General features: G+C 36.1%; 1 protein-coding gene across 1 annotated transcript; it reads left to right on the forward strand.

Annotated features, from left to right (window-relative positions):
* Positions 1-16596: 16596 nt before the first annotated feature.
* On the forward strand, positions 16597-55821 carry LOC131070003 (uncharacterized). The gene is made up of 3 exons (XM_058005557.2): positions 16597-16817; positions 16925-17215; positions 54871-55821. Exons 1-3 carry the CDS (start codon positions 16716-16718, stop codon positions 55549-55551), a joined length of 1074 nt encoding a protein of 357 aa, XP_057861540.1. The 5' UTR covers positions 16597-16715; the 3' UTR covers positions 55552-55821.
* The last annotated feature ends 16268 nt before the right edge of the window (positions 55822-72089 follow it).

The following is a 72089-nucleotide window of genomic DNA, read 5'->3' on the forward strand; positions in this document are numbered from 1 at the left end:
ACTAGAGGGCAACCTCTTAGAGTGAGATGTCGCCACTTTCTTGACATTTGTACTATACATCTTATACATGTTGTAGCATATTCGGGCTTAGACTCCTATGAGGTGCTTCAAACCAAACTTGCACACACGTGCATGAGGTTGAGTGGAACTAACGGTGTTCTCACTCTTCTCCCTTAAATGGATCACCCAGACAAAATCTAGGGGCTAGTTTTCCATGTCCTATTTTTTCTCCATGGACCACCTAGTTCTAGGGGAGAGATTTCCATGATTCCTTTTGTTCGCCTTTCTTCTCATGGATCAACAAAGTGTGTATTCATGTTCTCTTTCTTTTTCCTCTCATGAACTCATAGTTTTACTATTGATGGTTCATGGATGATGTAAGCTTTGCTCTTTTATGTGATTATATGTGTTCATGGGATGACATTTTATGTTTCAAGGATGATATTAGTTGATTGAGACATTTTCATATCAAGGTCTCTTCGGCTAGTTGACTCAAGGTCTTAAAATATTAGCTTTTGTTGCATGCCTTTTTATGTGCACTTGCATATGATTGAGTGAGTTAAGATCCTAAGATTGGGGGCTTGGTTCCTCGAGATTAGTGATGTCTTATAATCCTCGTGATCTTACTTCGCATCTTTCATATTCATCTCTCTTTCTTCAAATTTATCGATAGTATTGGCATAAGCCATACTCCCACTAAAGTGGGGGTTAAATGTAGCGTCATAAAATTGCAACCCTTACAATTTTGACTGCATTTTAGGTCCTCACCCTAACGACCGCATCTCCCTACTCAATTGGGACCCCTTTTGGCATCATTCTTCTGAATCTCCTCCCATTTCATCCCTTGTGGCCCTATCCAAGCCCCAAAATAGGGTAGCACAGGGGCATGGTGCCCATGTCCTCCCTCTTTGGATGGCCCTAAAATGGGTCCATCTGACCCTTGGAGCTAATTTACTCTTTGGGATTTAATTTTCCTTATGTCAACCTTCGGTGAGATGAAAATTAATTCTCTTAGGAAAGTATAAAAAGGGGATTTAGTCCTCTCATTTGCATAGGCAAGAATAAGCGAAAATTGGGTAAACAAGTGAAAGATCTCCATCAACGTCATCGAGCATTCAAGTCTTCAAGCATCCATCAAGTCTTCTTCTTCATGTGTCTTCTTCATTCATCCATTGGAGCAACATTATAACATCAATTTACAAGCATGCATGTCTGTTAGGGTTTTGTCATGTTACATGCCATTTCATGCAACACTTGTGATTACATTAAAAAAGAAAAGCAACTATCATCAACAAATTGCAAATCTACAAGGTATACATTTTCATTGTTTACATTTAAGCATTTGCAATTACTTTCTTTCAAGGTTGGTTCCTCAACCGGGGTTTGACTAAGGAAAACCCTTATCCACAACCTTTCTTCCCATCTTTTCTACATGTAGGTTGCACGCGCGCAACTGTAATTGCAGATTTAGACTTCATTTTCAGAGATGAAAAAACCCTTTTCGACACGCGGTTTTTTTAGAGGATCGGGTGGAACTTCAACTCGGTCCCAACAACTTTTATCCAAATTTGTAGGGCAGATCTGTATTAGTCTAAATACCTCATATCAAAGTTACAACTCGATCCTGAATCAGTAGCTCCTTATTTCACCGATGTTATCTTCATTTTCTGCATAGTCAACAAGTCAACTCTTCTACTTATAAAAGAGGGTAAATTGCATTGCACCCTTGCAATTCACTTAGTATTCAGATCCTTATTCACTGTAGGGTTTGGATCTAGTAAATTCAACCCCTCTTTTGAATGTAAAGTATTTCCCAAGTGAAACTCATCCTAGTGATTTCCTTTCTCTCTCCTAGGTGGGGAATCACTAGGGTTCAATTTTCCACTTTACAGAGGCCAACACCACAAAACTTATTCCTCACTCTCTCCATAAATGTCTAGTTCATCCTATTTGTAAATCCATTCTATTGAGGGGTGTATGGAGTTTCCTTATACCTCTTAATTCCATGGTCCTTACAAAATTTATTGAATTCCGCCAAACAAAACTCATTATTGTTATCCGTCCTCAGGAACTTAAATCTTTTTACTATTTTGATTTTCAACAAGAGCCTTAAATTTCTAAAATTGAACAAAGAAAAATTTTTATTTTGAGAAAATAAACAAATGTCCTTCTATTGTAATCATTAATAAGTGAAACAAAGTACACAGATCTAGAAATCGAAGGAACTATTACTAGACCAAAAACATTAGAATGTACTAAAACCAATAACCTAGGAGACTTGTGCGAACTCGAATAAAACTAAACATGGGTTTTTTTACCATATATATAGATTTTTCAAAAGTCAAAATCGATATTACTTGATCATCAAGCCCCTCAATTAGGTAATTATTTTTTAGGGTTTTGAGACCCCTCTCACAAATGTGACCAAGTCTTTAGTGCCATGATATCGTCTTCTCTATTGGAAGTTCATCTCCAAAGCATTAGTGCCTTTAGGTTCCCAGAAAACTTTCAACCACTAGATGTAGAAGCAAAAGACTTCTTCACCAGTCGATCTAATAGTGATGATGAAGGATCCAAAAATCTCTTTTTTGACTCCATAAAAGAACTATTGCATTGAATTATACATACATCCAACTTATACAAGGGTTAATGCGAGCAACCTTAGAAAACACCATAGCTCCTTGAGTCATATTACATCCTCCTTGCGAAAATTGGGTAAACAAGTGGAAGGTCTCCATCATCATCATCAAGCATTCAAGTCTTGAAGCATCCATCAAGTCTTCTTCTTCATGTGTCTTCTTCATTCATCCATTGGAGCAACATTATAACATTGATTTACAAGCATGTGTGTGTGTTAGGGTTTTATCATGTTACATGCCATTTCATGCAACACTTGTGATTACATTCATGAATCAAAGCAACTATCATCAACAAATTGCAAATCTACAAGGTAGACATTTCCATTATTTACATTTAAGCATTTGCAATTACTTTCTTTCAAGGTTGGTTCCTCAACCGGGGTTTGACTAAGGCAAACCCCTATCCACAACCTTTCTTCCCATATTTTTTGCGTGTAGGTTGTAGGTGCGCAACTTTAATTGCAGATTTAGGCTTCATTTTTCAGAGATGGAAAAACCCTTTTCGGCGCGCAGATTTTTTGGAGGACCGGGTGCAACTTCAACTCGGTCCTGATGAATTTTCTCCAAATTTGCAGGGCAGATCTGTATCAATCTAAATACCTCAGATCCAAAGTTACAACTCGATCCTGAATTGGTAGCTCCTTATTTCACCCATTTTATCTTCATTTTCTACATAGTCAACAAGTCAACTCTTCTACTTACAAAAGAGGATAAATTGCATTGCACCCTTTCAATTCACTTAGTATTTAGATCCTTATTCACTCTATTGTGTAGATCTAGTGAATTCGACCCCTCTTTTGAATGTAAAGCATCTCCCAAGTGAAAATCATCCTAGTGATTTCCTTTCTCTCTCCTAGGTGGGGAATCACTAGGGTTCAGTTTTCCACTTTACACAGGCCAACACTGCAAAACTTACTCCTCGTTCTCTCCATCAATGTCCAATTCATCCTATTTGTAAATCCATTATATTGAGGGGTGTATGGAATTGCCTTATACCTCTTAATTCCACGGTCCTTACAAAATCTATCGAATTTTGCCAAACAAAACTCATTATTGTTATCCGTCCTCAAACACTTAAATCTTTTTACTATTTTGATTTTCAACAAGAGCCTTAAATTTCTAAAATTGAACAAAGAAAAAATTTATTTTGAGAAAATAAACAAATATCCTTCTATTTTAATCATTAAGAAGTGAAACAAAGTACACAGATCTAGAAATCGAATGAACTATTACTAGACCAAAAACATCAGAATTTACTAAAACCAATAACCTAGGAGACTTGTGAGAACTCAAATAAAACTAAACATGGGTTTTTTTACCATATATGTAGAGTTTTCAAAAGTCAAAATCGATATTACTTGATCATCAAGCCCCTCAATGAGGTAATTATTTTTTAGGGTTTTGAGACCCCTTTCACAAATGTGACCAAGTCTTTGGTGCCATGATATCGTCTTCTCTATTGGAAGTTCATCTCCAAAGCATTAGCACCTTTAGATTCCTAGAAAATTTTCAACCACTAGATGTAGAAGCAAAAGACTTATTTACCACTCGATCCAATAGTGATGATGAAGGATCCAAAAATCTCTTCTTTGACTCCATAAAAGAACTATTGCACACATCCAACTTATACAAGGGTTAATGCGAGCGCCCTTAGAAAACACCATAGCTTCTTTATTCATATTACATCCTCCTTGTGAGAAAACAACCTACACATCTACATCATTCATTTTAATCATATAAAGTAGGTTTTACTTCAAACCTAGGATATGCAAAACACCATCAATCCTATTCACTCTACCATCAAGGAATCTAATCTTGAAACTTTCATGACCAACAATCTTTAGATGAGAGTCATCATCTAGATACGCCTTCCTACTACCATATTCTTCATACTTTGTAAACCAAGCCCTATGTGAGGTCATATGAAATGGAAATTGAATTTATCAACCACACATATTTTAATGCATGTGTTGCCAAGGATGCATCAAATTCTTCACCATCATCCTGAGAGGATTTATCTAAATCCAAATTAGAGAAGCTCTTATTTTTCTTCTTTTTCTCCTCCTTACATTCTATATGAAAATGACTTATTTTGCCGTAGTTCCAACACATCACCTTGGAATTTCTAGGAGACTTATATCTCCCTAGGGATTTGGATTTAGACTTCTTGTCCTTTATATTGAATTTAATTTTTGATCTACCATGTACGATAAGGGCCTCAGTCGATTCGATTTCCACCTCATCCATATTCAACTTGGTGGTGGTGATGAGCTCAAATAATGACTCATTTTTGTCTATGTTTTCTATACTTTAACTAGGTTTTTACAAGGGTCTAGATACTGTCTAAGTCCTAAAACTCTGTTAAAACAATGATCTTGTTATATTTTCATGAACTTGACAAAATGACATTAACTTACCCTTATATATTCCTTTTGGTTGAAATTATGATAAATGATGAAGTGGCCATGCTATGTGATTTATCCACATTAATTTTGCATGTAGTTAGATAAATGTTATTTTGATATGAAATAGATATACCTTTGTTTTGTACATGCTAATGACATGATGCAGAAGATAATGAAGAATAGGAAATGGTCAAAGGTTCACAACATGGGAGTTAATGCTAGTTAGTTGGTTGAAGACAAAGTCTCAACGAGATGAGTATTTAAGGAGTCAACAGTCGGTTATCTACAGCTCAGAGAGTGTAATTATGAAACTTCGGTATTCCTGTTTGTAGGAGAATAAATCTAGGAGGGATAGTTACGCTAGATTTTCTCTGTAGTTAAAACAACTTGACTACTTCCTATTCAGAGTGTAACTCCTTGTCCTCTTTCTTATGTTGTAATAAATGACATCCTCCTAATGTTCTAGGAGTGGACTTACCGGTAGTTAGAGTTAGTTAGGATTTTCCTTATTATAAATAAGTTTAGATATCCCTTCTTAGGGATAGTGAACATCAACTATTGTAATTTTCAGTCTTTTATTGTAGAACAGTTTTCAACAAATACTATGACATGTAGCAAGTGTTTTAAAATTAATAAGATAATATTCCAGTTTGTAGCACTTAGTTGAGTTTTGTGAAGACTTGCTAAGGGGGACCACTTAGTAAGGATTCCATACTTGGTATTCAATAGTTATTTTCTTTCAGTATTTAGTCTGTTGTCTTGGCAATTGATTATTCTTGCAGCTACTGGAAATCATCCCGTGACTGTTCCTGCAACCAAGGTAGACATAGTAGTTTCCTTCCTACTTGCTATGAACTGAGTTCCTATTTTTTTCTGAATTAAAGGTAGTTTCTATTCAGCCATTTCAGTTATTTACTTTCAAAAACATTTTCTTCTTAGTAGAATGACTACAATAAGGACTTTAGTGCATATAACTTGCTGACCCATTTCAAGTATACATCCTGGGTTGATAGAGAAATGAGCTTTCTTGATGATCATATAATTGCTTAGTATGGATGTCCAATTCCTAAGTCATGGCCTTTGAGTCTATTTATTAGAACCATTAAGGGAGACAAATAGGTGGTACACTCAATGGCCATTACAAGGTAGTCCCATAAGTCTAACAAAGAATATAACATAAGCATGCAATTATCCACCTCCTCTATCTTGTCACCAACAAAAACAAACTGGGCAACTATCATATTGAAAGTATTCAAATGATCCGCTATGAATCCTCCATCTTATTTCTTCATAGAATATATTTTCTTTCTTAGGAATAACTTGTTTACCAAGGATTTAGCCTGATAATCATCTCTAAGATTCTTCCAAATATCTTTCACACTCTTCTCTTAATAGACATTTAATAATAGAGTTTTCTAAATAGAGCCTCATGAGGTTGTCATCTATTCAATCCATCACATCCCAATATTCTTGAGTCGTCGTGGCTGATTTTGTTCTCGATATCGTAACCCATAGATCTCAATCTATAACCATGTCTTCCATTTTAAACTTCCATAATTTAGAATTGTGGCCATTAAACTTCTCCATCTCGAATCTTCTAGATGTTATTGTCATCTTCTTTCTGCAAGAAGATTTTGAAAACTCTTTGCAAAAGATCCCACTCAAATTGAGATCAAGACAAAAAAATCTTTTGCCCAACAAGAAAACTAAAATTGGCCAGGTTCGTATACCAATTTAAAGGAAGCAAAGGTGCAAAATAATGCTTCCAACACTGATCTAGTAGGAGGATGTTATGCAATTTTTCTTACAAATCCTCACTATTTCAGTATAAAAAAATTATATTTAGAAAAAGCTATTCAACATGAATAAAGATTACCACAATAAATAAATGATATACGTGGGGAAAACCCTTTTAGGTAAAAATCTCTACACTACAAAAGGACAACTCTTTGTATTCCAATAAACCAATGAGATTAAATGCAATGTTAGAACCAATATCTTCAACAAGAGTCTTCAACAATCAACCCACAAAAATGGATCAATTTCAACAACATGATGTCACCTACAAAAAACATCGCATACCAAATGCTATTTGTCACATCCCATTTATTTAGCCTAACTTAATTATTGGATTATTATTCTAGTTGTTTAAATGAAAATAATTAGGTAAACAATTTGATTATATTAAGTATTATTGAAGAATGACGAAGTCGACAACTAGTTGTGCAAGTGTGACATGAATCATTAATATATTAGCATGAGAATGATTTTTTTTTTAAAATTTAGGTTAAATGATTAAGAGAGCTTGTATTAGGATCATGAGCCGAACTTAATACAAGAGTGTACTACTTTTGCATATGTAGTTGTATTAATAAATTTCATCAAAATGAACCCAAACTAAATAGTAATTGACATAATGATGGAAGCTAAACATACGAATAGCCTCCCACGTGCTTGCTCCCACAATTCACAACAATGTCTAACATGACTAGTGAAGGTTGTGGAAATTGACTTTACGCCTGGCACTTGCATTCATTTAAAAGTTTTTAAGGATTTCAAATATTTTTCTTTACTAGAAGAAAGTCATTGGAAGAAAAGGGAAGAGATAGGAATATCACGATGAGCATTACTAGGTAGTAAAAGGGGATGCCCTCATTATTTTTCTAAAATTAGAATTAAACTTAATAGATAATACCCTGATGAAAATGTTAATTAGTAAGCATGCCAAGACAATTCATAAAAATACTCGAAAATTGGGAGCCATGTCTCTTGTGTCATTAAGCAATGGTGTACCGTTTGGGTCAGACTACTTATACTCTTCCTTGTTGCTTAATATTTCCTTCCTTGTTGTTGCTTTGGTTTACCCCATGAAGATACACTATAATGTTTCTAGTTAGGTGTAATAAATGGAGAAATATAAGATAAATGTACACAAACAAACTTGATTTGACATCTTGCTAGATTTTCAATGAATTTGTAATATTTCTTCCTCATTATTTGTGCATTGGTGGATTTCAAAATGTATCTTGCAGCAACATTGGTTTGAAATAGAGGAGAGTCAATAAAAATTTCTACCAAGATGTTTTATTTCTTCAAATACATTAAATTACCAAGTATAATATAATATGAGTTCATATGAAATATTTGCAATAAGAATAGAAATGAATGATACACTATTGGATATTTTAAATCTTAGACTTGTCTCGCATGGTATAAAATTTTTAAATTTTTAAATTTTTTCACCTTGTGAAATATTGATGAGTCAATTTCAACTCTAGTAAATTTATCCTTGGCCAAATGGCCCAAGTGGAAACTTAGATTCCTACATGTGGATGCTTTAAGGGAACTATTTAAATGTTAATATAGGACATGTTTGGCCATCATAGAATGATTTTGGATTAAGTCCATAATTCTATGAGGTATAACAAATATAGGGGCATATTTTGAAGGATGACCACGCAAACTGTTTTAGAGAAGTAAACACAAATTTTGCAAACATTTTTTTTGAACTATCATAAACCCACATAAAGAAAATTCAAAGATAAAATAAGCTAATAAAGGGGTTCAATTATATGTGACAATAATATTGTAGAGACTCTTGTCTCCATGGTTCTAAGTGGAACTTGAAGTATTAGTTGAGAAATAGTAAGGTTGTCATGTTATTATATTGGTGTTTTGGGAATCTAGTGACTTGTATTGCAAACAAAACTACTCTTAAATGGTCAGGACTTTTGACAAATTTTTTTAGGTTTTCTTCTTCGTTCCTCCACCTTTCCAAATCTTCGTTCCTCCACCTTTCCAAAACATCAATTTTTTTAATTTAGCATAAGAACGCAGAAGTTACAACTATATTAACGTTGTCACTTTTGTTACAATCTACAAGTTGGAAACTGTTAGTTAATTTTTAGGTTGCGATCACATGAGTTTAAAATGTAATAAACAGTACTTATAAATGTATAGTTATACCCAATAAAAAAATAATAAACCAGTTACAATCCTTTCATGGGTTGGATTCTATATTTACTAGGTGATAGCCTACAATGAATTAAGTCATAGAGAGGAAGTAAGATCCTCTATATCACTTAGTATTGAGTAGTGTTATGAAAGTGTGTCATATTGTATATTAGCTTCCTTTATAGGCAATTTTCTTTTAACTACTCCTCTCTAGTGTATAATCAATAAATACATGCTAGTATGGGGTTTGTCTTCTAGGTAATGTCTATCCTACTTGTAGACTATCAAGATATCATGGTGATATTATCAAACATTCTACGTTGTAAACATTAATTGTCAAAAATTTACATTGTCTTCCATAATATATGTGATCAAAGGATAAGTTGCATGAGCATATAGTTGAGGTAGTTTGTTATTGACTCATGTAGTGAATTGGTACCATCATGCATGTTGGCCATATATTGATAAATCATTTGTGATGGGTCGGGCTGCTCTAGTGGAGTAGCACAAGAAGACAAATGCTTCATGGTAGGTGGATGTCACCTTGATGATTCCCTTCTTTCTCTCTCTTCCACTTTATATTATTGGGAAAGAAAATGGATGTGGGTTTATAATGTAGGTATTAATATATATTTACCTATTTGGTGACACGTGGATTGAAAGACTAGATGAATCTTAATTATTCCTTACTTCTCTCTTGTAGATATGGAATATTTTTTCATGAAATGTGTACTTATAACTAAAACATAGAATGTTTGCATTTTATAATCATGCTAAGTATGGTAAATGGACTTAAGCAAATTGTATTGATTGTAGATTTTTTTTGTAGCAAAAAAATCAATTCTTTCACTCCTTAATTTTGGATTCTAGTTATTGTATTCATTGATTACCATAATCTGTTAGTGATTATTGGATAGATGTTACACTCTCTAAGACATCCAATATAGAGAGAAAATAAGTAAATAGATGTCTTTTAGATCAAGCTAAAAGAGATGGGTGTCTAACACCATTGGCATAATTTTCATCCACCTCAAGCATGCAAATGACACTTGTATAAGATTATTTGACCCCTCATACATACTTCCAAACTTAGGTGTCCCATTTTTCCATCAATAGGTGTGACATATATTTGCTTACACACCTTACAACTATCATAGAATATGTCATTAATCATAAGCTATCATAAGCACTTGCATGTTGCTCAAGATGTTGACACATGACAAATAATCTCTACCACAAAGTGGGATGACTACCTCCTGATGTGAGAACAAAAACTTTATTTATGTAAAATTAAAATTTTCAACATCTATATTATATGAGACTATATATAAATTTGAATTTAAAAAAATAAGTAGCATACTTATATTTTAAAAAGTCCATGTAAAAGATGTCGAGAAATATAAAATTTAAAAATATTTAACATTCTTAAATATGAATAAATTACCATATTTATGTTGGAATCAATGAACACTAAGAGGGAGTGAATCAGGGTTCTACAATTCACAATTTTATTAAACTGATTCTTAAACCATCAGATGCATAAGAATGAAAGTAAAGTGCAGAAACATAAACCAATCAACCACAAAACCATAACACCAAATTTTTTACATGGAAGCCCAGAAAGGGAAAAACCATGGTGGGATTTGAACCCACAATATTATTATACTTTGATCAGGAGTATGATAATATTACAAAAAGGGGAATGCACTTGCATTCAGGCACACTGCCTAGAGCTCATTGCTCAAATACAAAAGAGGGCTACAACCCAGACGACTCACTGTCCTACAAATGATTACAAAAGATTACAATAGTATCTAAATTGAAGAATATCATCTACTAATGCCAAATAGAAGTTCTGGTTAGGCTCAAGAGTTCTTCTACCACTGTTATGTCTCTCTACTCTATTATGTTTCTCTATCATATACCAGAGCACTAAAACCTTCAATTACATTCACCAAACCTTGCACATTCACTCATATAGAATTCTAACACTCATCTCATCTCTTAAAAGGCTCAAATTAATCGGTCTTATATATCCGCATCAACAAAACAAATCAATTCCCATGTCGGCTTCCAAAAATCAGATAACACGCATCATGAAACGTGTAACAACAAGTCGGCTCAATCTGCCCACAAATTCATATGAGGACCTAAACAAGATGATAAAAAGCTTAACATATGACGACCCAATCTCCTCGAACTTGAAACCAATCACTGAAATCATCCCAAGGATTATGGATCATATTTTACATCAAAATAGCTATGTTCTTCCTGAATTACTAGGTACTTGACCTTCAATCTCGCTCATGAATAAACACTGGATATTAGGATTATAGAATAAGATACCTCGAATCAACTGCCTCTATTACCGCAACCAAAGTTGCACAACCAAAATCAAGATCTACACACTACTCATAATCTGTTGGAAACTGTGATCCACCTTCCAGACTTATGCCTCATGAACAATGCAACTTCCTGTAAATCAAATCTACATGTACCGAATATGATTTCTGAACTAAGTTGCCATCAATGACAACTCCTAAGCATTTCTCATGCATCAATCTTCACTAGAACATTCTCTTGCCAACAATTTACTATTAAAAACAACTAAGAAGAGTATAATTAAAGAAAAAATAAGATTATTGAACAATATCTAACTTCACAAATTTATCTATATATTATGTTGAGAGGTGTATTATACTCACATACGGATGTGAAAACGTCCGTCAATATAAACTAGAAACATTAAATTTGACACATTAGCTGGCTGTCATACTCCCACTTGCACAACTATTTGCTTTATATTTTTTAATTTTGCTTATTTTTCTTTATATCAATTTGACATCAATTTTGACACCCTAACTAAATATCATATTCCCACTTACAAAACTTTTTACTTGTACTTTTAATTTTTTTTCTTTATATCCATTTGACATCAATTTTGAAGACTTTCATAAACCCCTGTTATCTCTTGAAGGTCTACTATTACATCCAAATTATCTGCACTCGTTGCTTCAAAGAGTTCAACGAATGCCTATTATCTCTTGAATGTTAGCTCTTATATCCAAATTCTTTGCATTCATTGCTTTAAAGACTTATGTGAAAGCATGTTATCTCCTTAAGGTTTGTTGTTACATCCAAATTATTTGCACTCATCTCTTTAAAGACTTCCATCAACATCTATCATCCCACTTCAAGAGATTCAATTTTTTTATTATTAAAAAGACAAAATAAGTGGCAATTAGTGAGGGGAGGAAAAAAAATAGCAAAGGGAATGACAAGCAAGTGTGAAATCTTCAATCTTTTTGGGCCTCTCTCATTAATTCTAATTTGTAAGAACAAAATCACACATATATTCATTGAATCCATAAAATTTTACCCCAATTTTAACAACAATCCTTTAGAATAATATTTAACCCCTTTCTTCAAGTTGGATGGAAATCACAAATGATGCATGATCTCTACTATATATAAGTTTCTCATTGTAAATGAGTCTCTTATGTTTCCAAGCTTGAAGCTTCATTTCAAAGGAAATGATACTATCTCACTTATTGTAGAGTATTACATGCTTTTAATACTTGATTCAGATGAAGATACTACTACTAGTACTAGTGTCGTTTTAGCAAAAGTGGGGTGCCTAATCATTTTGAGCAGTGGAGATGAATTTCATGGGCTTGTTGTTGTCTTGGAAAATTATCAACAATAAAATTTGCATGTTGATTGGTCTATATTAAGTTCAAAAGATTGGTGTAGTATATCGATGCACTCAGCTCGACTGGAATGTCCAAATAGAGTAACCTAATGTCTTAAAGTAGAGGCTCATTTAATTATCAAACAATGATGTTACTACTTGGTTGATGCTGACACTATATGTATAGAAAGGGACTCTTAAGCCATCTATAAGTTGTGTAAAGGAAAAAATATGACTAGTGAAAGCATAAACAATACTACAATAGAAATTCTATATGTACAACAGTTTCTGCAGGTAACTTGATAAGTGACTCAGTAGTGGTCATGAGTATCGGTATAACAAATCAATTGCAACTTGGAATCTAACCATTAACTATATTAAAAAACACTTGAACTAAACAAATAATGAATCTAAAGAAGTAACCGTAATATAATTAATGCTTACATAAATGAAACTAACTAAATAAAATAAAGAAAGGAAAAGTTACACTACCTCAAGTGGTCCTTGCTCAAGGAATGCAATCTCCAAGAATAACAATACACAAACTCAAAATGTACCACCCATTGCTTTGTTAATATTCATTAGATCATGATAACATCAACAATAATATTCTTAGTTACTCAGGAAATATAGAGACAAATCTAATCTACATTATACATCAATGTTCAACGACTGAAAAATGGAAAGCTAAAGAAGTGTAAGAGTGATCAACTCAAACATAACTCTCTTTCTTGAACTGTCTAAGAGAGTGAATAATTTACTCCTTCAAAACTAAGACATGTGTCAATCATCCTTAATGCTAAGGATGACTTATTAAAAAAGGAAACAACAACAACAACTAATTCTACCACGAGTCCTGATCTAGATTAGACTCTTTATTCAAAAAAAAAAAATTAAATTAAGAGTGTGCAAGATTCATTTAAATATATTTACGAAGCATAAATTCATCATTCTTCAAACTCCTACAATTATTATTTGCATTCATTTGGTAGGACAAAGTTAGCAAAACTTCAACAAACCACACTCTTTAACAATCCTTTGATTGCTTCCATGCGAACAACATGACAACTCTTTCTTTGGCTGCGGGTTGGCTATGATCCCTTAAGTTGTATGTTAGTTCTCAAGACAAGAATTCATCCACATAAATCATCATTTATAACATATTGACAACATATCAACCATAGAGATTCACATAGCATATTCATATATTAACATGCCACACATATCATTGAGTAGATAAAGTACAGTTTAGGATATAGCTAAATCATACAAAAAGTTTGATAGAAGTAGCAATACACAAGTAAAATTTTGAAATTTATATGATTCAGATCACATGTTATTTATGATACAAAGAACAAAGGGTTGGATTTCTACCAAAAACATGTTCTCAAGTTGCCCACTAATCTCTCTCACTTTCTTTATTCTTTTGCCTAATTGGTGGGTTATGTTTTTCCTTGGGGTTTTGTTTTTTTCCTTTACAAAATCGAGAAACAAACTATGGTAACAACTCAAATGTGAGTAGAGAAAAAATTGGATGGTTTTTAATGTTTGCAGACTATGGAGGTGTCTCTATTATGAGCTGGGAGTCTGTTTCTATGGTTTAATGGTAGGCATGAATCCAAGCATGTGTTTGTTGCATGTTGTGGAGTGAGGAAAGGACATACATATGGGAGTCGTTGGATAATAGGTATTGAGACTGTCAATGAAGGAGGCTTAGTGATGACATTGCTTTTTCTTTGCAGGCATGGTTGTAGGCATTATTGTTATGACATTGAATAGAAAGAGGGATAGGCCAGGGTTGGATTAATGCCATACATGGAGATATTTGATTCTCTATTCTGTTTGTGGATTTGATTTAAAGCCAAAAATTTCACGCCTCAAATGCTTGTAACTGTTTTGTCTTTGCATCATCTATTGAGTATTCAGGGAGACTCTTTGAGTTGTTTGTCATAAAGCGCTATGGTAGTGGTTGGTTGTAAAGTGAAGTGAATGTGGTTCTACTTTATCTCGACCTGCGACTTTTAATCTCTCAAATTTTTGTTGGATGAAACTTCTTGAAATTTCAAAGAAATTATTGAATGATTAGAAGCAAGTTGAGGAAAGTGCACAACCTTAAAAAATCTCTCTCTCGGATTATGCAATTTTGTGTTGACAATTTCGGTAATGTTTTCAGTATTTTTTTCTTCTTTTGCTATATATATTGAGCTAAGATTTATTACAACATTTTGTTATGCTTAGCATTATATTTAAAGTATCTTTTGTTGTAGTAGGAGTATAGAAGGCCAAGGTTGTTGAATTCCAACAAGTGTTATTCATCAATCTTAACAGTTTTACAAAATAGGAAATAAGGAGAGGGTCCATTATGTGTGCACTCCAACTTCATGCTTCTCAAAATCTTATGTGGATATTTTAAATTACTCTTAATTATGTACAATAATTTATTCATCAAGTCCTCTACTTAAAATAAATATTTTTCGTCCACATGGTCAAATATGATGCCACATCAACATGCATTTTTGTGAAGGTGTCCAAAATGGTCCCAAAAAAACGTAAGACAAGTAGGTGTGCACTAAGCCATGTTTAATGGTGCACTGATGTGGCATCACATTATTGGTTTCTTTTTGAAATTTTGACATGATATTTTTTGGGGTAAGCATTGACATGATATGTTTAGTGCATTGGATACACACAAATAATTAATTTGAATTGAAAATTTGAACCAAAGCGGAATTAAATTTAAATTATTACATAATGTTATCAAACATCTTGAAGAAAATCTGCAGCCCCAATATGAAGATGAATTATCTTGCCAACATGTTTTCTTTATTAGCATTACATTCTTTGTTTATGTGTTTCGATCTTGTTATATCTGTCACAAGGTTTAATTACTATAAAGAAGCTATTGATCTTCCCTCTATCTATAGTTTTTAACACCACCAAATTCTCAACACACAAGAGTTAATTTGTGTAATTATTTAAATTATAAATTAAATATATCAATATTTTTTTTTACACCAAAGACATCTACATTTAATTCCAAATGTTGTATACTTATTAACAACCTTTAATACAAGCCAAAAAAATGACATGAAATTCTATATTCTATAAATTTTTATTTAACTTTGATTTGTAATGTTATAATTTTATTTTATTTATTTATTTTAATCAAAGCCATCACTCGTCCTATTTTTCATATATTTCTCTAAAGATAGATATGCTAGTTCTGTAAATACAAATGCAATTCATAGGATCCAATAATTATCGAGGATGTAAGAGTTCTATTGCATTGATCAGACCATAAGAAATTGGATCAACTAACTTAGACATATTCAATGATTTTATTTAAAATGTTTGAAAACCTTTTTAAAAAGAAAAATAGATGTAAGAAAAATCTAATAAAACCTAGAACTTAATTCTATAATAGTTGAATATCAAATTTATTTTAAAATGTTATGCTTAGTTGCATTTCATACAAATAAAATTTTATTATTTTTGTATGTGAATGAAATTGAAGTATGTGTTCAATGGAGTATATTATGTATGTACATTCAAAATTTTTCTTTTATTTTGAATTTCTATTTATTTGATAAACTTTTGGGATGTGGCATTATAATGACTTAAAAATGATGAATTATCAATAGAAATATTTAAGAAGAATATATACTTATGTAAAATTAGAATGAAGAAAAATTAAAAACCAAAAGATTTTTCAACATTAAAAATAAAGAAAATATTGAAAAATACTTAATATTTAATGATATTTAATTTTTTTTAATATTTGAATTCTAAATATTATTATAGACAATTATGATAAGAATGTAAAATAATTTTAATTATTTTGAAGTAATAAAGATTATTTTCACTTCAAGACTTCATTGATCTAGATTCAGAAATAAATATGAATTTAAAAATTAAAAATCTGGCATTTTCCATATTCGTGTACACTTGTAAGTTAGTTATTACACAGACCAAAAACGCAGAGAAAAGAGCACGGGTATACAATTTTCAGAATTGCAATACAAATCAATGGAGCATTGGAGGGGGATTGTACAGGTCTGTTCCTGCCATGGCACTTCCTGCAGAGTGGGTGCATCTTTATGTTATTCTTCCACAGAAGCACAATTAGCTGTAAGTGTCTGCATGCGATTTTAGAAATCCAAATCATTTATTGTTTTTGTCAATTCAATCAATAGCTTGAAAACCAGGGTGATGAGGGTGGACTTAATGGTTATTAGGTGCCACCAAGAAATGCCATATTATTCATGGGCGATCGAGCCGAAGGCACAGGAAATCCAGTGATTGAGAAGCTCTCCGATTTAGAGAATGTAGCATCTATTTTGGTGTCCAAACTTGGTTGGGCAGTGAATGCTTGGGTTTTAGAGGCGCCATCTTTTGCCGGCCCATTTGCAGTTTATAATGGATTTTTGCCCTCTATTACATCCACCGGGGAGCCTAACGCATATGACCCGCATGGATTCCCTGCTGCAAGCACCACCACTTCAATTCTTGCTAATTGTCTTCAACAGGTAGATTGATAAATCAACCATTCAATTCTTGCCAACTGCTTTCAACAGGTAGACTGATAAACCACCTGTTTTCTCCTCCTTTTTGAGTGTAGTATGTGAGATTTGGGATAATTTTTACTAGGTCAATATACGCCAGAAAAAACACGATGGCCATGTGAAATTTTTTGAAATGTAGATTCGTCTCAATCTTAGTAAAACTTTATTTTCTGACTTATTTAAATTTAACCCTGATTTGGGTTTTGTGATTTAGTCTCAAGGCATTGATAATGAGATGAGGTTACTTTAATCGACTTTAAGACAAAATAGTATGCAGATCTTACCAATGTATATTTACCATGGTCACTGCAAAACTCCACTTTAGGGATGAGGATCAGGTTCCTGTCCCCGCACTCACATCCTCTGGTGATTACAGTTATTCATAACAGAGTTGTAATTGGTTCGTTTACTCGTACTCGGTTGGAATGGCTTCCCCATCCCCATACAATTACCTGCACCCAACATCTCCATGTGACTGATGATTTTTTTTGGGTTGCTAGTTCTGAATAAATTCCCCAAACTTATTTGGTTGTCCATTAGCCTTGGGTAGCTGGAGAGGTTCTACGGGTTGAAGTTTGAACACTGTGTTGCGTTAAATCTGTCTAGCATGACCCTCTTTATCTCTGGGAACTTCCCTATAGATATTAATAATTATCAGTTCTTGTACCGGCCCATTGGTGGATGAGGATGCCATCGGTTCTTCTAGCCTAAGTTTTGCTACACACATGTGACAACAGTGGTTTCCAGTCTTGAATTTGAGCTTTGGCCATCGTCACATTTGTACTTTTTTGTGGGTATTTCATACATATAGCTATTTGTACTTGTACTTGGATCATATGTTTTGGGGTTTAACCTTTTGGTTTATTTCCTAGTCATGTTTACAAGTTTTTTTAGTGTTATAGTTACCATTAGTTAATTTTTTTGGAATCTAGGGTTCTTATTATCCTACCATATTTTTTTATTGTACAACATGTGCTGTTGAGTCCTGTTAGTCTATTTTAGTAGCTTGTCGACTTTGATATAACTTTTTTTCTTCTCTCGTTCAACTCTTGCAAATTTCCATTCTTCATTTGCTGTTTGTTTCATGGCCTTCTCCGTTTTTTGCATCATATTGTTGATGGACGACATTGGAGACCATAACTTGATTGGTTCATTATTAGTGTTTGATTTCACGTAACTTTTTTTGGTATTCTTTTTTTCTGATACTTGTAGGCAACAACAAAACACGATGACACTTTGCCATTGATTAGTGATTCCTTAGAGAAAAAAATAATGTGTTCTGGAGGGCTTCTTATTGTTTTGCTTTTGCCTGAATGCTTTATTGGCTGGACTGAAGGCTATGATGCAAAGGCAACAATAGGCCAGACAAATAGCAGTCATAAAAGGCAATGATGGCTTGAAGGCAACGATGTGTAGAAGGCTATGGCTTGAAACCAATAGTGACCTGAAGACAAAAATTTCCCAAGGAATTATTTATTGTTCATCACAATATAAAGGAATGGCATAACATCTGTGATCTATCACATCTATTGTGCTTCTTTGAAGTCAAAAGTTGTCAACATTTAGCATGATTGTCAAAAACATTTGAGACAGTCAACCCACCATTTATAACAATTACATTGTAGTTGTATTTAAAAAAGATAAGAAAAGTTAACTATTAAATTCGTTGCACACATTGATCTAACCACTTTCAGTGTTGCTATCAAAATCATATCGCTCATCTTTTTTAAACCAATGCAACTTATCTTATGCAAATGAATACAATGGCTATATCAAATGATCAATAGGGTTACTAGGAAGTTCTGTTCCATGAAAGCTAGAAAGGCTAAAATATGACCTTTGCCCTTATTGGAAATTTGAAACTATTGTAAAAAAACCAATTAGGCGATATGCATGGTCAGATCTTGCACAAATTATGTTGTGCATCTTGCAAGGAAAGTAAAGGCAGAAAACCTTGGAGCACACTTACTCATCTTTTCTTCTTGCAACTATCTCTAATCACTGAGGTAAACCTTAAGCCAAAACTAAAATTGATAGATATGATGATGTTTCCTCATGTCAAATGGTAGGTTTACTACTGTTAACAGTCCTAACCACTAGGCAATCAATTTTTGGTAGTCCAAACCTCCTAGAAAAGAGAAAATGCAGTCAATTATGGAGAAAATTGGTTTTTTGACTTGCATTAAGATATTATTACTGGTAGAATGGACGAGATGGTTGAGCTCTCCAGGTTGGTCTAGTCAGGAAGATAAAATTTATTAAAATTAAAAAAAAAATCATATTCTCATTGATGTTTTTTGTGTCAATGCAATGATGCCATTATAATTGGTCACTGTGATATCATAACATATGTCATAATTGGGTCAAAATGACATATTATGATGATTGAAGATGTCATACTGATGTTAGAAGGGATTCACAGAGGATGGTGTGTCCTGTTTGAGTGCTTCTTCTGACACTGGTTGCAGATTATAGCTTTGTTAGTTAAAAGTACAGTTTACTGCCTCTGGATGATGTCAAGACCTGATTAGGCTGTATCATAATTTGTCATCCTCATGCTCCTTTACATAAGGGTAGATGAAAACATTATCCAAGAAGAATGCCAACACAAACTGGTGCAAGTGTTAGAAAAATTTGTTCACAAGTCTCAAGAATGCTGCTGGCAGATTTGTCAATCAAAATGGAAAAGCCGCGAATTCATAATGTCCATGTTGGGTTTGAATGTTGCTGTATTATGAATATTGTTTCCTTGATCTGTAGATAAGGTGATCTTCACCTCAAGCTATGTGCACCTTTAGTCCTTCTAAAACACTCCAACTATGTTCCTATATTTAAACCGACAATTGATATAGGTTAAAAGGTAAGAATTTTTGAGTGTTTCTTGCTTAGCTATTCAAATTTAAGGTCAATGCATAGTCCCTGGGAACAATTTTCCTATATAACAAATATCACTGGTGCTCCCAATGGTAAAACACTGTCCAACCAAGCTTTTAACTAGAAACTCATATTTCTAGATCCTTATCTTGTGTAATTTCAGGATAGTCACCTTATATGGAATCTTGTGGTGAAGCTCTGTTGTACAATAGACTCAGTTGAGAATCTCAGCACACGCTTGAGCAGTAATCCTGGCAATTTCTCCAGGAATATGTCTGAAAACTCTTGAAGCACTGCTTACTGATCTTTGAAAGTTCTACCACCATCCTTAATCAGTCTGGCAAATCCACACGTTCTTCTATAGCATTTCTGTATCTACATAAGTAAAATGGCACTAAGGGATACAATTCTGAACACATCAGGCACTTAGGGGTACATTGTCATCAACCTAAATAGTCGGTGTTTAACATTATAAGACCCCAAGGCCTAACATGGAGCTACTGTCAAGGAGGCAAGTCTCCTAGGCCCAGCCAACAATCTGTCACAAGTCGAGGTTATTAGGTTTTTACAGTCTGCGGGTTGGAGTGATTTCTCCTGTGATTAGAAAATTGGTGGCTGGTGCATGCTCCCTGCTGGAAATGTTTTCCACAGCCAAGCTTTGAACTTAGGCATTCTGGAAATCTGTCTATTCTATTTACCAACTTCTTGTTAAGAGTTATCTATTATTATAAATAGTTGTTCCAATTTTCTTAATATACTGTATTATTTATTATGGGGATATGGTGAATGTTTTGCACTTTTTTTTTTCTTGATTTATCTGTTATATCAGAGAAAGAAATGTAGGATCTAATTTTGCTTCATCTACTTTGACTGGTACTATCACAGTCCATGTCTTTCTGAAAATCATGTAATCTTGATGGCCAAATACTCTCTCCAGGAAAAAGAATGAGTGTTGAACTCCTATTTTTGAAAGAAGAATCACCTTTTTTGTACTTTTTGGATGGTACAATGTAATGTCCCTTTCCAGAATTTTAACGAAACAACAGATTTGAAACACAAACTGCAACATTCACCAAATAACATAGACACAATCTTCACCAAATTATATTCAAACTGCAATAATTATTTATACTCAAACAACACAAATGAACTTGCACAAATGATTCAAACTCTAGTAGTAACTTGTATTGATAATGATTTGGTCTCTACAGCAAGAGACTGTTATGATAGTCATTACACAACAACATAAAAACATTAATCAGTAATGCACACACTGACTCACAGAACTTTCTTGCTAATCCCTGAAGCTACAATGCATTCCCTGACTGAGAATGCTCTTAAGAAACAAAGGGTTTTTGTCCTCTGATTCTAGCAATCAATGGGTTTTCGTCCAGTGATCACAGCCTCTTATGGGTTTCTGTCCATAGAAGATTGCTGAACACAAGTGGCCAAAAGATACAATAAGCTTGTTGATTATTTTATCATGATGTCAAAGGTTTGTTGTAAAGAGAATTGGAATGAAATTCTAGCTACGCTGCTGATTATTCATCAGTTTTTCATGAGCTACTTGGTTGTATAATCAGATTTTCATGAGCCGCTTGGTTGTTTGCTTGAGCTTCTTGGTTGTCTGCTTGAGCTGCTTGGTTGTGTGCTTGAGCTGCTTGGGTGTTTGCTTGAGCTGGCTGCTTGTCCACTTCACCTACTTAGTCAGCTCATCTGTCACGTCATCCTTTGAAGGTTGACTCTTCCAAATATGTCGATTTAAAAGAAGGGCATGATTATCTTATTATGGGTTGCGATTCTTTTGAAGATGGCGGTTATATTTAGTATGCCTTCATCTGGATGAAGTCAAAAATTAATTTATTCCCCTTTTTTAGTGAGATGGCGTAAGAGAGTGAGGCTGCTTCAAGTCTTTGTAATGCCCTTCTGCCTTGGTGAATCAAATAGAGATTCCTTTTGGAGTATACTTTTTTGTGTATGATTGGGTTCCTGCCGTGGTGGTGATAGGATAAATTTCTTTTGGCCTATCGTGTTTTTCTATTGTGGATAATATATGTTTTTTTGACTATCGTTTTCTTCAGATATTGATTGGAGAATATGTGAGACTATTAGTGCAGGTTTTCCTTTTTGGCACGAGAGACTATTAAACTTGTCGTGGAGCCTTATTCTGCTAGTATGGGCTTTCATTATCGACGCAGTTCTATTATTGCCTTGTGTGAGCATTCCCTAGCTCGTGGGGCTCTCTCTTTGTGTGACTTTAGGCTCAGGCACGGGTCCTTTGTTTTGTGTTAAGAGTTTGAAGAAGGCGGCATTTCATTTCCATTGGCCATGGGGCTCTCTCTTTGTTCGACTTTAGTCTCTGGCACGGGTCCTTTGTTTTGTGTTACGAGTTTGAAGAAGGTGGCGTTTCATTTCCATTGTTTGGAATCTGGCGTGACGATTTTTGAATCAATAATTCAACCTTATCACTCCTGTGGGCTATATGCTCTGTTGCTGGAGATTGCAACCTAGTTTGGGGTTGATATGTTGATGCGGCCCTGCTGAGGATAATATATTCAGAGGTTGGAGACTCTAACAATATCGAGTTAGCACATGTTGGGTCTCTTTGGATGGACGTATGGAGTTATAGCAGCTATTTCATTGTGATGTCCGCAAACAAAACTCTGTATAATATTGTTAATATTAAGAAAGCTCCTTGTATTATCTTTATAAATGATGTGAATAAGGGATATATGGTCTTGATCAATAAGATCAAAGAATACAGACTTGCAAGCATCCAAGTTCACAATATCAGAAGGACCAACCTTGCATCAAGAACCATCCATAAAAGATGAATTTGCAGGGTTCCCTTATACAGGGATAGCAGTTACTATAAAACCAATTCCTTATACAGGAAGCCTTTTGACTGATTTCAGATGCATTAAACGATTCACATATAATTCAGATGCTCTACCTCACACGGAATATTTTCTGTTATTTCCAATCCCATGATTTGCCACTTGTATTGAAAATATTGTTTCTGTTTTTAATCCTTGACCTGATAGTTACCTTTGGGGCCTTTGCCCAAGTCCTTGTGGGTCCCACTTCTCCCTTCTTAATGGCTGGTGGCTGAAGATTGTGGAAGGACCCAAGAAAACACAAATGAAAATTTCTCAACTCACCGGTTCCTTGACCTTGATGGCTGCTGCTATTTATAAGTATCTAGCATATCAAATGGTGATCTTTGTGGCAGACCAGATCTGATGCATGTCAGAATGGTCTCCCTTGCAACAATATAAAGTCCTTCCAAACTCTTCTAAAAGTAAAATACGAACCACTCAGTGAGCCACATCACCTCTTGTCTCCATTCACAGGCATATCATTTCCTATGCTGCCAATATAATAATCTTCAGGAATATTATTGCCCACGCAAGTAGACATTTGATGCCATAACACATAAGTATTGAATCGTCTAGGAAGTGATTATAGGACAAACAAATTATATAGTCTATCATGGCGTAAAAGAAGAAGATGGTTGTCACTAATTGGATGATTAGCATCCCACGATGACAATCAAATAAAGTATCGGATTGCCTCATATTAATTATCATTGCATATCAAGGATCGACCAAGAATCACTAAGCAACAACTTAAGAATATCGATTGAGACAAGCAATAGCAAACAATGATTAGTCAGGGAAGACAGCATTTAACAATAATGAATGGTTGTATTGACCATTATATACAAGCTTGATATGGATACATGTAACGATTGGAAGTATTATGGAATGATGCGGTTAAGAAGAGACACGAATCATGTCCCTTACATGTGACTCCTCATCCCAAGTACAAGATATAAGAAGAAATGGTCTTTATATTTATGAGGGAGGGAATGTGGAACTGCTGATTAAAAATTAGCATCTTTTGGCTAAGTATCAAAGCAGGACTACAAATATATCAGATCAGATCAAATACTTCCTACAAGTGAAAGCAATAAGTGTTTGACACTTGGGAAGAGAACCATGTGACAGACCTATAGTCACTACATAGCACTGAAGAACCAGTTAAAAGGAGAACTATAGAATAAGTTATGAAGATCTATTTTTTATTTATTCTAATCTGAAGGCTAAGTTGAGCAGCAACAATTTATAACATTGATCTGCATATATTCCAAATATACAGATCAGAGGGAGCTAGCAAGATAAGTTCTATCTTTCAAACCACTCTTAGTATTATAAATTAAAAATTATAATAAAATATCTTCAGAATTGATGAAATTATATTTTACAATTCTCACTTTGACTTAGAATTGTTGTCTCAGGACCAAATCAAGGAAATTCTCGAATGGGGACATTACATTCATACATATAGAAGTCATATAGTAGTTGCAGTATTGAGAAAGTGATTGCAAACTGTCCACAAAATTTTGGAAGGCAAAGATAAGCTACAACATCCGAATATTGATACATCAGTTCAACAGTGCCTGAGATTTAAAAATGATACTATCACGATGCATTATCAAAAAGTCACAGTTCAGAGAATTTTTTTGCACTTTTGCTTTTGAGTTAATGCTAAACTGAAGTTGGTGCTTCACTTGGACAGAGTTGGTGCTTCTAGGAGGGTTGGTGCTCTTAGTGAGCTGGTGAGGGTTGGTGCTCTTAGTGAGCTGGTGCTCACTTGTGTAATCTGGGTTGGTGCCCATTTTGTTAATGAAAGCTATTATGTGTTGTGTGTTGATGTGTGTTTTACACACTATCAAACATAGAATAAAGTATTGAATATTCTATCCTCTCTTGAACAAAGACCTCTCTAGTGCTGAATGCTAGGATCACTTGAGACGACTCCAAGGTTTACAATGTCAGGTCTTGATGTATTGGATAGCTTCAATGGTTTGATGTGTTTGCTGCTCCTCCAAAGGGACGTACATAATTGTTCTTCAAAGATGAAACTTAGTCACAAGGAATGCTGTTCTTACAAATGATATTGCAACGAGGTTCTTTCTACTACTACTATGATCTTTTGATAAAAAAGTGTAAAAGGGTTAGGAATACTATACTAACACTAGGAAGAATAATAGACGACTTTAAGTGAGGCTCAACTAAGCTTTGCTTTAACATCCAAATAACATCTCCACTAAGCTAGTACGATCTTCTAGGGATAGCTGATAGTTTTCAAGTCACTACCACAAACATAGATACAGTCAAGATGAAGCATATCAACGAGGAAGTAGTAATTGAAGTTAAACTTGGCTAAAATGAGTTCAGTCGACTATGCAAGATACTTCATCATCGATGAAATATTAGTAGCATGAATAATGAGAGCTTCACCATCAATCATGCACATGGGTCTTTCATTCATCTAAATGCTTTTAAGCAAATTGTATTCTATCTTTTTTTTTTAGATATTAAGTTCTCTCATAAAAGGATGAAGAAACAAGCAAATGCTCCAAAACACAATAATTCACCTACACTTCGATGACTTTTTTATTTTTAAACTCTTCTAATCGATCCCATACAAATGAAATGAATGGAACTTATATAGTGCTCTCAAATACAATGCATGGCAAAGATTGAATCAAAATCAAAGGCCTAGATCTTGCCACCTAAACCCTAATTAGGGTTTGATACAACAAATACCTAACTTATTGCAACAATGCATATCATTAAATATCAGCCAATGGGAATGTGACCTTCATTTGGCCCAAACTTTGAGGAAAAATCTTCCAATGAGAAAAAGACACCACATGGGCTCATAACAAACTATCTTCTAGAAGTTTGTTCCCCTTATCCTTTTCTTTTGTTGCAAATTCAACGAATTTGGACACTATGATCTCAATCTTAGTTATTGGAGCAGTAGATATGTTCTTCAATTGATCTTCCATGAAGCTCACCTCGTCTAAAGTAGAAGCAGAGGTTTCTCCCATCCTGCCCCAAAATCTTTAGTCTTGCTGGCAAGTACCATGAATGAGTGTAGGTCTTCCAGCTGCTTCTTTGAAGGTGATTTGGCTGTCCCAAAGATTATGACTTTTACTTTCTTAATCAGTTGATCGACATGTATATGGATTCCTTCATTCATCTCTTTTTCAAGTATGATTTTAGCCACTTCCATGATTTTATCATGTATCACATTTATTGCATTGTCTACTTGAGTGCAACTATTGCTGATATCTTCAAAGATGACCTTCCTCATTTGGAGTAAGTTATAACAATGCTGGAAGTCATGTGATTGTCCTTTCAACACTCCTCCATTCACCAAAGTCTACTTAGATAAATTCTTCGTTGCTTGTAGTCTTGGCATAGCGTAATCTTTGGTGAAAGTAAAAACATCGTAAGCTGCCATGAGGGTTTGGGTCCTGTCAAGAATGCCTGAAACTTTGTCAAATATCTTCACTAGGTCCTTCACAAATTCATTTGCCTTCTTGAAAGTCTTTTTTATCCAATTCTCCATCAGATGAGCTGAAGTCCTCATCTTTTCTACATTATCAATTGAGTTTGAAGGAAGCAGCGGTGGAGGCATGCTTGAAGGATCATGTTGCCTTATTAGTTCTTTGAATTGCTACAAGCAGTTCCTCAATGCATTTACTTCTCTCTCGAGCTTCTTGTTCTTCTCTATCTCTAGCTTCAACATATCATGAATTGTTTTCACGGTATCATTCAAGTCTTCCATTGCTTGCTCAGTGGTGGGAGGACTTAAGTCAGTAGTCTCCAAGTCATACTCTTCAACTGTGATTTCATCTTCAGGCCTGTCTACCCTTGGAGTGGCAATTTTTATCATTCGAGATCCTATACTATCCTTTGTTATCTTTGACATCTTAGTGGCCTTCTTCTTTTCAACTATCTCTTGAGCTTTATTTAGGAGGCTGCCTAAATCATCTATAGCCTCTTCTTCTACCACTATGACTTCCTTTGCCAATCTCTCCTTAAACCATGCTAGGATAGAGGATCTTTCTTCTCCCACTTGCACCTCTTTGAGCTGTTGATCTTCTCGGGGTGGAGAGGTTACCTCTTCATCTTCATTCTCTATATCCACATATACATCTTCACCTTTTTTATTGCTAGCTTGCTCATGTGGTACTGAATTGTCTTGTACTTGGGGTTGTTTCCCTTTGTTTGTCTTTTCACATCTACTATTTTGGATTGTAGACTCCATGGATTCATTCACGCCATGATCTATGCTTCCCCTGAGTGGTTGACTCTCCTTGTCGGCTGGCTGATTCATTTTTACATCATGTATGTAAGAAGTACTAGTAGAAGGGCAACTTGAATTTGATTTATGCTTATGTGATGATCCTTCTTTATGATTTTCTTTCCTCCATGAACCCTTGGAGTGAGCTGACTAGGTAGCACTTCCACTCATGCTCATGCTTTCTGTCTTTTTTTCGGATGAGTCTGACTCTCCCATCAAATCAAATGTTAGCTGCGCATTCTGGCCCTTCAACTTCTAAGTTTGGATGTCTACCCATTGTTGTGTGTATGCTAAGATTGGTTTCATCAAGTCCTTCAAATCGGTGATCTCAACATCAATCCAATTGACCTTTACCTTCTTGTCTTTCTCTTGTTCATATACAGGCTGGAGGCGTTTTCCACTATCTTGTGCTTGATTTGGAATATTAAAAATTTCACACATCTCGACAATGTCAATTGGTAGCCTTCAACACATTTTCTTTCTTATCTCTAAATCATCTTGGGTGTTCATCCAATAGTCTCCCAATTGTAGCTTATGCTTATGCTTTCTTCCGTTGGCCCTTCTCATGTTTTTGTAAGGATCAAAGTTTTCTCTAGAGAAATATGGAATAAGAGATTAGGATCTCAATTCTTCCTCCAATTTCTCAACTGCTTGCAAGGATGGACATACTTCTATTGATTGTCCAATTGAGATGGGAAAAGTAATCCCTATCTTGTGTCTATTCTTTTGCACTTTGTCATATGTGATCAACTGTCTTACTAACTCCACTAGCACTATCTTGTCAGTAGGGTAGCGTGGTAGCATGTATGGTGGACAAGAGCATCCTTGAATTTTATATAGTTGAACTTAGGAAATTGGATTATACCAAGCATTGAATTTCTTTACTAATTCTTTTGCCTACAGGGATAATCTTTGATGGATGCCACCTTGCAACGTTCTTGTTTAGTGCATAGTGAAAGCATCATTCACCCTCGTGTAATGTGCTTTCCTAGGGTAGTGTATCTGTGTATAGGATTCACATGCTCTCATCTCTCCAGCTCCCATTTGAACTGGACTTTTATACATTAATCCTGTATACTCACGAGCTCTGGCAAGTGAATATATGAGGTATGAACTCATGTAAAATGTCTTTATGCGCTTTGGCCTCTTCAATTGTGGGTCAGGGTTGTTACTTATGATTCTTGCCCAGTTGATCATTTCTCTTCCAGTTGACAGTGTTTCCTTGAAGTAGAACATCCAATTCTCAAATTGAAATGCCTGAGAATTTCCCGTGACTCGGTTAAGTAGAGTGATCAAAACACCAAACTCTTCCTTAAAATCAATTCTGTGCAACCTGCCGGGTGCCTTTGATATGCTAGGTCTACTTTTCAATACCCAGTATTTGTTAATTATGCCTAGGCATTTGTCGGGATCATCATCATAGATTGCTTGTGCTCTTTCTTTGCTCTTGTAGACCATGCCTTTGTGATCCGGAATGTGAAAGGCTTCACTGATAGCTATCTTGGATAGGTAGGCAAGCACTCTACCATCAGGTGCTACTATTGTTCTTGAGCTGACACCATAGTGTTTGGCACACTCAACTATCTACTCATTGCATTGGATGGCCGGAGGGAAGCCTGCTGCTTGTGTGCTATCCCACTCTTGATCATCTTCTTTGAAAATATGGATAGCTTGCTTGTGTATAAGGATCCTTGGAACTTCATGTTAATCTGGCCAAGATTGGTGTCTCCTACATTGCTCCAAAATGATGTGATCTTTGATTCAGGCATCACTCCCTTCGAGTCCTCCTTGATGAGGGTTTGCCTTGAGATTGCTCCTGTCTTTGGGGCTGCCATGCTCTACCTGAAAGAGGTGTCTAAGTTAGGGTTTTGATATGACCTTTGATGTTTACAATATTGAAAGATTAGGTTAGCAAATCCTCCTAAAAGCTTTAACAAATCATTAAGATCTTGATGAATTGCTAAACCCTTGGCGTAGATATAAGCCTTAGATTGTAAAATCTGATTCTACTTGAAAATAATCATCAAATCAATATGAAGTTTGCATTGAAGCTTGTTAATTGATCAAATCAAGGGTATCAAAGCATGATGCAAGAAGTATTTTATGACTGAAACCTCTTTAAAATCCTAGACTTGAAGCTGCACCAGCAATGAATTCAGGCCCGATTTCAACAAAAATGGTCAAAAACAAACTGATTCGGACCTGCAAATGAGTTTCTAACTGACTGGTAATCCAAATTTGCCTTCAATTTGGCAAAATTGCCTTTATCTCAATGCGCTATTGTTGCAACAGTGCTGGTGATTTCTGATATTGAGCCTTGAATCTGCTGATTACTTGATGATGATCGCTGTTTTTTGAAGGTGAATTGACTGTGATTATTGATTGTGATCAATTCGCCGATCTTTGAAGATGATCGCTGTTTGCAATGATGAACTCACTATGCTTGAATGGGAACAAAATCGCTGCCCTGCTTGATCAAGATTGCTGCTCTTAGAAGACAAATCACTTTGCAAAGGATTGTTGATCAAATGAAATGATGAACCTTATCTTTATAGGCGTTGAGGGGGTATGTCTTTTTGATTGAATTAGGCTGACTTGTGTCCTTTCATTTAATATTGTGCAATTTCTATTTCTAAGACATAGGGCTGACTTGTCATTTAATTTAAATTTGAATCAAACCGTTCACTTAGGTGGGCCTCTCTTTTAATCATTAGCGCTCAAATTGATGCCTTCTTCATCGTGGATTTTGGATACCATAGGAAATGGTCAGACTTTTTGATAGGTACAGGAAGATTGGACCTTTGAATGAGCATTGACTGTGGCACAAGGAGATCAGACCTCTTGGTGAGCATCAACTGGAAGTGGTTGGGCTTTTTGTAGGGCATTGATTGGAAGTGGTCGAGGTTTTGATGTACACTGATTGGAAGTGGTCGAGGTTTTGATGTACACTGATTGGGAGTGGTTGGGCTCTTTGATGAGCACTGACAATGCCAAAAAGAGATCGAACTTTTGAGACCCTACAGACAGGAAATGGTCAGACTTTTCATCGGGCACTGACAGTGGCTCAATAAGGTTGGGTTTTTGGAGGAGCATTGACAAGGGCTTGCTTGTGATTAAGCCCTTGGTGGAAGTAAAAGCTTCCAATCTTTATATATTCCTTCACTTCATTGATGATTCATTTTGATCTCTCCTTTATTTACTTGACATATTGAATTCATCCTTCTTTCATCATTAACATAGTCGTCGCCTAAAACATTATCTCTTCTAACCTTGGCCGGGGATTTGAGCATGCACTCGTAGTCACTCAAAGAGGTTGAAGTTTTGATGGTGCAGGAAGTGGTCGGGCTTTTGATGGTGCACTGTCAGTGACACAAAAAGAGATCAGACATTGGCAGTGGGCTAAGGCAAGGCGGGGTTTTGGGGGGTCACTGGTAGTGACTCAACTTTACTCAAATTTGTGAGTGGTAGCACTCATCTCACCAACTTTGGGGGTCTCTCATCATCATCGAAGCCTTTTCCATGTTGTTTAAGCCTCCATCTTGCATCTATCATCTCAAATCTCACAGTTGATCTTTCATACTTGCATTCATTGTCTCCATCTTTGATGATGATGATCAAAAGAAATGATCATCATATATCGTTCATAGCCAAGGTGTTGAGGACTAAATCAACTCAACCTCATCTATTCTAAAGGATCTGATTGCTGCCAAACCTATCTAAAATCTAAAACTGAAAGCAAAAGAGGGGGTCACCATTTGTAATGGGGTGATGTGTGAAATGGTCACAACAATGTGGTTTTTTACTTGAAAGGGTTTTCCATGTGAAATTTGGTGTTTGCATCTTGATGTTTGCTCTCTCCATGTTTGATGTGGTTTCTTGTATTTAAAAGTTTAAAAATACTGATTAACCCCCCCTCTCAGTATTTTTTGTGTGCTTTTCAATTAGTATCAGAGCTAGGTTCCTTCGGAAATAGAGCTTAAATGCTTGAGACATGGGTTCTCTTGAAGGTCTTGCTACGAGTAGAGCACCTTCATTTGATGGATCCAATTATGCATTTTGGAGTGTTCCAATGCGTACTTATCTTATGTCTCTTGGTTTTGATGTTTGGAAAATTGTGGTGTTTGGCTACACAATTACTTTAATTCCCCAAATAGATGCCGATGGGAAGAAAGATTTTGAAAACAATGCAAAATCCATGGATGCAATCTTATGTGGTTTGTCTGAGACAAATTTTTTGAAGGTTATGCATTGTGATACAGCTCATGACATTTGGGAGAAACTTTAGAAAGCATATGAAGGAGATGACAAGTTTAAGAAAGAAAAACTTTAGACTCATAGAAGAATTTTGAAAGTCTCAGGATGTAGGAAGAGGAAAACGTGGCTGCTTATTTTCTGCGAGTAGATGAAGTTGTTAACTCTACTAAGGTTTTAGGAGAAAAAGTTAAGGAGTCCACTGTAGTTCAGAAAATTTTAAGGTCTCTTCCTTTGCGATTTGATGCAAAGGTTTCATCGATTGAAGAGATGAACTTGATAAGCTGACAATTGATGAGCTTCATGGCATTCTAATGGCCTATGAGATGAGAACAAACTCTAATTCTTCATCTAAAAGGGAGGCAGCCTTCAAAACTTCGAAGAAAGGAGAAGACAGGGAGCATGTATCTAGTCAAAGTTTTGATGAAGAATTTGATTCTGAAGAGGCACATTCATGAGGAAGTTGAAGAAAGGGTTTGGTAAATATAAAGGCAAGTTGCCTTTCAAGTGCTTTATGTTTATATTGCTTTTGGACAAGTTGGAAGGCTAAGGAATGTAGGCGTCATGGAATACTAAGGAACATAGGTGACATGGAATGCTAAGGAACGCAGACGTCAAGGAAAGCTGGCAAGGCAGATAGGGAGCGCACACATTGGGCGTAGGAGTTTTCTTAAAGCACATAGAGGGCACATAGGCAAAGGGCACATAGAGGACACGAAGGGTAGTGACAGGCAGAAAGGGATAGGCAGATAGAGTTTTAGGGTTTTAGAGGTTTGTCGACAACTTTCCAAGGTAGAAGGGGGAGTGGGTTGTGGGGCCAAACCAAAGGATTTCAAGTTACCAGAGGTATTTTATTTGTTTGTGTGCTTCAAAACACGGGAGGCTCCACCCAAGCTTAGGGACCCTGGCGGGTTAAAAATTTGTGGATCCAACATTACAGACAAAGATTTAAAGTGGGGGCCTTAGGAGAGAGCATTGCAGGTAAGTTTTTGACATATCTCCTCTCTAGTAGTGGATTTTGTCAATATTTGAGTTTGTTTATATGCACTTTCTTCAAATTAAATCATTTTAAATTTTGGCAACCACAGTACAAAACGAAACTGATAACAAAAACAAACAACTGTTGCAACTGGTTTTGCTTCGTACATTCTTTATATTTGTGAGGATGACAGTAGGGAGTGGTAACAACTGGTTTTGCTCTGTCTTCTAATTCAATGTAATGTCCCCTACCTGATCTATTTCAATATACTAAAATTGATTGATATTCTTCAATTAGTTAGTAACAAGTGCTTATTTATTTTCCTCATTAGATGATTAATTTCATTATTCATAGTTTCTTAATATCGATATCAAACCCTGCTACTACTTCAGTTTTAAGGGAGAAGGGTTTATGTATGTTACCAAAGTGCTTAGAGACCAAATACAATAGGTTCCCTCTGATTAATTTCATTATTCATAGTTTCTTAATATAGATATCAAACCCTGCTACTACTTCAGTTTTAAGGGAGAAGGGTTTATGTATGTTACCAAAGCGCTTAGAGACCAAATACAATAGGTTCCCTCAAACTTTACAGATCCAAGCCCTTACCTATCTTGGGTCTATACCCTCAAGGCTTATGGGTTGCTGATCCCCACCCTATCTTGGGACTTAACCTATTGCTTGGATTTAGACTGCCCCTCTTTGGAACATCTCATTACCATCTTCCTAAATACTGACAATAATAACTTGATTCAAATTATAAGTATGCTAACTTCTCATTTATTATGAATATATATGAAATTTAAGTATGACTGTCATACATATTGCAGTCTATATTAATATTACTACTAAATTCTGCATAACAACATTATCAGGCTTCATATATTAAGCATACATATTCAACACACCCCCATGCATACCACCAAGCACAAAGATGCTATTGACTGCAACTTAATAACTATTCTGATCTGATCCAATCCATGGTGATGTTGTTGGATGCTTTGATTCCTTTCCTTTATATCTCTCAATGTGAGGGAAAGGTCACACCTCTTCATCATCCATGCCCTTTGGCAAGAGACACACCCTTTCACCATTAGCACCCTTTGAAGGATTGCAACTCTTCATTATTTCTGCCCTTTGAAAGGGACATAACCTTTCAAAATCAGGTCTGCACATATTTAATTCAGATGTGCACTTCTCATTTCCAAATTATCCCCCCTTTCAAATGAGGTTCTCATCTCCCCTTTATATCTCATTGTTGAGGGAGTCACAACTTTTCCTTCCATGTCTTTTGACCATTCATTAACTTTAATCAAATTTTAATTATACTCTTTTTATATTTTAATTTAATTTTTATATTTATTCTTTTGTATTTTAATTTTTTTATTATTAATATTTATTAAATTATATTTTAAAGTAGGGGCATTATATTCAATAGAATGTTTGAAACCTCTTTTTGGAGGAAGCCTTGGGGACCCATTGAATAGCCCCCTGTAGAAGGACCTTTTTTCCCATTATGTTCAAAACTTATCTACAACTTTGGGAAGTCTAGGGTGCAACATCCTAATGAGTGTAACCAAGGGGTACCCAAAATTACATTAGAATCCCCTAATTTTACAATATAGAACTTGTCCTTGATTGGATGTTTAACCAAGGTGATATTTAATTGAGGAATTTTCTTGGTTGATTGAGTAGTAAACCCATCAGCCAAGGCCACCTGAAAGCCTTTAAAGTCTTTTGTTTCTAACTTTAATCTTGCAGCCAATTTTTCATCAATAAAATTGTGGGTTGCCTCACTATCTACAAGGGTTGTCACTTTTTGCCTCTTAATAACACTTCGTATCTTGAATGGACGATGCTCGGATGCCCTTGAAATAGAGGCCAAAGTCCCACATTCCGGTTATCCTTTATGGGTGTGAAGTATGAGGGAATAGCATGTCGAACCTCAAATGGAGACAAATAGAGAGAATACAAAATCATCTTATCACCAACAGCCTCAAAGTCAAATCAACAATACCATATGAGATCCTTTTGGCTGAAGCTGGTATGTACCCAATCGAGGCTTCAGCGGTCATTCGGTTGTTATGCTACTTAAAAAAGGTGGAAAGTATGGATAAGCACCGTTGGCCCATCTTGATTGTTGATGAAAACTTTAGTCGTAGGAAAAAGACTTGGAAGAAACAAATTAACAAATGGATGAACAAGTGGGACATAAATTTGCACGACTGCCCCAACAGCAAAGAGGAGATAAAAAAGTGGGTCTTAGAGAAATTTAGGAATGCCATGTGGTTAAACCAGCTAGGCAGGAAAAAAGCGTACAATATTAAAGAATTCAACCCTACTTGGGCGCATGAGGAAAAAGAATATTTGAGATCTGCGATCAACAATAAGGCCAAAATTCTAATTGCACAATTAAGGACTGGATCTCACCATTTGAGATGTGAAACTGGTAGATGGAAGGTGCCTAAAGAAGAGTGCGAGGAAAGAGCATGCCTGTTTTGCAGCAAGAGGACAGTAGAAACAAAATGGCATTTTATTATGGAGTGTACAGCGTATGAAGACATTCGCAGCCAGTTTGGGAATGAATTAAAAGTAGATAGTTTGAATGAGCTTTTTGAAGAGTCAAGACTTCACAAAACATCAAACCTCTTAATCAAGATTCACAAGAGAAGATCCAACATGGAAAAAGAATTTGAAATTGGGATAAGTTGAACCTGTGGGTCCTGTTGACGTGTATTTTGTACACCATCATACACAGAATAAAATACCTAAAGGCATCTTATCCTCTCTTGAGAAAATAGTCTCTAACTGCTGAAGATTCGCGTAAAGGATCAGTTAGGTAGACTCCAAGGTTCTTTTAGTGGGGTCTCCACGTGTGGACAAGCTCCAGTGGTATGATGTGATTTGCTGGAATCACAAGGGGACTTACATTGAACTTCCGATCTGCTTTGCTGGACACAGGCTCTTACTAACTTAAATTAAAAAAAATGGAAAAAGGATAAGGGCGAAGAGAGGATCTAATCCTAATACTAAGAATGTAGGAGCAATGATTGATTTTTGATGAAACTCTAACTAGGTCTTGTTTTGACATCAATGGAACATCTACACAAGACTAGTGCGATCTTCTATAGGAAGCTTTATGATGTTCAAATCATCACCGCAGGCATAGATACCATCCAAGTTGATGCATATCAATGAAGAGGCGACAAATTGAAATTGGGCTTAAGCTGAATGATTCCAGTTGACTACGCAAGGCAAGTCTGCAATCAACAAACTGCTAGTAGTATGGATGTACGAATTCCACCATCAATCAATCACATTTCCTCCATTCATCTAATTATCTACCATCTAAGATTGAAGACTTCAACAAGAAACCATGCAAATTGCAAGAAAAACGACATATTTCACCATTACTTCAATGAAAATGGAGTTTGTTTACAATCAATGGCAACAATTTCTTGCCTTGTCCTCCTATTCTACTCTCTATCTACTAACTACTTTCAACTATTTCTATACTATCTCTCTCTAATTCTCTCCATTATTTTTTACAAATGAAATGTTTGGGCTTATATAGTGCCCACAATACAATTTGATGGCTTAGATCAATTCAAGATCAATGGCCAAGATTTTACAATGAAAACCCTAATTAGGGTTTGTTACAACCATTACATAACATTTAATGCTTGACCAATGATAAAATTGTATTGCTTGGACACATGTTCCTTCTAGAAAAATCGACCAATGGATAGCCGGGGTAGGTACATCGAAGTTTGTGCCACCTTCCATGAGTTAAGTACATTGAATCTGGACATGCTGAGGTGGACTTCACTGACTGGAGGAGTGATGACTGGGATGCCACCTCATCTGACACTTGAAGCTTGCTAGATATTCAATTTGATGTCGTTGAGAGGCTATCTTTAATTAACTCTTGTTCTAACTCCTTTTGTCCTTGATGTGCAGGATGATGTACCTCGCCTTGGAACGCTGGATTGGAAGAGGTCGCCCTTGTCTTGGCTTGATCGTCCTGGCGAAGACTGTCCTGGCGAAGACCGTCCTTGATCCGGCTTGATTTTCCTTGAAGAGACCTCCATTTGACGCCTACACAACATTTCAAAATTAGTACCATGATTTTGCAATACATAACATAAATTAGAGAGCAATTTTTAGGAAACTTAATGATAAGTCCTTTATTAATCATTTCCTAAAAACAACTGAGCTAAGGCAAAACAAAATTCCAAAATTAAGGCAATGACAATCAAAATTCAAAATTAAAACAATAAATCCATATCGTCATACCTCTTTGAGAGCTTAACTCTAGAATGCAAAAAGGACAAAATCGCCTAGGCAAAATTGACATTAAATAGTCTTCAACATGATCTCCTCTTCAAATTATCAACTTCACCACCCTTCAAGTCTTTAACGTGATCTCCAATGGATTTGACAAGTTCGCACAAATGGAAACTCTAAATTCGCACCACCTTGGAAGTTACTAGCGCCTTCTAGCTTGAAATGAAATTCGTTCCTCCTTTGCCTTCTCCAAGTCGCATATGAGAGATGATAAATGATGATGTGAAAATGAAATAAACTACCCCTCCCTTTATAGCGCTCACACCTCTCACCACCATTTAGGCCGACTTTGTAAAAATAAAGCAATTTAAATGATTTTTAAATGAATAACAAGGGCCGACCTCCATAAAACAAATAAATACCAAGCGCTCCATTTAATTTTTTAATGAATTAATAATCAATTATTAAATGCCTTCATTTTTAATTAATAAATTCGATTTTCTTACAAGGCAAAAATAATCAATTAATACCAAGCGCTAAATTTAAATGCCATTAATTAAATATCGATTTTCCTAGCATTTAAATAAATTCAAAAATGCGTTTGAGCGCCAAAATTTTAAAAAACATGGAAAATATGTACCTCATCGCCCTGGTCCCTGACTAAGGGACAGGAGCGATCCATCACTTGGTCTTGATTTTTGCACTTTTGACGTTCAAAGCCTTTAACCTCACGTTGGAATTGGCATTTTCGCTAGGATTTTCAAACTTGAGTGACTTGTCTTGCAAATAAATGTCCCTTAGATGTGATATCGCCCTGGTCCCTTGAAGAGGGACAGGAGCGATTTTGCTCTTGTGGGCCTCATTTCACTTCATCACCTTCGAAAATTATATCCAACGGATTCGCAATGCCTCCTTTCATTCATTCATGCCTTGAGATCGGTTGAAATTTGGCGAGAAAATCATCTACAACAAAAATCGCTCTGGTCCCTTCCTGAGGGACAGGAGCGAACTTAAGCATTTTGGTCCTTTGTTGACGTTTGATAATCTTCAATTTGTCTTCAACGCGTTCATCTCGCCTCCTTTCTTGCCTTCAAACATAAAACTTGCTTGGTCTTTGTTCAGGACGTACCTTACGAAGAACTTCGCTCTGGTCCTTCAGTGAGGGACAGGAGCGAATTTGACCCTCTAGGCAAAAACTTCATCATTTCGTTGTTTTTGATCAAGTCTGGATGTTCTATCATGCTCATTTCGTCCTTTACCATGCCTTTGATGTCTCGATTCGTCCAAACAAGGTCAGGAATGGCTCAACTAAGCATTTTCGCTCTGGACCCTTGGTGAGGGACACGAGCGATTCGCCTTGGTCCCTTGGAGAGGGACAGGAGCGCTTTTCGCTCTGGACCCTTGGAGAAGGACACGAGCGAAATTTGACTTTTCGCACTCTCGATCAGGACAATTTTAATGGAATATAACATTTAAGTATAAGTGACATTTCCTTCTATGTTTCTTCTTTCTTATACTTTAAGTTATATTCCATATATACTTTCAGGATGTTTGAGAGTGGTTTCAGACCTCCAGGAGTTATATTGCAAAATCTAGTTTTTGGAGGTTTTTCAGTTTCCAGACTTAGTCAAATTTCAGGATCAGGACATTCCAGACTTAGCCAAATTTCAGGATCAGGACCTCACTCAAGACGTTAAAATCTTGCAAGGACAAAGCAAAATTGGATTTGTAGCTCCGGTCCTTCACTGAGGGACAGGAGCAATTTAGGCAATTAGCACTGTTATGGACGTCCCAAAAATCTTCAATTTATATTCAACGCATTTATCTCATGTTTTTCCTTGTTTTTGAACGTAAACTTGCCTTGACCTTTGTCTGGATTTTGCATAATGAAGGAAATCGCTCTGGTCCCTGGGAGAGGGACGAGAGCTACAAGGTACCTCGCCTTGGTCCCTTGGAGAGGGACAGGAGCGATTTGGTCAATATAGGTCATTCTCCTTCGTTTTTGCATCTCAAATTATATTCATTTGGCAAAGCATCTTCCTTTGGACGTCCTCAAATCATTAAGTCATCAAAATCTTGCAAGGACAAGGCGAAATTGAATTTGTAGCTCCGGTCCTTCACTGAGGGACAGGAGCGATTTTCCTCCTGGAGGCATTTCTGTGCTCATGAAAATCTTCAATTTATATTCAATGGAAAGATCTCGCCGTTCTCCATCACTTCAAACGTAAAATTTGTCTGGACTCTGCAAGAATGATGAGATATTTGAAATTGAGCTCCCGTCCTTCACTGAGGGACAGGAGCGATTTTGCTCCTACAGGCCAAAATATCATGATTTTACACATTTTATCACTTCACAAGGCGAAAACAAATCATTTGAAATGCCTAGGATCAAAATTCAAAAAAGTCAAAATTTGGTCAAAAATATTCAATTGGACAAAAATTCACATTTCATCTTCAACACTTAGACAAATTTAAGCTCTGCATCAACATTCCAATTGAAAATTAGACCATTCTGGCGAATTCATTTCATTCAAAATTTGCATTCTAGAAAAGGAAACTCAAAAGCCCTCAAAAACGACTGGATTTTGGTCCGAAAAGACGGTAATTAGAACCCTAAGGCTTGACCCTAAATCCAGACAACTAACAAACTAACAAAACCCTAGAAAAGCAAAGCGAAAACGAGCAAAAAAACAAAAAAAAACATGGGTCCCCATTTGCAATGGGGCGATGTGTGAAAACGTCACAACAGGTCCCTTAGGCCATTGGGTCTTGTGGACGTCATTAAAACCCATTCATTCATTCATCTTTTTCATCGTGTCACATCTTTTTGTTTGGGTTTTCTATGCTTGTTTCTTCTTTAGATAATGCTTTGATATGATGGGCTTGGCTTCCCTTTGCACATCTATGTCCTGGTTCCTCACATTACATTTATGTTCAGGTGCCCATGGATCTTTGCACCTAAAACACATCTTTCTTTCTTGGCTTTCCTTTTGCTTACAAATATGTTCTGGCTTCCTTCTTTCCTTGCAATCATAGCATAGGTTTCTTCTTTGGAGTTTTGATCGAGTATCATTAGAAAGAAATGGTTTTTTATGTTTATCTTTCTCATAGAAGTGCTTATCTCCCCCCTTTGTGTGGCTTCTTTCTATTGTTTTAGCATGAAGCTGTGTGGCTTTTAGGATTGCTTCTTGAAGTGTGTTAGGGTCGAAAGCCCTTACTAGGCCATGGATTGTGTCTGATAACCCTTCTATGAATAGGTAAGTGAGTCTTTCCTTAGATATTTTAGGGACCATAACCGCTAGCCTTCAAAATTCCGCGATATAGTCCTCAAGGCTTCCCCATTGCCTTATTCTTTGTTAGTTCTTTGAAGTGTCTTTGGGGATGTGTTTGATCAAACCTTTCAATGAGTCTTTTCTTGAAGGCATCATAGGTTTTTATACTTCACCATGGTATTTTGGTTGATTCCTTGTGTCATTTCGAGGCAGGGAAAGAGACATCTCTTATCTTGGTGCATCACCTCTTAACTTTCTGCATTTTCTCACCTCTTTTCTCCTACAAGTTGTTTGAGTAGGTTTAGGATTAGAAATTGAAGTGTTGAGTTGGTTCAACACCTACAACGGGATAAGGAAGGAAGCCGGCCTTCATTGGAGATTCAACCCCCTTGTGCAAGGTCCCACACTTAGGGGTTGTTTCCATGTTTGACAAGGTTGTTAGGCTGATAGCTCAATAGGGGTGCAAACTTTTGTGACAACAAAACACTTATTTTAGAAAAAAGTTGAGTTGCTGGTTTAGATTCAGGTGTGGATTAAAGATTTGAGCACAACAGTTTGCTGAATTTTTAGTTTTACTCGTGTATTGTACTGTTTCGGTTATGGTCATTAACAAATATAAAATATAAAAATAAATAGTGTCACAATAGCCATAATTTTATTTCATTCCCTCCATCCCCCACCTGCCCCCCTTATTTTATCATTATCAAGTTTGTTTTGGGGCAATGGGGCTTGGGTATGTCTAGGGCATAAATTAACCCTACTCAGGTACACCCTTGAGACAAACTTGGGTAGGACTTAGCTTTTCCACATATGTACCCATTACATAGATCATATTGCTACTAGGATTGGTTATGTGCTTGTAAAGGTGAATTCAGTATCAAAGGAAAAATGGACTCAACCTTTATGCTCCAAATAAATAAAGGAATAAATGATTAAATGGAAAAAGTTATCTATGAAGAAGCTTTATGGGAAGAATATTTTTAACGGAATTGCCCTTGTATACATCTCCTTTTATATATATCCATTCATTTCATGTTACATCTTGTATTGTCTAATTTATATTTGCTTTTGGTTTATATTCTTTGTTTCATCATGTTGGCATCTGTTTTATCATCTACCAAACCTTAGAATAAAGTACCCTAAGATATTTTACCTCTCTTGAAAAATCACCGCTTCTGTTAAGATTGCTAGAAGATCATATGGCGATTCCAAGGTTTCTTTTGTCAGGTCTTGACGTGTTGATAAACTCAATGGGCGTTGTGATTTGTTGGTAATACACAAAGGGACTTATGCTTGAATGAATTATCAACAACTTTGGGACTTAGATGAATTTGTCAATTAAAGCCCTCTCTTTCTCTCTTTTTGGGATTTTTCGGGGTTTAAGACTTTCAAAAAAGGACAAAAGGGATAAGGGTTGAGAATTCTACTCTACTCCTATGAATTCCAGAGATAGTATTGATTCGGTGAACTCAATAAACCACACTTTGTTCTGCCTCACTTAAGACAACTTACACAAAGTGGATGCAATCTTCAAGGGATGTGTTTATGATCAGAAGTTTAAGCATACACAAAATGGAAAGCTTAGACTAACTTTGCATAGTGAATGAAAATCATCCATTCACCAAAAGTATGAGCAAAGATACACCATAAACCAATACTTATCAGATCTTTCATTCATCGAACAACATAAAATAAATTCTAATTAATGTGTTGAAGAAATTGAAAACCTTGCTTAATCACTCAAACAATAGGGATTACAAAGCCTTAAGAGAAAGCACACATGTAATATATTATCTGAAAAATGGCCTTCATGCAACAATATTTCAGAAACCTCACACTCTCCAAATGAGAGGAGGTAACCTTATATAGTAGTCTAGAAATTATGAACGGTCGAGATCAAACAATGATCAAGGGCCCAGATTAAAAGTTCAAAACCTTAATTAGGGTTTCCCAAAACTCAATTAGTTTCAATGAGAAAAGAGGACAATTGGCGCAACTGCTAACTTTTGTGAAGTGGCCATCTATTTTCCTTCTTGAGATGCTACAGATTCAATGTATCTAGACACGAAAGATTGAACCTCCTCCATGGTGACATGTGGCAAGCTGCCAATTAGGAAATCAACCATGTCCACGTCATCTGCACATGTGGTGAGAGTGTCTTCCTAGTCAGCTTCTTGTGCTAAGAAATTCTCATCTATGCGTATGAAGCTTGAAATTTTGGTGAGGTATTCCTTGAGAATCGACCCTGAAACTTTGAAGAAGTTTCTTTGAACTTTGGCCTTCAAATTCTCGCACGCAAATGCTTCTTTCGCACCTCGTCTTGCTGCAATATCTCAGCTGCCACAAAGAAAACTTTGTCCTGAATACCTCTAATGGATTTCTCTATCTCCAAACACTTAGCTTCCAATTTTCTCAAGGATTCAACTTTGGTAATCAAGGCGAAGTACCATGTGTTGAAATCATATTTGTCACCAGGCTGGATGACTTTTCCCTCTATAAGATCCTACTGAGAAAGCCCTCTAATTGCTTTTAGACATGGAATTATTCTGCTCTGAATATCCTCAATATCTTCCCAAGCTTCAGCTATGTCTTGAAGTCTGCTCAATAGGGAAGAGGTGGGATCATGTGCCGATATCAAGTTCTCAATGAGTATGTCAGCATGTTCTAAGGCATCAACAATCCATCCTTTAGCTTTTGAAAGTTGTCTTCATGTCTTCATAATCCTTCAATGATTCTTGTGGAAGAGGCACGGGTGGAGTAACTGATACTTCCTCTCGATCTATAGGTTTTGTCAAATGCTGAACATACTTCTTCCACTGCTCATTCTCAGCTTCAACTTTCTTCCTCTTCAACTTCTTTGTTCAATCTCGCCTTGAGAGTGTTGCAAGAGTCATCAAAATCTTGGACCTCTTGGACTTTGGTAGGCTTATCCAAATTCACGGTAGTAATCTCATATTCCTCAGGAGTGATATCATCGTGGGTTTTCCTTGCCTTAGGTACTGCTACCTGAACTGTCCTGCATCCTACACTGCCTCTCTGAATTAGAGAAAATCTCTTGGCTGGCTTGGGGGGTTTTACTTTGCTGGATTTATCTAATTCAGCCAAGAGTACAACTGTATTATCTACCTGGTGGACCTTCTCAAGAACTTTTGCTTTCATTCTTTCCCTCAACCAATCAGGAATGGATGATTGTTCCATGCCACCTTCATCAAAATTATCTTCTACCTCTTTTGGCCTAGTGATTATGCCATCCACGAATTCTCTTGGAGGTTCCGGGTTCTCAACTTCTAAAGCTTCAGCTACATTGGGTTCCTGTCTTGGTTCCTGAAATGGGGTCTGAACTAGTTCTTCTGCGATCTCCTCGATAGGAGAAGGAACTCTCATTTCCTCTTCTTCCATTTCAACATCTTCCTCTTGTTCATCAATTATTACTCTTAGTGGTGTGGTAGATGAAGCACTTATGGTTGAGTGACCTTATCTTGACTGCTGTAGTCTGCTTACATCTACTTCTCCAACGATTTTCTTTCCTTTTGCTCTCATTGAATTCTCAGTGGGCTCTTTTCTTTTCCTCGATCCAACACTTTCGAGGTTCCCGGGACCATTGGATGTTACACCATGATTTGAAGACATAGATTTATCTATCCCCATAAGATCATATGTGAAAGCAACATTTATCGCTTTAAGCTCCTTAGTCTTTTGAGCTGCCCACCACTTAGAATACTCAATTACCCGCCTCATAAGATCTCCAAGGTTAGATCTCTCAGTATCTGACCAATCAATGGGGGCAAGGGGCTCGTTCTTCAAGGTGGCATAATGCGGCTACTCATACTCATTGTCCTCCTCAAGCTGGTCTGCTACTTGGAATACCTCAGATGATCTGATCAGGTTCAAAGGGATTCTAGACCACATTCTTCTTCTTATATCAAAACTATCAACGACATTAGCTCTGTAGTCTTCAAGGTCTAGCCTATGCTCAAATTTTACTCCATCTACTTTCCCCATTCGATGAAAAGGATCAAAATGACTCCTTGCCTGGTATTGGAAGAATGGGTACCACTGAATTTCTTTATCAGCAAATGTAGCAGCTTCGGACGAAGGACATGTTTCCAATCCATTTCCAATAGTGAGAGAAGATGCTCCTGTCTTTTGCTTCTTTCTTTTCACACTCATAAAATTCTCCAACTGCCATACTACTTCAAGCAGTACCATCCTGTTCGTGGGAAACATGGGCAACTTATATGGCTGACCCGAGAATCCCTGAACTCTTAGGTAAGTGAACTTGGGATATTGGATATACCAATGTCCAAATCTGCTGATAAAATCTTTCGACTCTTGAGAGAGTCGCTGATGGATGCCTCCCTAAAGGGTTCTTGTGATATGCATCAAGAATGCATTATTAACTCTCTTCAGGTGGAACTTTTCTTCTAGATGCAGCTGTGGATAGCAGTCATAAACAAGAAATTGGTTTTCTTTGTTCCTGACAATGCCTCTACATACAAGACCTCTGTACCTATATGTTCTTGCTAAAGAATAGATAAGAGCTCATGTAGAATGTCCTATTCTTTTCTAAATTTCTCAATTGATCATCTAGATTATCACTAATGATCTTCGCCCAGTTAATCATCTTCATTCCAGCGGTGACTTCATGGATAAAGTAGTACATCCATGGTTCAAAGGGAGCACCCTGTTGGCTTCCCATGACCCTGTTCAAATGGACTATGAGGTCTCCATAATTTTCTTTGAAGTACGCCCTCACAAGGAGTTTGGGTATTTTGGAAATTCCTTTCCTTGGCTTCTCCAATCACTGATGGTTGATGTTAGCCTCATATTCTTCTATGTGATCATTGTATAATTGTTTTGCTTCATCTCTGGTCATGTAGACGGTTTTGTGGTACTTAGGGATACGTAATACCTCTCTGATTGCCACTTCTCCAATGTTTGCAAGAATTCTGCCATCGGGAGCTACTATCTCTCTGTTCACTGGGTTGTATTGCCTAGAGCATTCTACAATTAACTCAGTACACTGCATCGCTGGAAAGAAACTAGTAGCTTGTACGATTCCATTGTTCATCATCTTTCGCGCGATCGCGGTGGGTATTTGAGTGCCCGTGCCATACATTCTCTTCTTAAACTCTCGGAGGTTGATGTGACCCAAGTTTGTGTCACCAACTTGCTTCCATTTAGAATTCATCTTTGATTCTGGAGGGGAATCTTTGTTTACTTGAAACTTCATTTTGCGTGATGTCCCAGCTTCAAAGGTCATCCAAATCTGCACAAGAAACAAGTAAAGTCAAGTTATAATCTGCATTTTAGGTGTAATTTTTGAATTTGGTGGCTAAGTAATTTATGAAAATACTCTCTTCTCAACACTTAGCCTTGAAAATTGGATTTTCAAATACTTTGATATTCTGAGAATCTTAAGAAAATCCTTTGAAAATTATCTAACTTAAGGAGTTTACAGTCTGATTTTAACTTCAAAATCAGAACTTGGGAAAAATTAAGTTCATTCAAACTCCTTGAAATTCATTCTAACTTGTTTGAAAGGCAGAAAATGAGAAAGAAAAGAAGGGAAATCTGCCATATTTGTTCTTTCTTTTTAAAACTTTGAAGAAAGATTGGGTTCAAAACCCTCAAAACTAATTTTCACCCTCGAAGAATGAAGAAGAATGAGAAAAGAAGCTGCTTGGAGGATGAAAAATCAGATGTTAATTAGAAAATTAATGAATTTGTCTTCCAAACAGTCAAGGTCCCTCCAAAATCTGTGTGCAAACTTGTGAAAAATGGCTGAAAATCTCAGACTTATACTTAAAATCTTTCTTGAAATCACTTCCAACCTGCAAAAACTCTTAAAAATTCTCTCAAAAATGTCCACCTGCAGAAAACTTCTCTCAAAAACTCTCTCAACTTGCTCTTGAAAGTTCGAACTTCATATGAGGAAATGAAAGAATGAAACGCATTTGTATTAGAGTTTGAATTCTTCATTTAGAAACTCGGAGGATCCTCAAAATTTGTTTCCAACTTGTCATTTAGTCTTTTGAATCTGCAGAGAAACGTTTCTAATTTGGTCTTTAGTGAACTTGTCATCGCTTAAGCAAGTTCGAACTTCATCTTGTCTTTCGAATGCAAGTTTCTAAATTCATTTTCAGTCCATAATTCGAATTGGATCTTTCAATCTTCAAATCCAAATACTTTCTATTTTGGTCTTAGTTCGAACTTCTTCAAATCTCACTGACCTCATCTTGGAATATTCCCTTGATTTCAAATTTAGCAATTATCTCATGAGGGCGGACTTCTTTGTTTTGATTCTCCTTGCTAGGGCGGACTTGATAGACTTCATGAACGACAACCTTGACCAAGGGCGGACTTTGTTAGCTTCATGCACCAAATGTATGCCTTAGGGCGGACTTGGCTAAACTTATGCTCTTTCCCTATCATCTATAGGGCGGACTTTCTTACTTCCATTGTACCTAGCCTCTTATCTAAGGCAGACTTTATCAAGTTTGATGCTCTTTACTTAGGGAAGACTTCAACATTTGCTTGGACCTTCAACTTCATGGTAGGGCGGACTTCTTCAAGTTGATGACCCACCTCACCTTTTCCAAGGCGGACTTGGTGGATCTCAGGAACCACAACCTTAACCAAGGGCTAACTTCATCATTGTCAGAAATCAAGGAGGGCGAACTTCTTGAACTTCAGGAACCACATGATCAAAACTTGAAATCTCCATAACTTGTGCAATTTTTACCGGATCACCTTGAAATTTGAAAACTGTGCTTTGATCATTCACTGAATTCCTCGAGATCCCTAAAATTTAGGAGATTAGCTTTTTGGGTGAATAGTGCAAACCCTAGATCCACTTTCTAAAAATAGAAAAAGAAAGGTTCCCTAAAAAATAGGAAAAAACTTTCTAAAAATAGCCATTTCGGGGATCATGCTCAAAATGTCAAAAACAAAACTTCTTAAAAAATAGCAAAAAGCAAAAAGCAAAAAACAAAAACTTTCTAAAAATAGAAAGTTGTCCAAATTAGCTCAAATCAATTGCGATTTTGTCTTTTGGGCTTTCTAGACATAATGATGACGTCTAGACTCTGTTCTAACCATGGCTTGCACACATTGACTCATAATCTTCAAAACTCAAGTTGTTCAAAACTGACAAACTTGACAATACCGATGCAGGAAGGTCACAAGGCTCTAACAAAAACCCTAGAAAGCAAGAAAAAGGGAGGGTCCCCATTTGCGATGGGGTGATGTGTGAAAAGGTCACAACACATCACAAAAGTCAAACTATGTCTTGTCTAATTTATAGTTGCTTTTGGTCTATATTCTCTGTTTCATCACACAAGTCAAACTAATTTAACTATGCAAATCAATTTATATGATGACAAAGAAAATAAAATCTAACTTACAAGTTGAGTCTGCCTTTGCAAATGGGGACCCCTTTGTTTTCGCATTTTAGGGCAGTGTTTTGGTGTCTTAGGTTTTGTCTTTGGTCTTTTGCCTTCGCAAATGAGTCAAGTTCTTCAAATTCGGAGGATTCATCAAATCAAGAAGGAGAAAGAATGATCAAAAGAACGTTCTGATGCTATGTATGTGCTTTGGCAAGATGGAGGACTAAAAACACAATCTCCCAGTAACTTCCTATTTTTTAGGAAAGTTATTTTTTTTCTGCTTTTTCATTTTTGGCATTTTGGGGCCAATTCAGGAACCTGCTTTTTTGTTCTGCTTGTTTTGAAAATAGAAAATTGCATTTTGCTTTCCTTGGGATCACAGGTAGTTATCGTGTTAGGAGAAGTGTCAAGCCAAGAGAATTCATCTAGAACGGACCAGATATGGAACCACCATCGAATCCATGGGATAATGTCAAGAATGCAAATGGAAGATCACAAGAAAATTGCTAAGTATGAAGTTTCGGCCAAGAATCCACAACATGGAAAGTCTGCCCCTAGCAAGATGAAATTCCTTGAGTTGAAATGAAGTCCACTCTAGCAAGGTGAAATTCCTTGCCTTCAAGCCAAGTCCACCCTAGCAAGGTAAAATTCCTTGCCCTCAAGCCAAGTCCGCCCTTCCTTTCATGGATTCCTTGACTAAGCATGAAGTCCACCCTTGAAGGAAGATTCCCAACCAAGTACCAAGTCTGCCTAGACATGAAGAAATCCATAAGTTGGCATGAAGTCCGCCCCTAGCATCAAGGAAATCCTTGAACAAGCATGAAGTCTGCCCTCTATACATCATAAAAATTCCTCAAACAAATGCCAAGTCAGCCCAAGGTGGATAAAAATTGGCCAAGTGTTAATAAATGTGAAAATTCAAATCAAGACATGAAGTTCGCCAATAAGAGAAGGTTCTAGAAGAAAGCACAAGAGATTGCCATTGAGATTATGAAATCAAGAAAGGAAGAGAAGGTTCGACTTGGTGTTCAAAACAAAACCAGATTCGTTTCCAATTAAACACAAAAACAAAAAATAAAACAAAGCAAGAGTTCGACCTCTCTATAAAATGAGCATTGGCATTTCGTTCACTCACTAATCACTTCTCAAGGCTGAAAGTTGAAGCTAAGGAAACAATTTTTTCTAAACTTCAAAGCAAATTTCGAAGTAAATTGTAGGTACAAGGCAACTTTTAGGAGAACTTCAGGCCAATTTCTACACTCGGATACAAAGTTGAAAGCTATTCCTTAAAGCAATTTAAGGGATTTCGTCAAAATTCTCAGGTTTACTAAGGATTGAAGGCAGATTTTCATTCAGAATTCCAATTTCTTTTAGACTTCAAGACAACTTTCAGTCAGAATTTCTAATCTTCCAGACTTGCAAGAGAACTTACACTTCAGATTCTTCAAATTTTACTCAAGACCATCTTCATTTTATGCTTTATGCAGATTTGGAGGCAAAAATTTCACAATCATACCTAATTTCAATTTCCAAAATTTCACTAAGTCTGATCTTAGTTACAATTTCTAGAATTTCACAAGTTAAATCAGAATCATCCTTTGAAATTCCATCAAACTTTGCACTCCAGGCTGGAAACAAACATCAAACACCCTATTTTTTAACTTGAAATTTTTTCATGTTTTTTAGGTGGTAAATGTCGACTCAAGGAGGGATTTCTAGAAAGGTGCAGATGAAGTTCAATAACAAAGGACCACAACTGGAGTCCAAGATTGTGACAAAATGGAAGAAGGTTGGAGATACCAACCTTGGCTATGTGGACCTTGATGACTTCAAGAAAAGAATGTACGGGCTCAATGAATGCTTTCCTTCACCCTTAGCATGCAGAATGATGGGAAATGGAATTGTCCAAGCAGCTAGATTTCCTGCAACTATGCAATGCAACGAGCTGATAGTAGAATGTGCCAAACATTACAACATCCAGGAGAGATACGCTGTGGCACCTGATGGCCTACCTTGGAGAAATGGCCATCAAAGAAGCATTCAGCATTGTAGATTATCATTCCACCATATACAAGACCAAAGAGGACCTTAAGAATTTTTGAAGCAAAACTTGACTCCTGTGTTGAAGTAATCAACAAGCAATGGTTGCAAAAGCCAAGAGCTCATCATACCAAAATGCCTAAGAAACTTTTCCAGACAGATTTCAAAGAAGAGTATGGAGACCTCATCCTATTGCTAAAGAGAGTCACGGGAAGCCCTCAAGCCTCCCCATTCGAGCCTTGGATGTTCTACTTATCGAGGGGGTCACTTTCGATGTCAAGATGATAAATTGGGCAAACATAATCAATAATAGCATAGATGAGTAGCTGAGAAACATGGAGCACACAAAGTCTTTTTACATGAGTTCCTACATCATTTACATGTTGGCAACATGTTACAGATATAAGGGATTGATTTGCAAAGGCATTGTGGGAAACAAGGATGGTTAATTCAAAGCATATGATTGCTATTTGCAATTGCATATACATGAGAAATCCCATTTCAAAAGAGTCAATGATGCATTCCTAATATACCTCACTAGGATATTTCAAGGAGGCACTCATCAACGATTGACATAGGAGGCCAAAGATTTGATAGGCAAGTTTGGGTCTTGGTATATTCAATTCCCCAAATTTGCATACTTAAGGGTCCAAGGATTTACAGGATGCCCATACAAACGTCCAAGATATCTTACACATAAGATGATATTGCTAGAAGTCATCAGACAACTAGACACATATGAGAAAGTCCAAAGAGGCAAGAAAAAGGCTGGAATTTCTTTTCCCCTTTTCATTGGAAAGATGTTAGAATCATGTCCATCAGCACAAGCAGTTGATAAGGCAGGTGTGGAAATGCAATGGTACCCATTCTCCGTCTATTGACCAAGGTCCAACTTTGATTCCCATCACCATATTGGGATGGTAAACAAAAAGAAGTATAAACACAGAGTTGATCTTGAGGATTTCTGGGCCAATGCAGTTGATGAATATGAAACAAGAAAGAGAATGTGGTCCAGGATATTAGTGAGTATGATCAAAACAATTGAGTTTTTCCCCATACCTAATCAACTGGAAGATGATGAAGATTACACCCAGCCGTCATGCTATGAAGAAGAAAATGATAAACCTCTTCCTGCAACAGATTGGTTTGAAGTTTGAACTCGAGCTTTCAGATTTGGATACATTAATGTGGCCAATCATGAAATACACTAAGTGGTGGGTGGATCAGCAGACTCACAAATTGAAGGAGAAGAATATTGCTTTCACCTATGATTTAATAGGAAGCATGGATTCCTATTCTTCCGATGAGGATGAAGTGACTCACAATGCTGAGAAACTAGAAAGTGGAAATTCTAGGAAAATGAAGGATATAATAGAGAGCTCACTAAGGCCAAGAAGAATGAGGACTTCAGATGAGGAAATTATACACAAGAAGTAGAAAACAAACAATGCATCTTCCTCTACTAACACTTCTTTGGTTGAAGAAGTTGGCTCATCCACCGATAGGAACAAAGCTCCAGTTGTAGACAATCTACAAATTTAGATGGAAATTCCTCCTCCAATTTGTGAAGAACCAAATGAAGAACCGGTCCAACAACAAGTTGTTCTTGATAGCCTTGATAATCCAGTGACAATAATGGAAGATGAATTGGAGAATATTGAAGTTGGTATTTTAAAAGGAGATTTTCAGGAGGGAATGATTTCCGCACTCGGGGGAAATGAAGGGAATGAAGGAAATGAAGAAAGTGATGGCATTGAACAGCCAACGGTATTAGATTGGTTAATAGAAAGAATGAAAAAGAAAGCTATTATAGAAGTCCAACTAGTGGACGATTTATTAGAGTTCTTAGCTAGATTGAACTGGCTTGTGGAAAAGAAGAAGGCAAATAAATTTTTCTTAATCCATAAAGATGGCATAGGATCTTGTTCAGTAAAGGTGGCCATTCCAAAAGTTGGCAAAACAAAAGAGGACATCACTCTTGAAGATTACGAGCTAATGACTGTGGACTTAGGTCCTGCTACAAAGGAACATGAAGTCTAAGAGTTAGATGATTCAGTCAAGGCCATCAAGGAAAGGCTAAGGAAAGAGGAAGAAAAGAAGGACAAACTTAGAGTGGAGAATGAACAATTGAAGGATTTTATTTGACATTTGATAAACCCTGATAGAAGAGAAGAGGCAATAGTAACTCCACCTTTGGCTCTTCCACAAGTATCAGTTAAGGGCTTTGAAGAAATGAAGATGGCAGCCAAAGAAGCCAAGGAATGGATTGCAAAAGTTGCAGACAAGGCCATCAAATTCGTGGAATAATTGGCACAAGTCTATGACTGGATCTTTTCATTCATATATAGAATCCAGAGCATAGTTGAGTTCTAAGAAGATTTTTAAACAGTTCAAGAGAAGTCAATCCCATGTCTAAAGGTGCTGAAAGGAATCCGTGAACAAGACTTAGTCAATGGAAATGTAATTTATCCTAGGGCATCATATGACTTAAGCACATGGTATCACGCCTTGGTGGCTAGGGGAGAAGTCTTGGAAAAAATGAAGATTGATGGTGCCAAAATAGAAGAAACAATCAAAGCTATTGAAGACAAGGTCTTCGTCACTGACTCTAATATGCTTGAGCAGGAAATAGTTTTAGACAAGGACTTGGATGTAGAGACCCTGAAAGCCAAAGTTTATAGTAACTTCTTTACTTCTACAAATCCAATCCAAAAGCAACATTTTAGCAATGCATCCTCATTTCTGTCCATTACTGGAAATAGATTGGATAGCCACTTTTTCCACTTTTGAAGATAAGATAGACCGGATGGAATATAAGATCGATATTATGCCAAGTGTCCCAATGGAAGAGCTGGACCACATAGTGACTAGGTTCATTGAATTTGCTGCGAAAGAAAAGGATAAGGGACACCCACTTCTAGAAGAAAGCTGGATTTAATAGTTGTTTTTTTCTCGTTGGTCCATTTTGGATAACTGTTGTAGCTTGCCTTAATTAGGGTATAATGTTTTAATAAATTTAATCTTGGTTGTTGATCCTAGATTCATCCTAGCTCTTCTTTTATTTTGTGCTCCTATTTAAAGTTCTTCCCTCTCATTTGTAAAGAGAGGGATTTCAAAGAAATTGTTGTAGTGATAGTTCTTAAGTAATAGACATAATTCAATGAAGTTTGGTGAATTTTTGCCCACTTTTGCAAGTTCGCAATGATTTTTTGGCTCTCATTAGAATAGATTTAATCTCCAAAGTTGATAGATTGAGTGAAGGATTGATAAAATTGCTTAATGTGGAGTTGATGTGTTCATACTTTTTATAATTGAATGATTTTCAATTATTTTGCAAAGTTAGCTTGAACAACTAAATGAAAACTTAACTTCTATTACTATATTCATTGTTCAACATGTTGGTGAATATAAGTGATAAGGAAATATTTTTTGAATACCTTAGAAGATAGCACCGTTCTTGTGTAGTTGTTGAATTTGGTGAAACAAGAATTGGTTTAAATTCCACTCTTGCAATTTCTGTTTGTAGAGTTCATAGGATTATCTTAGGATTAAAATTATCTTCCTAAACCCTCACCCTTTTTTCCAAGTCTTAGTAGAAGTAGGATTGGAAAGAGCTTATTGCAAAATCATTCCAAAAAAAAAAGAAAGTTACAAGTGTCAGGAATCAGCAGAATCCTTAGATTGATTAACTCCTCGAACAATTACGTAAGTCCCCCTTGAGATTACCAGCAAATCACAACGAACCAGTTGAGACTATCCGTATGCGTTTGGGAACCTCGGAGTCGTCTTTGTGATCACACAGTTCAGCCGTTTAGCACATCGAAGCTTTTGATAGAGAGAATAGGACATCTCTGGGTATTTTATTGTGTTGAACGTGCATAAAACCACCACCAACAGGACCCTCCCTTTGAACAATTCAGATGGGTTTCTTCCAGAGAGGATCCATAATTCTTTCAAATGAACATAGAAAATTTTTCTCCTTTAATTATGTGTTGTCTGGTAAACTATGGTAAGCTAGATATATCTTCACAATTTTCAGTCAGCCTTTCCTTTCCCAGCAACCATTCTTTATTTGCATTTTCCTGAGGGAAGAGTAGGAAGTTGGTAACTCTTGCTGTTTTCTTATTCCTAATCATAATTTCGAACTACACAAGTCTATATATACATATATCCTTGTGCACTTTGAGATTCATATATTCTAATAATACACAGAGGAGGAATGAATGGGAAGTGAGCCAGAAAAGTCAATGAGGTCAGTGTTTCCACCTTTTGCAACAATGGTTCATTCTTCTTCCCCAAAATGTAGCAGCATCGTAATTCAATGCATACTTTATCTTGGCAACCTTTAATTCAAAGGAAATTTCAGCCTGTCAGGTTTGAAACATTAAGTGGAGTTGATAGATTTGCATGTGAACTCAGCAGAAGCAAGCCGTGGATTTTTAAATTTTTTTGTAATTCCCAAATTGACACATTCAGATAATATTCAAATGAAATACAGGGAATAGATTCTCCAAGTTTCTGAATATGAATTAATGATGCCATGAAAATGAATTTGGAAACTAATCCAAGATGTAGATATCATTTCTAGATATTGAAGATGCTACAATTTTCCATGTTAATCATCCATAATATCTGTTGGATAAGCTGTATAATGCTACAAAGTGTGTCAGATAAGCTGTATAATGCTTCCTTAGAATTATCTTCACATGATCTACAACTTGCAGGTAGCATCTTGTATTTCCGAGAGAACTCTCGCTGGGGACAAATACAGAGTTAAACCCCCAGGATATTCCTCCACTGTTACTATAAAATGAATGAATGAAATGTGCGGAGAGAAAATCATAAAGGTAAATAAAATGGAAGGTCATCAGATAACCAGATGAAGGTGAAATATCAATTTCCACTGGATGTATGCTAAGGGGCCATATTCGTCTCTTATGATGGAAGTAAGCTAGTCCCTAGCTGAAATGAAACTTTAACTTAATTACAAGCCTTAGCAACCATTAACATCAAGACCACCCAATATTTACAAGTAACTGTTGTCTTTATGATGTAGTTTGGAGTACATCATAATGCAGCGAATATGCTAGTGATAATGCACCGATTATTAATGTTTAGAATTTACAAATTGTTAGTCTCAAATGTTTATTTTGTAACTTATAAAAGTCCTGGAGTATAAGAACTGATTGATTATTCATTTATTTATTGACCAAGGAGCAGAGTAATTCATCAATACATTATTCGTATTGCATTATGTCGGGAGACATTGTTATTGCATTGTTTCACTTCTTTTGGGGCATTCTTGATATACAATCAATGGCTCGCTCTGGGTTGTAATCAATTTCTTTTTGGTTTTTTTGGAAGGTCAAAGAAAGGATATCTCATGAATCCGAGATGAATATCTCTCGAGATATCAAGTCTTCTAGAGTATCATCTTTCAAGACATATCCAAAAACTGTTGTGCTTGGCTTTAGCAAGGGTGGGGTTGTACTCAATCAACTTCTTACAGAGCTTGCACATTCAAAAAGTTTTGAGAAAACATTTGTAAATCGAAGTATTGAAGATCATAATTTGGATTTCCAGCATAGCTCGAGAGTGAACATGCCAGGCATTTCGGATACTGGGGAAAAACAGGAAAAGTTGAGAATGGAAGGTTGCGGAAGACATCATGAAATGAATCTGCTCCTTCCTTCCACACCAGAAGAATTCTTAGAAAGCATAGAGGAATTCCATTATGTAGATGTGGGTCTGAATTCTCCTGGTGCTTACCAAACCAATCCACATGTTATTGAAGGTATAGGAAGAGCTGCGTTGTCCAGGACAACAGGCCTCCACATTCTGTTGCATGGAACTCCTCGCCAGTGGGCTGATCGTAATCGGCCTTGGATAGCTTGTGAAAAGAACAAACTCCTAGCACTTCTTCAAGATGAGACAAGAAAGCACAAAGAGAATAAGCTGCATATATCTGAGAAGTTGTACTTTGCAGACAGATCTCCCAGCTTACAAATGCATTTTGAAATCATTGAGAATATAATTTTAAGTTAAATTTGTTCCATTTGTAGTCTATATAAATCAGTGTGCAAAATGTGGAATGCAAAGCAGTCACCCATTATGTAAATTATGAATTATCGAACCTTATAAAAGCCCACTCAAAGCTCCTGACTGTGCTTGATTAAAGCAGTCAATCTTTTCCTGTTTGTCTTTGCATCTTGAAGGTGTCTAAATCTGTTGTTGCTTTTGATAGTCTTATAAATCCATTTTCTTTGCAACTTATCTGCATTCTTCAATTCAATAAATTGTCTTAAAGTTCCAAAATCTACTTTACTATTTAGAATAACTTTATACAACTTTATCAAGCTTCGTGTTTACATGGTATGCTGAAGTGGAGGAAACTATACCCAAGAAGAAAAGTGACGTGACAGTATGAAAGATTTTCTCATCACAGTGTTGTCTTAGCTGGAAATGATCAGATTTTGCTTGCAAATTGTGTATGCGGCTGCACACTCTTTCGAAAGGTGCAATTGAAATGGAAACAATTATGTAAGTGGCTGTTGATTACACAAAAACCAATAAGCAGTATGAAAGTTGGAGATTTTCTCATCTTGTGTTGTCTTGGCTCGAGGCAATCTGAGTTGCTTGTAAATTGTATAACCGCACTTTAAAGAAAAGGGGTATTGGAACTTGAATATATATAGATATTTTAAATATATTTATTTAAAAACGCGTTCTAAATTCTTTTAAATCTGTATCTACAAAACGCGGAGAGGTCTTTGTTTTTATTTTATAAATACATAAACACAGGACTGAATATTATTTTGCTTTAGATCACAATAATCTACTGATATTCGGTTGTGCAGCAGGTTAGTTATGGCTATATTTAAAGACGATAAAAACCTTAAAAAAGGAATTTCATAAATGTATTTCATAGCCGTAAGAGATATACTCAGCCAAGGAACACGCGCAGAGCAAAAATAATACAGCAGTGGCAAAAGAAAATAAATGGACTCTACATACTCACATGAACTTTTACTTGAAGATAATGAAAACAAAAAATCATATGTAGTTTAATAAAACTACATAACAAATGGCAGAGGTATCTTTGATGTTTGTACCTTTTTTCCTGGGCCTCTTTGCATTCTGTTCTTTTCCTCTTTGCCTGCGTTGAAATTTGAGCAGTCATCCTTCAACACTGATTAACTCTAGTGAAGATTGAGTAGTCATCCTTCAACATCATGTAAATCTGCTTAGTAGAGATGTCCAAAAAAGAAGAACCATCCAGCCATTTTAGTTGCTTCAAAAAGGAGTTAGTATCTAGAATCTTACCAGGGAGGAAACAACTTGTAGCCTTACCAATAAGAGAGTAGGTTTTCTTTTGTGAGGGAGGAATCCCATATTTAGAGTTGATCTCAGTCCAAGAGCCAAGTCAATTGTCAAACAGTACATTGCTAATAAGAGAAATACCTTTTTCATTCCAGATCTTAGCAGATCAACTTTGAGTTAGAGCAAGAGGTTTATTATTTAAGTTCACCCCCCACCAGATAGATCTGTCCACAACAACATATGAAGGAGAGTTGCCTATAACATCCTTAGAAGGGAGTAACCTCCTTACCTGTGACCATGCCTTCCATAGTGAAGCAAATACGTTAGAACCAAACACCTTCATGTTATAATCCCCCGATACAATATCACATAAAGAGATATTCCTCCACTTTTTGTTTTTATAACCGACCTTTCAATATTATTTCTGATCAACACCTTCCAAGGTTCATTACCATACAGAGCTTTGACAATCCATTTGGAGGCTAAGGCAATGCCATGGGCCCTAATATCTTTGATACCCAATCCACCCATAATCCTTGGTTTGCAACACCAATTCCAATTCACACAATGTCTCTTATTATTACCCATCCCATCAGACCATAAAAAGTCCCTCATAATCTTCTCAAGCTTATTAGTTTGATAGTTAGCAACCAACCATGCAGAAGCACAATAGATATGTTGAGAGGAAAGAACCTTCTGAACAATTTGCACTCTTCTAGCCAAGGAGAGAAGGCGAGTCTACCATTTTAAATGTTTCCTCTCAATTTTTGAATGTATCCAATGCCACATATCTTGAGTAGAGGGGTTAATAGCAAAGGGAATACCAAGATACCTTACAATAGAATCCAGACCAGCCCACTGCCAGCCTTTGTAGGGGACCCAACTTGGAGGAACATTAGACAACCCAAGCATTGTAGATTTGTGAGGAGCTACCTTTGCTCCAGAGGCCAGACAAAAAAACTATAATCTATTCATAGCATTATCAAAGTTTTCCTCATTCAAAGCCAAAAATAAATTAGTATCATCAGCAAATTGGGCATTGATCAGATCATCAACATTAGGAAGAGTAAGTCCTTTGATAGAAGGCCCAAGTTCAGGAGCCCTCAGGATGTAGAAAAGAGCATCAACAACGATGACAAACAAGGCCGGGGTAATGGGGCAACCTTGCCTGATAGACCTCTTTAGAGGGATAGGTTCAGAGAATTCACCATTAACCTCAACAACTATGGAGGAGTCATTGAAAAGAATATCAATCCATCTACAGAAGTAGGAAGGAAAACCAAAAGCTTGCAACATTCCTCTAATGAATGGCCACTCAATTCTGTCATATGCTTTCTTGAAGTCCAAAAGAATCATTGCAACATTCTGGTTATCAGCTTTAGCCCAATGCATTGCCTCCCAACTAGTAACCAGGTTTTCCAAAATATATCTACCTTTAATGATTCCAGTTTGTGTGGCAGAGATGAAGTTGTCCAATAATCCAGCAATCCTCCTTGCTAATACTTTTGCAACAATTTTGTAGGAGATATTTAGTAGGGTAATAGGTCTCCAGTTTTTAACCAGAGTCTTATCCCCATCTTTAGGTAGCAGTTTGATGACACCTTTATTGATGTTCTCTCCAAGGGATTCCTATTTAAATACATCTTCATACAATGCAAATAGTTCCAAGCTTATCCATTCCAAGTTCTTCTTATAGAATTCAACAGGTAACCCATCTAACCCATGGGACTTACCATGAATTCATAGCACCTTTGATCTCCTCCAGAGAGATCTTATGACTCAGAGCCTTAGCCTCCTCACAAGAAATTTTCTTAGGGATTAACAACAAGAATTTCTCAAGGGCCTCCTGATTCATATCACCATGTTTAGAAGAAAAGAGGCCACTGTAAAAACTAAAGAAAGCCTCCTTAATGGACACCGGATCATTGGTGATAGAATTGTTGACTTGAATATCTTCAATAAGTTCCCTTCTACTCTTGGCTCTAATAAGATTGAAGAAGTAGCTGGTTCCCTTGCCACCACCTTTAATCCAGTTCATTTTAGCCTTCTGCCCTTGGATCTTGAAGTATTGCAATTTCCTTAGGAGATTCTTGACCGAAGACAACTCTCCCTCTAGTGTCAGATCATTCCTCTTACTCTGAAGTTCCTTCTCAATCTCATTGAGCCTAGTCTGAAGAAAAGATTCCTCTCTAGACCTGTCCATAACATATTTCTTACCAATGATCTGAAATATTTTCCTCCAAGTAACAGTAAGAGCCTCCCAATGTTTCCTGGGTTTGAGGTCAGGAGTACATAGCTTGGTCAAATGGGAGACCATCTTAATAGCCTCACCAGTGTCCTCATCATTAAGCAAGGAGACATCACGTTTGAAACCATTCTCCCTTTTAGGCCGAATCACAGATGAAGGATCAAGGTCCAAGTTAACAATAACAGAGATAGGGGAATGATCCGAGATACTAGCAGGAGAAACACAAGTAGGGGCCTGCCCCCCCTGAGAGGGGAAAGAAAAAAATGAAGCATCTGCATAGCATCTATCTAATCTACAGTACATTCTCTGCTTACCATTTTGATTATTGCACCATGTGAACCAAATATCTATCTGATTAAATCTCCTATTGAATTTAGCCCATAAGAAATGTTCATTACCCTTTCAACAATGCTTATTGCCACCACTGTTGTCCTCATCATGTTCTATCATGTTAAAATCACCCACAAAATTCCAATGGGCATTCAGAAGACTGGTTGTCAACCAATCCCAAAGCCTGGCTCTATCTCTGTAATCATTAGCAACTTAAATGTTGCAAATACCAAAAACATAGTCTTTCTCTTTAAAAGTGACGCACAAAGCTCTTTGGCAGGGGGAGACACCATTAGCAATGATCTTATCTGCCCACTTAGGACCAGCCAGAATGACATTACCACCTTTACCCCTATCATGATTGGAGTGGAACCCTATGCCCTGAGCCCACAAAAAAATCAACATAGTATAAGCATGAAACCCTACCACTTTGATTTCTTGGAGGCAAATAATATCTTTTTCCTTGATATTGTTACACCATTTCCTAACCACATATTTTCTATTAGACATCTCCAAGCCCCTAACATTCTAGCTATGTACGTACATCATCATATAAATTATTTGGTGGAGGGTTTTTGATTTTTATATAACCTATTAAAGCACTTTGGCACCTCATTGCCTTTTTTACTATTGTCATTAGAGAGAGATTGTCTATCAGATGTTTTCCTTTTCTTTCTAAGTTTTTTACTAACAACCTCTATAAACCGCTCAACATTACTGAGTCATACCATCAACACCAAAGGGCACAATCTGTTTATCAGGAGATACATCCACCATGGATTTCATGATACCAGGTAAGGAGCTACTCATCTTCAACTTAGATGGGACTCGTAAGGCATTCCTTATAAAACCAACTTTCTCCTTAATACTTGCAAGGGCAAGCTGTTGGGCATTCAATCTGGGATGGGGGGAGGGATTAATAACCTTCACTAGATCATAATTAGGAAGATTAGCCTGTACCGGGTGACACCCGACAAGGATGTTGGAGGGATCATTCATGACAAAGGCTTGGACCACCTCATACTCATCCTCAAACAGAGGATTGGAGAGACTAACAAATTTATTGCCATTACCATCATCAGTCGTGCAATCAAGGCCATAATTGACCTTCTCAATGCCATTGTCAGATGGGATATCCATTGGTAAAGTATTGCTTTCCTTAGTTGTATTAACAGAATTTTGCATTTTACTAGTATCACTTCTCAAGTTGCCTTTATCAACAATATTAAAATTAGCATTATGAGAGTTTTTTCAAAGAAGGGCAACCCTTCCTCATATGCCCATTACTTTTATAGAAGAAACATGCCCCCAAATTGCCCAACATGGACAATTCCCAAGCAAAGCTTTCTCCTTCAAAATGAAGAGAGATAATGTCGGGAAACACAACCTTGGGATCAAGTGCAACAAGAGCCCTAGCATTCAAGTGAGGGAGAGGTTCTCGATTCCTCAACTTGCAAAACCGAGCCCAACGGTTTCATAATCCAAGGGATGAATGGCTAAAATTCGGGCTGGAGGTTCTTAATTCAACCCAGTTAGGGGAGGAGCGAGCAATAACCTGCTCGATATTTCCTTTGGGAGACCAAGGAAATGCCTTAAACAAGAAGCGCCCAACATTCCAGAATTTTTTCTTCAAAACCTTATCTTGCATATTATGGGATTTCAAAACAATTACAAATAAACCCTTCTGAATCATTCTACAAAAATTAAGATGAATACCTAATTTCTTGCCCCAAACATTTGCAATCCAGTCATCAAAATATTTCCGTGAAAGCAAAGATTCTCTATCCATGCATACAGAAAATTTGCAATATTTCTTAAGCGCGAGTGCTAAGACCTAATGGCTTTAATCATATCTTCATTAGGCAACAATGAAAGAGTCTTCAACCCGAGAGGACGAGACTTACCATTTCCTCCCCCTCCGGGGTCGTTGGTCGCGTTGCTATCACTAGGTCCGAGTCTATCTCCATCGGTTGAGGACCCTCCCAGACCGTTCTTTGTGTCCACGTGTTTGTGCCTGCAAAATGATCCATCGAAGCTAGCAGAAGGAGGGCAAATCGTGGCCGATTGCTCCAAGACCACTGCTTTGTAAGATAACTTTTCATGCTTGCCCTTCTGTGAAGTAACAGCCTCATCCTCCAAACCCCCACTATCATTAATGATGGGCACCTCATCATTCTTGCAATTGGGTTCACCACTATTCATACTACCCATTTGCCTTCACATGAGCGACCTCAAGGAAGGGGCACGATCGTTTACCTAAGCCCAGGGGCAATCTGTTAAGAAAAAAGAACATGCAGAGGGAAAAAAAGACCAAAGAAACAAGAAAGCGAAAAGATCGAAACACAAGGCAACCAAAAACAAATCATTCAAAGACCAAGGCGACAAGGGGAAAATATTAAGCACACATAAGATTGACGCAAAACGCCAAGGGGATTGCATGAGCGCCAACAAGCCTGGTCCGAAATCCAAGGAGGGTGAAAAGACAACCTTTCTGGATTCGTACCACTTGCAGAGTGCTCTTTGAAAAGTCCTCCCCAGAGAGCAAAGGATTTAAAAAAATCAGCGATTATCTAAAAATAAAATAAACTTTGAAAAAATAAAATAGATTATTATTAAGAGTTAGTAATCTAAATATTAGAGTAAAATAAAAACATATTTTTCTAATATAATTAAATGATTCTCAAACTTTAAAGTAAATAATACAAATATAATAAAATAATTCTAAATAGTTTTAAATTTTAGGGGGAAAAAGACAAACAATCATTATATACTATCCAATGATATAATTTGGTGTATGCTCTTTAGGCTTTGTAGGGAGAGGACAATCATAATGCTATCTAATGCAACTCATCAAAATGAAGATTAGTGCAAACAGATTTCAACAATTCATGTAACTATCTATTCAATGCTTTTGGATTTGATTGTGTAAATTTTTTAGCATCAATGTTTTAGGTCACACAACAAGGATGAGAGAGAGCTCAAGGAGTTAAAAAATTAAGATTTATAGGCATTTAAAAAGTATAATACATTACAATTGACTTTTTCATTATTATTCGAGTTAGATTAGGTTTATTAAATCAAAGAGTCATGCCTTGGGAATGCTTCCACATTGTACATGTAGGATATTGTAGCTTACCTTTTGCTTAGACCTTTACTTATGTGATTGCATTCAAGACTTCCAACACAATTTCAAAGAGACAATTGACAAAGGAGATTATATGCCTTAAAAAATATTTAGAACTCTAAAACTTTAACATACATCACTATCGACGTAACCATTGCACCTTCAATTGGTGCAAGCACTAGTAAAGGTTAAAATGATAGGGTTATTTACTATTTTTAATAAGTTTGCATTTGTGCACGTATGAACCTGAAAACCTATCTCAAGGAGAGAAAATAGAATATAAAGTGAATGATGAAAGAAGCATCTCCATACATTGCAACATTTGGGAGATATTAAAGTTTGTCCTGAGAAATTTCTCCAATACAACTTTTAATGCAATTTTGAGTGCCTTAGTGTTAAGGAATCTGATCAGAAATAGAGAAGATAACAGTCTTATGATATTTAATAAGAATGGACTTTTAAGTGAGATTACTTCAATGAATATTGTTTCCTTTGATTTATATCTGAATAGAAATCTGTGATATTATTTTCTATTGCAATGTCGACAGTTTTCTCAGACTTGCGATTTCCACGGTTATTGATTGCATTGCTGAAGGTGTCGATGTTATAAACAAATATGCATATATCTATATTTATTCAATTCGATGGAAGCTATACACTTAACACTCCCTCTTAGCAAAAGAGGATTGAATTTCTCCATTGAGTTTTAAGGAACAACTTTCTACATATTTATTTGACATGATCATTCACTCAGAAATATTTACTAATGAAACATTTCGTATCTCAGAGAGATATAGATTATCTGATATCCAGCACTTTGGGACAACAACTATTTGAAGTCTTATCAGATTACTACCTTGATTCTAGTGACAATTATAACATGTCATTATCATAGGTGAAACAAATTTAGTATCATGATATCCAGCACATTCCGGGACAACAATTAATGTAGTCAATCATGATATTGTTGTTATTAAGTCAATCATGATATTGTTGTTATTAATGATAACAACTCATTAACTCATCATAGGAATTTAGTATCAAGACTTCCGGCACATTCCAGGACATCAACTTAATGTAGTCAATCTTGATAATAGATCAGTTACTGTTAAAGTCGTCACCTTACAATAGTGATCTTACACTTACATGAAAGATCATCACCTTCCATGACACACCACATATATGCAACATAGCATCCAAGATATTCATGAATATATCAAATCACATGTGAACAATATTAATATTAGAAATTTTTCACTATAGTTTAGTCATACCAAGTTTACCTCTAAGGTATTCCACTTTCAATTTTGCAAGAGGTTTGGTGAATATGTTGCACTTTGCTCTTCAGTGCTGATGTAGGTCAATTTGATAACATCTCTGTCTACCATGTCTCTTATGTAATGGTATGGGATATCTATATGCTTGGATCGATTATGAAAGATTGGATTTACAGAAAGTTTGATGCAACTTTGATTATCACAGTGAATCATAGTGGGATTTAATGGTTTCCCAAATAGTCCAACTAGTAATTTCCTTAACCACACTGCCTCATGAGCTCCCATAGAGGTAGCCATATATTCGGCTTCAATGGAACTGTGAGCAATTGCTGACTGTTTTCTGCTGAACCAGGATATCATAGCTGAACCAAGACTAAAACAACACCTTGTTGTACTTTTAGGATCAATGGAATTGCCTGCTTAGTCGGAATCAGAATACCCTTGGAGTTGTATCTCAACATTTTTATACTTCAGGCCAAGTCCAATAGTACCACGCAAGTATCTCAGAATATGTTTAGCCGCCATTAGGTGAATCTTCTTAGGTTCGCACATGAAATGGCTTAACACATTGGTAGCATAACAAATATCAAGGCGAGTGTTTACTAGGTACATAAGAGATCCAATGATTTGTCTATAGTATGTAGGATCTGTAGGTTCTGAGTTTGCTACTTCACTTTTGAGTTTATGAAGATTTGTTTTCATTGGAATGGAAAGAGGTTTACAATCTATCATACCAAATCTGGTCAGGATATCAGTGGTGTATTTTCCTTGATTTAGGAAAATATAGTTCTCTTTTTGCCATACTTCTAGGCCTAGAAAATAGTGCAGTAGACCTAGATCTTTCATATCGAATTCAACCACAAGATCTTGTTTGCATTTTGCAATGAGGTGATCTTCTCCTGTTATCAACAAGTCATCAACATAGAGAACAAGTATTAACATGTTACCATCCAATATTTTGAAGTATATGTTAGAATCGGCTTCATTTTTGGAATATCCTAGTTTGGAGAGATAACTATCTATCCTTCCATACCATGCCCTGGGAGCTTGCTTAAGGTTGTAGAGAGCTTTTTTTAGTCTACACACATAGAGGTTTCTATCTTGTGTAGCAAAGCCTTCAAGTTGTTCTATGTATACTTCTTCTTTAATAATACCATTCAAAAATGCGGCCTTTATGTCCATTTGGTGTATTTTCCACTTTTTGGAAGCTGCAATGGCAATGATTGTTCTCACAGAAGTATATTGAGCAACTGGAGCAAATGTCTCTTCGTAGTCAATTCCAGTCTTTTGAGAGAAACCCCTGGCAACGAATCTGGCTTTGTGTTTTTCAATACTACCATCTTGTGCATATTTGATTTTGAATAACCACTTTGATGAGACAACTAATTTGTCTTTTGGTCTAGATACAATATCCCAGACATCATTCTTTAATATAGATTGGTATTCCTCAATCATTGCTCCTTTCCAAGCTTGACAAGTTAAGACTTCTTCAACATTTGATGGTTCAGATTTTGTAAGTTCGGCCATGAGTGCAACATAGCATGATTGTCTTCTTGTTTTCTTATTCTCTTTGAAGATTTCATCAGGTTCCACATTATTTTCTTCAATCATCTTTCTTGTCCATAGTGGTCTTTTCTTGTTGTTAGGATTTTTAGCAATCTCGAAATTAGGTGATTGAAGTTCATGATTTTCTATGCTATTCTTCCTCTGATTCTCAACTATAAGATTTTCATCTGAACTGTGGTTTGATCATCTTCTGTACTTAGGGAGAGTTTATAAGCAACATCTTCTTCAAATTTGACATCTCTATTGATTTCAATAGATCTTCGCCCTGGAATATAGACTCTATATCCTTTAGTGGTTTCACTGTAGCCAACAAATATACCTTTCTTCCCGGAGAGTTCTAGCTTGGTTCTCTTTTCTTTAGGAATGTGAATATACACGTGGCAACCAAAGATTCTTAGATGGCTTAAATCTGGTTTATTTCCTATAAAGGCTTCTTCAGGTGTTATATTCTCTAGGATTAAATGAGGGCATCTATTTTGAATATACACAACTGTATTTGAGGCTTTAGCCCAAAATGAGATATGTAGATTTTGATCATGCATCATGGCTTTAGCGGCTTCGATGATGGTTTTGTTTTTTCTTTTTGCGACTCCATTCTGTTGAGGATTATAAGGTACAATACACTCCCTCTTAATCCCAATAGAAATGCAGAATTCTTTAAAATTTTCAGAGATGTATTCACCCCCATTATCTGATCTTAGAGTCTTTATTTTCTTTCCAGTTTGATTTTCCACTAAGGCTTTAAATTCTTTGAATTTTGATAACACTTCATTTGATTCCTTGAGTTTTATGAAATAGATCCAAGTTTTCCTAGAGTAGTCATCAACAAATATCACGTAATACAAGAAACTTCCTAGTGATGGTAATGACATTGGATCACACAAATCAATGTGGACAAGTTCTAGTACAACTTTTGATTTGTGTTCACTTGAGGGAAAGGACCTCTTTGAGTTCTTCCCTAGAGCACATCCTTTACAAGTTCCAACATGATCAGTTTTTAGGTTTGGTAATCTTGTGGTAATCTTTCCTATAGAAGATAGGGCACTAATCGAAGATGTCCTAATCTTCTATGCCAAATTTCATTAGAGTTTGATACTTCATGGTTTAGTGCTTGTTTTTGAATATTACATAATTTGTATAAACTACCATCTCTAGATCCTATAGGAATAACATTCTTTATATTAGACTTTTTAGGCCAGAGTAGAACTTTATCTTCATGGAAGGTGACACGATATCTTTGATCAACTAGTCCTAAAATAGAGACTAAGTTCCTTTTGATACCCGGTACAAAAAGAACATCTTTCAACTGTAGTGTGACCCCTGTTCTTAATTGAATTGAGCAGGTCCCAATTCCTTTCACTAGATAGGTAAAATTGTCTCCTATTGTAACTTCTTTAGTTGAGTGGCCTTCAAAGGTTTCAAATTGATCTCTAAATCCGGTTATGTGTTGAGAGGCTCCACTGTCGATTATCCACATATGTTTGTTTGAGTTTAATTCACTTGATAAAGCTAAGAAAAATAGAGGATTCTCTATTTCCTTAACTTCAGCTATGGTTGTTTGAGCTTTCTTCCTTTCTGGATAGAATCTGTGAGTGTGTCCTTGTCACACTTGTAGCATTGAATCTTGGAGAAGTCTCTGCTTTTGTGGTTATTTCCTCTCTTCCGTTTGAACTTCCTTTTCTTCCCTTTGTTGCTTGTGTTAGCATGTAGTGCTTGAATTTCTCCCTCTTTGTTTGGACCCAATCCTCTTGTGATTAGCCGATATTCTTTTTGAGTGCAATCATTCTTGAGTTGATCGAACTTTGGTAGTGTCGGATGAGCACTAATGCCTTGAATGAAGGATTCCCAACTGGATGGTAATCCCTTAAGTGCTATTAGAGATAGCTCCAAATCATCTACATTATTTCCAATAGTTGATAATTGGTCTTTCAACTCTGAAATCCTCTCGAAATAAGATGTAATTGATTCTCCTTTGTTCATGTAGATATGCATTAATAGTTGATAATTGGCTTTCAACTCTGAAATCCTCATGAAATAAGATGTAATTGATTCTCCTTTGTTCATGTAGATATGCATTAATTGCTGTTTTAAGGTGAGCAATCTGCTTGCATTATTTATTTCATATGAATTTGAGATGGTTTTGAATATATCATAAGCTGTAGTAAGTTTTGAGATGGTTGGAAGATTGTGATCTTTAACAACGTCAATTATGATTTTCTTAGCCTTGTTGTTGTGTCTTTTCCAGGTTGTTTTCTCTAGCTCGTCTTCAGGCATCGTAGTGTCTTCTTCAATGTATGCATCTAATTCGAGTTCTTGAAGAATTGTTGTTATTCGAATTCTCCATGAGACAAAGTTGGATGTGCCTTCAAGTCTATCCTCCACTCTAACACTGTTCACCATGATTGCTTTCCTTCGCTTCTGAATGCAAGTCTAAAAAAGTTGTCTCTCTTTTTATTATTTCTCTACCAACCTGGCTCTGATACTATGTTAAGGAATCTGATCAGAAATAGAGAAGATAATAGTCTTATGATATTTAATAAGAATGGACTTTTAAGTGAGATTACTTCAATGAATATTGTTTCCTTTGATTTATATCTAAATACAAATTTGTGATATTATTTTCTATTGCAATGTCGACAGTTTTCTCAGACTTGTGATTTCCACAATTATTGATTGCATTGTTGAAGGTGTCGATGCTTATTGCATATCTATATGGGGATGAGGGGTCATGTCCATGTAGGGGCATGACTTCTATGTGGCTTTAGGCCACGTAGAGTCATGACCCTATGGGGACACGACTCTCCGTCTCCCCTCCATCGCATTAGTTAACAGTGATGTCTTAACTAATGCAACCCGATAGTTATCGGGATTATTTAGACCATGTCGATTTAATATATGTTATAAACAAATATGCATATATCTATATTTATTCAATCAGATGGAAGCTACACACTTAACACTTAGAAGCCTTAGATGGGCTTGAAAGTTGAGTAAATTTTGTATCAGCACAATTTTTGCATTATATATGTCTTCACGAGCTTTCCAACTTTATATAATGATTGAAGATTGAATGGTCAAATTGAAAGTTATGGATCCCAGAAGTTGTACTACCAAAATCCTAATTTCTAATTTTGTAACAGCTCTTTCCTCTTAAACTTTATCTCTCAATAAATAAATGTTCATAAATACAATAATGTAAAAACGGAAGATAATAACTCAAAAATCATGTTAAATTTCAAATACATCTTAATAACATAGTGCTTAATCTAGAAATTAGCAAGTGGAAGTGATGAAACAATAGTACAAAATTTAGGCATTGCATGCCTTATGTCCTCCACATATATCATATAAGGTACGATACAAAAGATACATATAAGAGATGATAGAGAAAATATAGACAATAGGTCGCTAAATGCCATCAATGTCAACAGTCATCCATTAACTCGAGAGACAAGAACTTGGCTCAAGTGCTTTTTTGCCCAATCACGAAGCTTATGCTCCCTCAGAATCTTTCATGAAATGAAGGATACTTGATTCTACACAAAATGCCTAGCTACCTAGAAACAATAGGCAAGAGGGAAACATGGTGCAATCTAATATCTACATGAATTTGTTTGTATGAAATGCAATGTCTGACTATCAAAATACAATAGAGAAACATAATAAATAAATTTAATAAGCTAATTCATTTATTAAATTGAATGCATGACTTTGATCAAAGCACTTTTAAAATATTGGAAAATCTAAAAAAGAGGACCGTCCTTCTTTGTTACTCATATTCGACATTCATTCCAATAAATGTAAGCTCGATACAAAACAAAGAAAAAGAAAAAGAAAAATCACTCATGCAAAGATGCATATATTTAAAATGAATTTAATCCTCATTTTTTATATATATGATAGGTATCGTGATTCTACCTGCAATCATGCAATTCTTTTTAATGGAATATTTGATCTCTAAATGAATCATCGTGCATTTGAATGTAAAATAATCATGCTTAATCAATTATGATGATGCAACTAAACTCTATTGATTTCTTAACAAATCATTCCTTTAAAATGGGTAAGAAAGAGATTTCCATATAAAGATAGATCAAGTAATTTGTCTAAAAACAGTATATAAGAGAGGGTATGTATATATATTCTATATGTATACGAATGTGCATATATATACCTATGACATAAGCCCATTATCTTAAGAAGCTGATTTGATGCAATTTACACTCATAAAACAACTGGTTTGAAAAGTAAAACTGAATTTCGTAAACGAATTTTAACTTAACAGTGTTCAATCTTTACCATAGTGACAAAAATAAGAAAGAAAATGGTTTGAAAAGAAAGACTTTCATAAGTTTAGATACATAAACATATTTAAAGATATCTGTATGTATAAATATAAATGTATAAGCATACATGCATATGCATCCATACAGAGGTATCAATCAATGATTCCGATTTAAATCAGGTCTGCAGGTTTGATATATAATCTAAAAAATTTACAATATTTTTACAATACGAGCAAGTGAACTAAGAATTAATGTATTACCAAGAATACATACAATATTCTGTCGTAAACTTTATCTTTACGTAATATGTATTTACACATGTGCATTCGAATGTATATGTATATATACACATTATATAAAGCCGTGGTCCCTAGGAAAACTGTAATCATTTTTTTTTTCTTATAGAAGTTACCTCTCGTCTCATTCAATTTGCTATTTTAACTTTTTACAAAGCTACTAACAATTACCTTACATATCCCATGCTCACACATTGATCAAAATTGGAGTTGATATCTCAAATCGGCTTCACAGAGCCGTAGGAATAGTTCTTACATGGTTTCCTTTCCCACCAATCACTCAAGTCCATTTTAGGGACTATTAATAGCTCAAAATAAGAAGTCAACTCTAATACATTCATATATGGTATTCTGGTTCGGAATGTGAAGTTCAACAATCACATGATCATTCTTTTCCACTATTCTCTATTTTTTCATATTCGAAGAGTTAAACATTTGTATATGAGATTGAGTGCAGATCATGTATGGTGTATCTAATAAAAGTGAATAAAGGTTTTCCCCTGCTTGAAAGTGGATGTAGTCATTTGGTGAACCACTATAAATTCTGTGTCTTTTTGTTTGTGTTTGTTTAAGTTTGACTGTTTTATGTTTTCTCTACTTGTTTTTAATTAACAATTGGTATCAGAGCCATGGTTGGATTGAGCAGAGATGGAAGAAGAAGAAGAAGGTAAAATTTGGAAGTTATATGATGGTTTTACGTTCCATGTTTCTTCGTACTTCAAGCGTCGTGTACATTGGTGGGATGGCTGGAAGAAAGAGGAGAAATTAGCCGAAGAGGAGGAGGATGCTGGGTTTGTTTCTTACTCCACTCTTGATGCATCTGTGACATGTATTGGCCAAACTTTTGATGGCCAGAAAATTGATGCTGTCAGTATGGTAAAGGTTGAACACTGTGATGCCTCGGTTGGGATTGACGATGGTCCTTGTGTAGAGTTTGTAACTTCTTGGCAGAAAGACTCTGAAAAAGAAGCTACTGTTGAAAGAAAACATCACAAAGAAGAGGAACTCAAAAGATTGTGGGAGGAAGAATGGGTGCCATCAGAAACCCAAGTTGAATCTGTTGTTGATTTTGCCTCCCGAAATGAGGAAGATGCACATTGGAGTGAGGTAGCAGGGCAACAAAGCTTGTAAACAAAGCTTGTAAGTAAATGAGGCTTCAAAGGGCTCTGCAAATGACATGGCTTTAGCAAAAGCGGAGGGGAGTCAAAATGATGATGTCGTGGATGTAGTTCATAGCACATGCGCACTGTGCTCAGTTATGTGAAGTGTCTCTAGATTATTGACGAAGATGAATTTTCTGATCAAGAGATGAACCAGACAATAGATCTTGGAGAGCGAGTGAATAAGAGGATGAGAATGGAAATTGACACCCTTGTAAATAGCTCAGGTCAATCGTTAGGTTTGAATAGAGATTTGATGACAGAGTCAAGAAAAACCCGCGAGAACTTAGATGGTGGCGTTCCAATAATTGATTACCGTCCTAGCAATGAGGTTGAAGCTTCATTATTTGATGTAGGGCTTACTGTAAATAAGGATAGCTATGGATATGCAAGCTCACCAGGGAAAAGATCTTCAATGGAAGACTTCTATGGGACACAAATTTGTGATGTTGATGATAAAGACGTTGATTGTAAAATCTGTGCACATGACTTTTTTGACAAGCTATTTGTGCAGGGTGAGAAGCATGTGGAGTGGTCAGAGGCCATGGGGGGGCAGTATCCACTAAAACCCATTTCGTCTGGCAGTGATATTATTATGGATGATGTTTATCACTTGGAGAAAATGCTTGGCATTACAGGGCTCGTGGCAGCAGGTGGAAGGGGGATTGTCGATATTGTTGTGCCCAATATTTCTACAAATTATCATGAGTATGACAATTCAAAGAAAACTTTTGGGGAGATGATTGTGCGATTCGGATGGGATCCTACCAACACTGCGACATATAATGCGTTCTTGGGGGTGCTCTGCAAAGGGGGACAAAAGGATGAAATCCTGAAGTTTTTGCATGTTATGAGGAGCAAGAGATGCTTTCTAGATAAGAGCTTTTACAGTACTACAATTCATTCTCTTTCTCTAAAGAACAAGGTGGAGGAAGCAACGATGGTTTTTGATATGATGTTGCAGCTTGGGTATCGT

Source organism: Cryptomeria japonica, chromosome 6, assembly GCF_030272615.1.
Source record: "Cryptomeria japonica chromosome 6, Sugi_1.0, whole genome shotgun sequence".
Lineage (NCBI taxonomy): Eukaryota > Viridiplantae > Streptophyta > Pinopsida > Cupressales > Cupressaceae > Cryptomeria > Cryptomeria japonica.

Excerpts from the sequence above, each read along its gene's own strand:
- LOC131070003 (XM_058005557.2), top strand. The coding sequence starts at position 16,716 with ATGGAGCATTGGAGGGGGATTGTACAGGTCTGTTCCTGCCATGGCACT. Across the intron at positions 16,818-16,924 it reads CCACAGAAGCACAATTAGCT|GTGCCACCAAGAAATGCCAT; the intron begins GTAAGTGTCTGC and ends AATGGTTATTAG. Across the intron at positions 17,216-54,870 it reads TTGCTAATTGTCTTCAACAG|GTCAAAGAAAGGATATCTCA; the intron begins GTAGATTGATAA and ends TTTTTTTGGAAG.